The sequence below is a fragment of the Salmo salar genome, chromosome 29, assembly GCF_965601325.2.
Source record: "Salmo salar chromosome 29, fSalSal1, whole genome shotgun sequence".
In the NCBI taxonomy this organism is placed as follows: Eukaryota; Metazoa; Chordata; class Actinopteri; order Salmoniformes; family Salmonidae; genus Salmo; species Salmo salar.
In genome coordinates, this window is record NC_138319.1 from 15,100,236 (window position 1) to 15,171,909 (window position 71,674).

The 71,674-nt window shown below is 44.4% G+C and overlaps 4 protein-coding genes and 1 pseudogene across 14 annotated transcripts in view; 3 read left to right on the plus strand and 2 right to left on the minus strand.

Moving 5' to 3' along the window:
* The window catches only part of LOC106590186 (dnaJ homolog subfamily C member 13), a 45,408-nt gene extending 35,195 nt beyond the window's left edge, over window positions 1–10,213 (minus strand). For 5 of the 8 annotated variants that reach the window (XR_001325015.3, XM_014180914.3, XM_014180911.3 and 2 more), the window contains exons 1-2: window positions 6,496–7,512; window positions 5,179–5,259 (exon numbers count right to left, since the gene is read on the minus strand). Coding sequence is in view for 7 of the 8 variants with exons in the window: in XM_014180914.3 (XP_014036389.3) it covers window positions 5,179–5,259; window positions 6,496–6,830 (416 nt within the window). In the remaining variant the exon portion in view is untranslated. Of the gene's footprint in view, window positions 1–5,178; window positions 5,260–6,495; window positions 7,513–9,624; window positions 9,741–10,010 lie in introns of those variants that run through there. The other 3 variants (XM_014180916.3, XM_045710972.2, XM_014180915.3) reach the window with 3 other exon arrangements.
* A 3,204-nt stretch (window positions 10,214–13,417) lies between these two features.
* LOC106590187 (cytochrome P450 2F3) lies at window positions 13,418–16,774 on the minus strand. Of its 4 annotated transcripts, none has more exons than XM_014180917.2 (2): window positions 16,647–16,774; window positions 13,418–16,016 (listed from the first exon to the last, which is right to left on the minus strand). In XM_014180917.2, exon 2 carries the CDS (start codon window positions 15,798–15,800, stop codon window positions 14,325–14,327), a length of 1,476 nt encoding a protein of 491 aa, XP_014036392.1. In that variant the 5' UTR covers window positions 15,801–16,016; window positions 16,647–16,774; the 3' UTR covers window positions 13,418–14,324. The 4 variants fall into 4 exon arrangements, with proteins under 4 accessions (XP_014036392.1, XP_014036394.1, XP_014036395.1 ...); XM_014180919.3 differs by having other exon boundaries at window positions 13,418–15,809; window positions 16,647–16,768; XM_014180920.3 differs by lacking the exon at window positions 16,647–16,774 and adding an exon at window positions 16,431–16,614 and having other exon boundaries at window positions 13,418–15,809.
* Window positions 16,775–26,315: 9,541 nt separating this feature from the next.
* Window positions 26,316–34,407, plus strand: LOC106590188 (leucine zipper transcription factor-like protein 1). The gene is made up of 10 exons (XM_014180921.3): window positions 26,316–26,554; window positions 27,438–27,562; window positions 27,704–27,898; window positions 30,464–30,521; window positions 31,496–31,567; window positions 31,674–31,739; window positions 31,930–32,007; window positions 32,448–32,624; window positions 32,826–32,929; window positions 33,073–34,407. Exons 1-10 carry the CDS (start codon window positions 26,552–26,554, stop codon window positions 33,089–33,091), a joined length of 897 nt encoding a protein of 298 aa, XP_014036396.1. The 5' UTR covers window positions 26,316–26,551; the 3' UTR covers window positions 33,092–34,407.
* Window positions 34,408–35,653: 1,246 nt separating this feature from the next.
* Window positions 35,654–43,934, plus strand: LOC106590068 (thread biopolymer filament subunit gamma-like; annotated as a pseudogene).
* Window positions 43,935–46,756: 2,822 nt separating this feature from the next.
* LOC106590189 (C-C chemokine receptor type 9) lies at window positions 46,757–50,648 on the plus strand. The gene is made up of 3 exons (XM_014180924.3): window positions 46,757–46,890; window positions 47,114–47,163; window positions 49,005–50,648. The coding sequence occupies exons 2-3, from the start codon at window positions 47,119–47,121 to the stop codon at window positions 50,064–50,066; spliced, it is 1,107 nt and encodes a 368-aa protein (XP_014036399.1). The 5' UTR covers window positions 46,757–46,890; window positions 47,114–47,118; the 3' UTR covers window positions 50,067–50,648.
* Window positions 50,649–71,674: the final 21,026 nt, after the last annotated feature.

Here is a 71,674-nt window from a genome sequence, read left to right on the forward strand (position 1 = left end):
TACTGATGTAGCCAAGGCTAGGGTTGTTTGCTTATTCTGGGCCCAGGTTAAAAGCTTTAACTAGGGGCTCAGTTGTTTTCCTGAGCAGGTCACATGGTCAGAAAACTCCACATAGCATATTTACATGGGTCAGAGATTGTGTCATGTACAGGGCAGGAACCGTATACAGCTCCTCACAACAACAGTCATCGTTCAGTCTCTCCCGCCATGACTTCAGAGTGCTTTATATCATCATAAAGGCACTGCGATCAAAGTTCATACGAGTGTTATTGGAAGCAGTGGAACATTTAATTGGCAGTGCTACAACTCAATAGGCTAGATAGATAAACTATTCATTATTACTGGAGATGGAGGTAAAGGCTAGATCTTCCCCCCCGTTTGCAGTTTGAAGGTCTTCCACTGAAACTCAGTCCAACCGGCTAGATTTCCTCGAAAGCCGTACCACAGCTAAACCCAGAAGGTATTCTGAACAAGAGATGAATTCCAAGGCCAAGATTTATTTCCATCAATAGATAACTACAGTAAAGTATGCAGTATGCCTATTAACCCGAGTGAGACTTTAGCCAGGAATCACTCTCACCTGACGGGACTGTCTGCCACAGAGGGTAAAGTACACGGTGTATATAAAAACACAGCAGTCTGCTGTTGTGTTGCACACAGCTTATAGAGTTGCACTGAGGCCTAATGCAAAGCAAGGCAGTGATAAGCACTTTGGTACTGAGCTATTGACTCCAGCTGAAAAATCAATTGTCTACAGTCAGCCAGGCTTTGGTACATGACGTACACACAAGTGCACATACACGCACGCATACTGTTGTGTACAAACACACACTGAAAGAGCCTTTCCATTGACTGAATCCATGTCGCTTCCCTCCTTTACAATTCCTCACTGTTGCCTGGGACAGAGGAAGGCAGGCAGGGGGTGGTTATGGTGGATTATGTTACCAGGATGTAATAGAGATTACGGTTTTTCCCCTCCAATAATGGGAGTTTATATGAGAGAAAGCACAAGATGCAGCAGAGTGCATAGTACAGGCCTCAACCTCACTGACAGAGCATAAAAACCTGTGAGAAATGAACTAGGCATAACTTAACTGACCACTTCTTCAGTCATCTATGCGTGTTAAAGCCATCCCTCCTCCACTCTGTGCAAACTTTGGGGTTTTGCATTGCTTTCCTTTCCCGGCCTCAGATTTCAGAATAACGCATCACTTTAAGCAACTTCCTGTGTCTGCTGGAAACCTTGGTACAATCACGTCTCTTTCGCAGCTCACACAAACCCCACATCTCTAAATGGTAAAAACTATCCTAACTGAATCCAAATCATTAGGAATGTTGCTATGTGCAACACGCCAAACATTTAGCCAACATGCTAATGCTAGGAAAATCCAGTAGCCGTTTAAACAGACATCTGCACAAACTGAAAGAGACGTCCATGTGCATGGAAATCTGTCTTAGCCCAAAAATGTTGAACAACTTGATGCGTTTACCCTCTTGGTTGGGTTCATTTGGACTAGTGTGAACACTATTCGTAGCACACAAAAATTAAAATAGGCACCATGGCTCGCTCTTAAAGGTTGGTCTCGGTCCGATTCAATTTGGACCATGGTGCAGTTCGCTGCAGGTGAGAATGCAGTCCAGACCAAACAGATGAAAAGAACCAGAGTCGCACAGTATTATTGGTCATTTCAGTGCGAACATTTGATGAAATGCCTAACTTTATATCTCTGAAACATTCTGTGAGTATAGCAGCACATTTATGAGACCCGGTACAGATTAGGAGAAGCTGGGGCTACAGGCCACGGAATATAGCCCAGTCACGTTGCAGTTAACAGCGCAATAGCCGCTCTTCCTCCCGCATGTTGTTGGTAGACCAAAACAAAAGTAAAATGAAGATTGGGACACACAAGTGATGCTTCATGAGAATCATAGATGAGCTTTTTTGGCCAATAAACAAATTACTTGCATGGACACATGGTTTTGTTGAGGAATTCTTTCCCATTTGACCAGTGGTGAAAAAGTACCCAATTGTCATACTTGAGTAAAAGTAAAGATACCTTAATAGAAGTGAAAGTTACCCAATAAAATACTACTTGAGTAAAAGTCTAAAAGTATTCAGCATTAAATATACGCAAGTATCAAAAGTAAAAGTATAAATCATTTGAAATTCCTTATATTAAGCAAATATTATGGCCCAGTTATTATTATTATTTTTTGACGGATAGCCAGGGGCACACTCCAACACTTAGACATCATTTACAAACTAAGCATGAGTTTAGTGAGTCCGCCAGATCAAAGGCAGTTGGGATGACCAGGGACGCGTGAATTGGACCATTTTCCTGTCCTGCTAAGCATTCCAATGTAATGGGTACTTTTGGAAGTCAAGGGACATGTATAAAGTAAAAAGTACATTATTTTCTTTAGAAATGTAGTGATGTAAAAGTACAAGTTCTCTGAAATATAAATAGTAAAGTACAGATACCCCCAAAAACAACTTAAGTAGTACTTTAATATTTTATATTTTCCAGCATAGTGGTGGCTGCATCATGTTATGGGTATGCTTGTAATCGTTAAGGACTTCAGGTTTTTCAGAATAAAAAAAATAAATGGAATGGAGCTAAGCACAGGCAAAATCCTATAGGAAAACCTGGTTCAGTTTGCTTTTACCAGACACTGGGATATGAATTCCTATTTCAGCAGGATAATAAACAAACAAATCTACACTGGAGTTGCTTACCAAGAAGACAGTGGATGTTCCTGAGTGGTTGAGTTAACGTTTTGACTTAAATCTACCTGAAAAGGGTTGTTTAGCAATGATCAACAACCAATTTGACAGAGCTTGAAACATTTTTAAACGAATATTGGACAAATGTTGCACATTCCAGGTGTGGAAAGCTCTTAGAGACTTACCCAGAAAGACTCACAGCTGTAATCGCTGCCAACGGTGCTTCTACAAAGTATGACTCAGGGGTGTGAATACTTATTTAAATGCAATATTGGATAAAAACAATCCATTTAATTAACATTGAATTCAGGCTGTAAGACCAAAAAAATGTGGAATAGGTATAGGGGTATGAATACTTTCTGAAGGTACTTCACGTTGACATTTTAACAAAAGCCCTCCTTGGACAGAAGCCTCCATTTTACTTTATCATAAAGGATGAGCTCTGTAGTCTGAGCCTTGATTTAGTCAGAAGATGACAAAAGAAGCAGTCAGTCAATCAGATTACCGAGTAATGGCGCCTTCACTCCTTCACTTGCGGTTAAGCTAAGCTAAGTGAAGCTAGGCTAAGTGACGCTAAACTAAGTGGTAGACTAGTGCTTGGACACTAGCTAGCTAACTACCACACTCCCATAGATCCTCATTAAGATCCCATTAGGTAAGCATGAGCCTAGAACAACTTCAACACATATCTTGGCAAGCACTTGTCCTCATAACCTTGGCTTGAACTTTCAAGGTATGAACAATCCAATGAAGAAAAAAAACTGAACCTGAGGCCTTCAGAAATCGCCACTGACCAAACACACTTCTTACACAAATCACATGGCTGCCAAAACCAGTTTCCTGGTAAACTGGTTTTGGCAGCCGTGTGTTGTGTAAGTAGTGTGTGTAAACTGTAGCCTAAATGTAACCGATGTGGTCTGTGTGTGTAGAGTGAATCCTTCGCGCTCGGCTCAGAGCAGATTCGTCATGGCAGCAGGGGAGCGGAGATTCTTGACGATCCAGGCAGCGATGGCTCTGAGAGAGGTCCTTTGTGTGGCCACAACATTGAGCAGCCTGTTTGCCACGCCGGGGCCAAGTCTAATACAGCCTTAAGATGCCAAGAGTCACAGGATTTAAAAGGACTAAGACTACAGAAGGGACACAGCCGTGGGAGAGGAAAATACTACTACACACACATCAGAAAAAGCCCTTTGAAGCCGTGTAATCGGTGGTGAACCTTTTCTACTGAGGCTTGTAGCTAGCTTCTTCCTCAAACTGAACCTGCTCTCTACTGTACTTCAGGACCGAGGAGGTTCCAATTAAAAGGACAAAAGTGCTGCTCACGCTGGGACTTTCAGTAAAGAGTGCAGGCTAATCAAGGTTGATCGTAATTAAGGTTGGCCCCCTGGCAGATGTTCCGTGTTCACCGTAGAGATGCCCGGCTTTGCATTCTGGTACCGTGGCTGCGTACCATAAAGCCACAGCAAATAGGCCACTGTAGGCTATACAAACAAACAAAAATGTCGTGGGGTGAAGCTGAGAAAGCCGCAAAGGACCTAACTTCAGCCTTATGCGCCACAGGGAGCAAAGAGGAGCAACAACATTATGTAATACACAAAACCCTTCTCTCTTGACCTCCCAGTCAAAGCCCTGGCCTCACTCACTGACTGTCCAGTTCACAGTGTCCACACGCACACAGGATGTGTGGAAGATGATATATTATGAAGCCCTCAACCCTGCCCGTTGCTAATCCGCACTCTAGCACTACTGCTAAAAGTTACCACAGTCAATGGCTGCCTTAATGGGACAAAGCTATTTTAGGAAGCAGGTATCAGTAATGTGGTCCTGTTGTTGTCTACTGCTCAATGTCTCACCTCTGTTGAGGCCTTCCAGAGAAAAGGGATGGGACCAGTTTGTTTAGTAACATTTGCTCATTCCTTTCCAAAGTTTATAGACCTAGATCCCATTGATTCATGATCTCATGGTTGTTACCATTCAGCTGTACTAATGACCTTATGTCATAGATCACGAGTGCAGTCTAACCTGCGCCATCTAGGTTATTGGGATTTCAGAGACATGTATTCGGGTTAGCGAGAATCTGACACTAGTGATTTGTGTACACCTTGTCACCCATTGAAGGAAACGCACACACAATGGAAACACCGAGTCAGGGATTTCAGTGCTTTCCCTTTGTTCTGGTGTTGACAGTGTGTCTGTCCTGCTGCGTGATTGCTAGGCCTACAACTAGGACCCGTGTGGAACAGTAGAGAACGATGAAGAGTAGAAGGGAATATACCGGACCTGACATTACCTAGTTGACCGTGACCTGAACATTAAGAAAACTAATTACCCAACTCAGCCTAGCAAACCAGCCCCAAGGAGAGAGAAAGGATTTCATTGGTTGAACGAATGTTATCAGTATCAATGGGAGGTCTTTCAGGGAAAGGAACATTAGAATATGAGGTGGCTCTTACTTTCCCCTCCAGGAGTGTTTGGTGGTGTAGAAACAGGCCAGGTCTCTGTTGTCTTTGATGACATTCATCTTCTGGCAAGACCTGCATCACAAGAGAACAAGGTCAGGGTAAGACAGACAAAGGGATGATGAAATGGGCTTTTAACAGTCTCGCTTTAGTGTCGCTTCATTGAGTACATACAGGTCAGAGCAGTGGAATTGGACGCCAGGCAACTTTCATTTGAGTGAATGGCAGCAAGCATATAAATTAGGCCTACGGTTTGCTAATTCAATTACGCGTGAAGAGCACAGGTCAATGAGAGGGATGGATTCCCCTCATACTGCTATCTTGAAGTAGTCACGTGAGTTGGGAGTGGAGTGGAGGCATTTGGATAAGCAGATGCTTAGTTCTATTGAGAAGTCACAGGCAGAACCCACCCTGAGCTTAAAATACTTCCATTACTGCACATTATGTCACAAACTGTCCAAAAAACCTGCCGCACACACTTCACACCGGCGGATCACATTCTACACCTCGTGTGAAAATCCTTGTTGACAAAAATCCTGTGCAGGCTGGGAGAGTCCTGTCTTGTCACTGGCAAACTCTGTGGTGCTAAACACGGAATAAACAGTGTTGAACAGCAAATTAGAGTGGAATCGACACAACAGAGAGACGTGATACTCCGACTGACAGCAACTATTAGAGTCAGAGTCACTGTGGCTGTCCTCAACTTTCACATACAATTTACATTCATCTCTCTTCCCCTCTTCGTTGAAAGCCTCTGTGTGCAAATTTTCACAGACACTCCGTGGAAAATGAGGCATAGCCTACTTACAGGCATTGGGGAAATAGTGCCAACACAGCAAAATGGGACGGAAACGGCATGCAAGTGGTCAACATTGCAAAAAATAAAACGTAGCCTTTGAGCCGGTCAGCTCAGCATAGCATACCAAGAGAATGTATTGATCATGCCAAAACAATGAAACCTGAGGGGACTGTTTTTTTCCCAGACATCATTTCTGTAAAATCTCTTGTGATTTACCCTAAATAAAAACTCCATATTTATATACACTAAACTGGACTCGTAGCAGAAGATTCCCTTAGAAAGAGAAACATTGGCCATGTGTCATACTGAGACGGCAAACAGAGGTTTCCATATTTTCAGTGTTTGTGTTGAGAATACTAGACCTAGGCCTATTTAGAATGTAACTACAGTCACACGAAATCACAGAAAAAGTCACTGGATAAAAACTAGCAGTAACTAACAGACAGACAAACAGTACAGTGAGACAGTAGTAGTAGACTAGTAGTAAATCGTGCCCAGAGAGCAGTAGTAACCTCTCTCTGCTGGCCACTGCACTGTCAGTGTCACAGGGGGAACCTTTGTCAGCACTCTGCTCAGATCCTCCTGGAAATAACGGACTTCTCTTTTCCTTCCTCTCCATGTCGGCCTGCAGCAAGGGGCAGCAAAATAAGTCCTTATGAAAGACCAGTGTCCCCCCCAAGAGACGAGTCGAACCCTTCTTTAATGGAAGGATTAAATCACGGAGAACTCTATCATACAAACTTCCTAGGCAACGTATATGATGGGTGTTCTTCCCTCTTGACTCACCACTGACACAGCCTATAGCAAACCAGACAGGAGCTAGCTGACTAATCCTAAAGTTAGTCATCAATCTTCCTCTGAAAGAGAAGCAGTGCTAGAGCCATCTAAACTAAAAGAAACAATTCTGAATCAGAGCACATGATTTATGCATCAAACCCTTCCACCTAATGAATTTAATCCAGCCCAGACGGATGGAATTTTATAATAGCGATGGGCATCGATGTGACCACGTGACCTGCACTCCTCTCAACTCAAAGGCCATGCAGTTTAATTCTGTTACCGTGATGAGGGGTATTAAGAGAACGCCCAGATTCCAGGATTGTGGCCATGTGATGGCCCTACCCAGCTCTTCCTGTGGCTCAATTTCTGCAGAGTTATAAGCCACCTCGGACCAGGAAGAACTATAGAGAAAAGTAGTTGACTTTTGGCTCTGAAGAAAATTGTTCCTTAGCTTGCCAATGGATGGTATACACACACTTAACAAGACAGAGCTGCAAAAGGATTGTACGGACACCTCACAGTAGGGGGGGGGGTTTACACGACCTGTGAGGCAGCGTATGGTTTCCAAGCAGTGAGTGAACAGTGCTGACTACGCAGAGCCTCTCTGAACATTGGGTGACTGTGTAACCTGCTCTCATGTGACTGCGCAACAACACTAAACCATTGAAGTTCTGCACAAGATTAAGATACCTGTGGCAGTTGCAGTTAACACAGAATTATGTAATAGTAATGGGAATAAAAAGAGTCAAATCTTACATCTTTGAATTGTACTTGTCTGAAAGGAACAGTTATCACGCCAGGAGCCCGGTTTAACACCACACAGACTTTCATGCAAATATTCTGAAATTGGCATTAAAAAAAATGTGCGCATTTTCACACCAGAGATGTGTTCACGGCAACTTTTGTTGCTGTGGATAAAACGGTGTGTGTGATGATGTAGTGCATAGAAAAATTACTTGAGGTTAAATTCCCATGAGTCGAATAAAAATAAAAGAGTTATGGGTTTCTGATGGTTTTGTCAAAAACAAAATTGCGTTATATAGCGAATGTGCCCACTCTGGTCTTGGCACGTGTGCTCTAGCAAACAGCTCGCAGGTAGGCTACCTACATGAGATTATTATGGACAAAACAGCGAGATCATTTGTATTTGTCAAACGGCAGCCAACCATCGATCATGTCACCAGAAAAGACCCTCGATATTGATTGGCAGCATCAAGCTCATTACCGTGCACAGCACTTTCACCACCCTGTGAAGTTTATCATAATCTGTAGCCTAATAAACTGCATGCTTTCCCCGAGTCGTAGTGGGAGGACCACACAATATGTTTTATTTTATTAGAATCCCCATTAGCTTTTGCAAAAGCAGCAGCTACTCTTCCTGGGGTCCACAATATTGGTGTTCACAATATTGGAGTCATGCAATATCAATTTACTTCGATATGACGGTTATTATATCAATATTTGCTAATAAAAGTGTTTCCCCTGCCATTTCGCACATGATTAATTTTACCGACACAAAAATATCCTTTGTCTAGCATATTTTGTTTTGTCGACATTTGGAAATGTTTCTGTTTCCAACAAGCCTGTCGTGACATTATTTTATCCAAAATGTACTTTACTTGTACAAAAAGGTTGGATGGAAACCTGGTTAGTGACAGCTAATATAATAGCCCTCTGCTACTGAGGAAGAAATGCCTGGCTTTACACACTTGAGGTTTGATAATTCTGTGCCTCAACATTTCCACTAGGGTTCTTTAAATGTTATAAGTTGGTAATTTTGCTGCAACTGATAACTTTAGGGAAAGGGGTCTTGTGATCTTTTTATCATTATATAGCGTCCATGCAATCAATGACGAGGGCAATTCCATGGTATCAGAATGATGCAGAGTTCTCACATTAAAATGCATGTCTAAAAACAAAAAACATTGAAGGTTAAACAAAGCATACAACTCTATGCACAAGGACTACTTTTAACAACATCCACTGAACATTTTAGAAAAACAGATTTAGAACAATGCAGATGCAAAGTTTGGTAACCGAATGACAGTTTGTGGAAATTGTTAAAAGTGGTCCTTGTGCATAGAGTTGTACGGTTTGTTTAACTTTGCAATGATTGGTTTTTGTTTGACATACATTTTAAAGTGAAGAATCTTAGTCTCAGCATCATTCTGTTACCGTGGAATTGCCCCCCTAGGCCTTATGGATCTCAGCCTTTGTAGTGGACATTAGTCTTATTATGTGTCTGATTGAGGACTGATGGTGCTGGTAAAAATCAATAATAAGGCTACTTCCAAAACTTCAATCTCGGGTAATGGGTGGATGAGTTGCCTAGATTACCTTCATTCGGTCTACAACAAATTTGATCGACAGATATTAGTCCCCACATTTGTTACCACCACTAACTTAGGAAGTAAAATCACCTACACATACTAATAACACAGCAGAATAATGAGCACTGTTCCTGGAATTGCTTTCCATAAATAAAGTGAAATTATTTCATGTAGCTGTAGGAGCACAAGAAATCCTATTGAATGCATGACAACCAACCACAATACAGTCAGCCTGAGAATGTAGATGCTGCTTTCAAATTCACAGTATGATTGCAAAATGTCTTTCAGGTAAGCATTTCGTTGGTCGGTGTATACCATGTGTCCTGTACATACGACTAATAAAACTTGAAAATGTATTTCACAGTACATATCAAACAGGGTCATGACCAAAAACAATGCCCTTCGAAAACCCCTCTATAGGTTGACAAGTAACTTCCGTTAGAAAAACTAACTAGGTATATGCTTTCGCAGACACAATGAAATAATGTATATACGGGTTTCTACAATTCTAGAAAATAACTGCCGACTCACTTTGATCACACCCAGTTTGGCTGCCGCTGTGGATCTGGCTCTGCTTGGGTAGCAAGCTAGCGGCTAGTAGGGCCACATTCAAGTGCAGCTCGAGCGGGCCAAGTTGGGAGGAGTCTCTAGACCGAGTAAAGACGAGAGTCGAAATGGCCATTCCCGTGATGAACATTGTAAATATCATGACATTAAGAGAAGCCTAGAAGTGTCAGTGTTTTATTTGATTATCAACACACTTTAACTGCATGTGTTTTTTTCGCAAAGGGGGGAAGCTAGCAAGCTGCCTTGTTAGCTAGGTAAGCCTAGCTAGCTAGCTTAGCAAGGGCTCTGTCTATGGAGCTCAAAAATGAAGGAAAGGAGTTGTGCATTGTGGCAGTCGCAGATGAAATTACCTGTATGTTCGCTACCAGATGCGATTATTTTCCGACCCTGAACCCCCACCCTCCAATGTGCGAGGCTGTTGTGTTTCTGTTTTCCCAATCCGATGCTGTAGCTGCTTAATTGCGCTATCTTCACTCGGGGCTCAGGACGCTGCCATATTCCTGATAGCCGAAAGTGCGGAAAGCGCACGCGCGAAATCTGTCGGTCATGAGTGTCTGATTGGTTTGTCAGGAAGTAGTGCGTTCTGTGCCTGATTTCTTTATTTGTATTTTTATTATTAACAACAAATCAATACAAAAAAATAAATGGGGAACACAAGTATATATAAAGGATATTACACAAGGACCTTATTTTTTTTATTTAACTAGGCAAGTCAGTTAAGAACAAATTCTTATTTACAATGACGGCCTACTCCGGCCAAACCCTCCCCTAACCCGGACGACGCTGGGCCAATTGTGCGCCGCGCTATGGGACTCCCGATCACAGCCCGGGATCGAACCAGGATCTGTAGTGACGCCTCTAGCGCTGCGATGCAGTGCCTTAGATCGCTGCGCCACTCGGAAACCCTTAAGGTACATGCACACATTTATAATTCTAACAGCTTTTTTGTTGACAGAGTATTTAATTGTCTTAAAATATAGTTCAATTTCTTTTTCCAAGGTAATGAAATGTGGTGTTTTGTTTGTAAATGTACATTTGTGAATATGAAATTTGTCCAAAAGCGTTCTAAGCTTAAAAGTTCATGTCTATGGGTCTAAGAAGAAGTTGCCTATAAGCGCAGATCTATGATCAGTATCATATCAAAGAGACTCAGTCTTGGGTATTGTGAGCAACAAATGCATAAATGCCCTTAGATCAGCCAATAATCAGTGAACCCAGAGAATTAGCAGAGGAATATAAAATGGGACAAGAAAGATGCCTTCCAAAATAAACAGCTGCATAAATGTTGTTCTCTACCACAGATTATTCATTATATTGACCAGATGCTCAAGTAGCCGCTCTAAATGGAAGGCAGTCGGGACGAGGCAAGATCAGGTGGGACCATTCTAGCCAATGAGAGGACAGATATGCGTGTGAACAACAGGCACAATTTCCGATATAAAGTGTTATTTTTTTCTTCTCAAAGTTGCCGGGATGTCACGTGTTCTACTTATTGCAGTACCGTCGTAACAACCTAAGCATTACGAAACGTCTATTCGATCAAATAACCCACACGTTGCAAATAACCCATAAAATGTTTTGCTAACCAAATTTGACACTCTCATTGACCTCCATACAAAACTCCTCGCTTGATGAGCAAAAACAAAACAAAAAAACGCTACCTGCTGGAGAAGCCCAGTTATTCCTCTGGCTTCGCCTCTTCCTCTGTCTCTTCCCACCAGACCAGAGGTTATCTACACATTAATTACAATTACATAATTATTATTAACATATGTACATTTCGATACATTCACTCCCTGTCATAGTTACCTCACAACTTATGAGGAGGATCAGTATACATTCAGGCAAAGATTGTTTTTGTAATTTCTGAAAGGGAACACAACACAAAATAGGCAAATAAATAATACATGATTAGAGATAGAATTAAACTATATACTTTAGTGCAAATAAAGGCAGCTTTATAGTTGTTTTGTTTTTGTTCTCTTCTGAAAAAGAGTTATGTAAACTTTGAACTGGTGCAAAATGATGAAGTCTGGCCCACTACAGTGAACATTCATGGAACTGTAACATTCCGTTACTTCAGAGAGTAGTAGCGCCCACTATAGACAACATCCTGACCTTTCTGCAGAAAGCAGGGAACGGCAGTGACATGTCTATTTTCACCTGACATAACCTATAGGTTAGGGTTGATGGCTTCTACTTGCAAACAGTGGTGTAAAGTATTAAGTAAAAAATACTTGAAAGTACTACTTAATTAGTTTTTTGGTGGTATCTGCACTTTACTATTTATATTTTTTACAACTTTTACTTCATACATTCCTAAACAAAATAATGTACTTTTACTCCACACATTTTCCCTGACACCCAAAAGTACTCGTTACATTTTGAATGCTTAGTAGGACAGAAAAAGGGTCCAATTCACACACTTATTAAGAAAACATCCCTGGTCATCCATACTGCCTCTGATCTGGCGAACCCACTAAACACACGTTTCGTTTGTAAATTATGTCTGAGTGTTGGAGTGTGCCCCTGGCTATCCGTAAATGAAGAAAGAAATAAGAAAATGGTGCGGTCTGGTTTGCTTAACATAAGAAATGTGAAATTATTTATACTTTTACTTTTGATACTTAAGTATATTTTAGCAATTACATTTACTTTTGATACTTAAGTATATTTAAAACCAAATACTTTTAAACTTTTACTCAAGTAGAATTTTACTGGGTGACTTTCACTTGTGTCATTTTCTATTAAGGTATCTTTACTTTTCCTCAAGTATGACAATTGGGTACTTTTCCACCACCGAATGCAAATGAGTAGGCTATTTAAGATGCAACTGTATCTATTATCTCAAAATGTCATACAAATATTTCATGAAGTAGTTGAACCTTCCACCACCTCCCTATTCTATTTAGAAAACACTCTTATGCAGAGCAACTAGGGCTAAGTGCCTTGCTCAAGGGCACATCAATCGATTTTTCACCTAGTCAGCTCGGGGATTCGAACCAGCAATCTTTCAGTTACTTGCCCCATGGGTCTTAACCGCTAGGCTACCAAACACCCACTACAGTGCACTTTGGTAGAGACCACATTTGACTTAGATATGGCGCATCACAAGAACATTCTCAACAAATGTGCACTCCCCCTTCCCAGAGTAGATCAAATAAAACAAAAGAAGCTAAGTTGAATGTAACAATAAAATTACATTTGTCTGGTTTTGACCTCAGCTCGTAGGTCACAGTCACCAATAGCCTTGTCAAACAAAATCGAAACTAACAACGTTTCTAGAAATGTTGGGATATTTCTGTCTCATGTGACTCAGACAGTGAACTGACTGCACCCAATCAGCGTACAGTTGATCTGTAGCTCTCTAGATGTTGTTCTCTAAACAATACAACACAATGTAGGAGTGTCCTGCCAGCCAGTTCCACAAACCGAGACTATTGATTTTAGTGACACCTGGGTCCTTGCCTGGCATAAAGTGTAAGAACTCACCGCGCTTGAATGTAGATGGGAAACATCTTGGCCTCTGTGACTGAGTGGCAGAGTGATGTTGAGAGTGGGACAGGGACACGGAGTGGTCACGTTATGGAGCATCTGATTCAAGGGCCTACCAACCATGTGCTGCTTATTAGCTAAATTGAATTATAGATAGACACAAGAGGAAAAGGGAGCATTTGGCTTCCCTACGATCCTGCAAAACAAACCTTACATTGATATCTACAGGCTTCAGAGAAAGGAGGCAAAAAGGGAGTCCGAATGAACATTTACTAACTTTTTATTTGGTTCAACAGGGAGTCAAATGGGAATGAAATCCCACACACGTTGTCTATTTATACATCATATTAATCTTTTAACCACATATTGTCAAACAAACAGATAAGGGGTTTCCGATCTGCAACAACAAGTTAACAGAGTCAGGGGCCTGTAAAAAGGTCACAGATCACATAATTAGCTAGTTAACACACCTTCTCTGAACCATTTAGAAAAATAGGGCAGCGTAATATGTGTCCACACATCAAGAGGTCAACATGTCATGTAATAGGCCTAATGTGTACTATCTTTATGTACCCTATTGCATTGTCATGTATGTCATCCTTGAACAATTAATTACACAAATTCCAAAGTTTTATAAAGACTGTATACTGTATAGGTAATATAGTAATGTGTCCACACATCAAGAGGTCAACATGTCATGTAATAGGCCTAATGTGTACTATCTTTATGTACCCTATTGCATTGTCATGTATGTCATCCTTGAACAATTAATTACACAAATTCCAAAGTTTTATAAAGACGGTATACTGTATACGTAATATAGTATTTCTTTCTGATTCAAAAAGATGAATAAAGCCAGCGAAAGAGTAGAAATACTTCCCCATTGTATAAGCTGATAGTTTTCCTTCCTATGCAATGTGATGCATCCTCTAACATACAGCATCATTGCCTAGCTCACCCCCATATAAATTGACTTCATTGCTTAGACACAAAGAAACTGATAAAGTGAAAGATACACTGCTACCTGGATCAGCCTCCAACTCATCAGATTACACTAGCCTGAATCCTCAGCATACATTGCATTACTATCTGGTCAAAACACCTGTCCCTCATCTCTACACCTCCTTGTGAGTTTTCCTCCTGTGGTGCAGCTGCAGTTCCCCTCTTGGTCAGCGGGGGGTAGATATGAGCTGGTAACGGCGCGGCATGTTACCGAAGCTGCTAGACTCTGGGCTGAGGTCAATGCTGTCAGGTCCTCCAGGGCAGGAGAAGGAGAAACGCTGCAGCAGAGACACCAGGAAAAGAAAGATCTCCATACGAGCCAGAGATTCCCCCACACAGGCACGCTTACCTGCAGAGAACGCGAAGAAAGCAGGGTTCTTCTGGAAGTTTCCGCTCATATCTAGAAAGTGACTGGGGTTGAAGGTTGTTGGCGTGGCCCAGTGGTCCTTGTCTCGCAGAACAGAGTGCAGCATGGGAAGGATCACGGTGCCCTGAGGGATAGTGTACCCTCTGAATGAGATATTCTCGGTAGCGTAGTGTGGGAGGTTGAGCGGGACGAGGTCCAGGAATCGATGCACCTCGTGGATGACAGCGTCTGTGAAGGGGAGAGACTTCCTGTCCTCCACTCGAGGGACGCGGTGTCGACCAATCACTGTGTCGATCTCCTGCTGCATGTGCTCCTGTATGTCAGGGTATTTGATGAGAAGATTGAGGGCGTATCTCATAGTGGTGCTGGTGGTCTCTGTTCCTGCCAGGAAGAGGTTTAACACTGTGGACACCAGGTTCTCATAATGGAACTCAGAGGAGGACACATCCTTCTCCTGGTTGAGTCTGGTGAGGAAACAGTCTATGAAGTCTCTAGGGATGCCTGGGTCCATGGTCTCCTGGTGCTCGTGGATCTTCTTCATCACAAAGCCTCTCAGCTCGTCCACCTGGCTGAACATGACATGCTGCCGACCAGGCAGGTGTTCCATCAGCCAGGGGAAGATGTTGTAGAGCTGTCCCCAGGCGGTGCTTCCAAAGCGCAGTAAGTTCGTGAGGATGTTGAGCAAGCGCAAGAATTTGTCGTCCTCGTAGTCGAAGCGCTGGCCGAACACCAGGGAGCAGATGACGTTGGACACGCTGCGACTCAGGAAGGGCTGGGGGTCAAAGGGCATGGCTTTAGTGCCATTCAGACTGTCTATGAGGTATTGGCTCTCCTCCTGTATCCACTCCTCCATCCTCTTACGGCCCATCCCAAAGTCTCTTAGAGTGGTCAGGGTGAAACGACGCAGCTGGCGCCAACGCTCCCCGTTACTGATGACCAGGCCATATCCCTTGGTAGCTCGGACCAGGAAGGGGACGGGAGCTCGTCCTGTGAAGTCCTCAGCCTGGTCCACCAGAGCCTCCTTGACCGCCTCGTACCCCACCAGCACCACGGCCCGCTGGGGCCCCAGATACACTGTCATCACTGGCCCATAAACACCACTCCACTTGATGAAGCTCTTGTAGGGGGCCTGTTTGTCCATCTGAAGCAGGTTGCCTATCAGCGGCAGGCCACGTGGTCCAGGAGGTAGACGGACATGTCGCTTCCTCCTCAGCATGAACAACCACAGTAGAACCAACACCAGGCCTCCCAACATCACTGTACTACATATCTCCATTACTCCGGCCTGCAAAACAAACAACGTCTCTTGTTCTTGTTGTTCTTTTTCTTTCTTCTTTTTTTAACCCACCTCTCTTTAGTGTTTACCTTCTATTCTGCCCTTGAATTGCGTTCCCATGCAAAACTAGGCAGATAGCTAACAACTAAGTCTTCAATAAAACTCCCAAGGCGTGACTTTTATTGAATTAATATTGAAAACGTTTATGTTGTGAAACTGCAAAGTACAGAAAAGAATATACATTGGTATTCAATTCAAATCGACATACTGTAGCTGTACATTATACATTTCAAGTTGAAGTTGCCTGAAAATACAAATCAAGTGCCGAGGGTACCATGCATCTGGCATGACGCCAAAATGTAGCTAAATGTTACTCATATGGTAATTGGCTAACTTCTTTCATTACTCTAATAATGTACAACCATCTCTGTAGAATAACAAAGCATATTACACTAGAAACAGTAACAAAACTTCAGTATTGTATGTTTTACAATTCGTTTGCATGACGGACGAGCAAAGTAATACAGCTGACGGCGTACATGAAAAGCATTGCAATTTGTGTGAGTAAATACAACCAACATTGATATGTAAGCAACTCTATCAATAACAAAATGCTTGAATCGAACTTACAAACTAATATTTTCAGAGGCTGAAGCGTGACAAGAAATAGCTACACTGAAAGACCTGCACCGTAGCGTTGTTTTTAGCTGCTTCTATGCGTTCTATGAGTTCTCTACTTCCTTTTTGCGTACAGTCTAAGTACCAGAAAGCTCCACTAGGGGGCAAATAACACTATGGAACACAATGAAAATCCATCTTAACCATTGTAATAAAAGTATCTGTTACCTTCTAACAGGATGGCAGCACACCTTCTCTCTGTGCAACAGTGGCTGTCTGTCTATGTTGCCTGCCTGACTGTTTGTGTGAGTGTCTGTGTGTGTGTGTGTGTTGCAAATGTTTGCTGAGATAAGGGGCTGTGTTGATAATTCTCTGGGACAGAGTTGAACAACAGATCAGTGATTGGCTGCTAACATTACATTAATGTACCTTGCACCCATGTAAACAAAGCAAATGAAAACCCAAGGAGTGGAAAGGACTGATATCTTAAACTGTGTCCGTCTAGGTTTAAAACAAAATTATACAAAAATTACGGAATACAAACAAGACAATGACAAGACAACCATAAAAGCTGAGGAAGACACGACAATGCTCATAAAGACAAGCGCTCAAAAAGACAATTACTATATAAGCAATGCCATGTGATCTATCAATTATAAATAAAGCAGACATGGAACGTTTTGCCTTTATAGTAACGTGCATTAATTCTAATTCATATTATTCAATAACAATTTTGGGGACTTTCTCAATAATAGGCCTAATGCGTTTCCAAAACAATCCCTATTGCTCAGAATCTCTTTCTGGTTTTTAGTCAACATTCGAAGATAAATTGGTGCCTAACAAATTGTAAACTGGTTGGGTGTTAGAGATAAAATGTTATTGTGTTATAAACTGAAGGAATATGGACTTTGAGGTCACCCAAGATCATTTGTGGGTTAATATGTAGTTTGATGGAATGATGGGAAAGCCACTCTTGAAACTTTAAGAAAAATGGAACCACTGTCGGACAGTACCAAAAAAAATGCATTCGGCCTATGTCCTCTTCTTCATTACAGAACCTGCATTTTGACTTTGTTGACAGAATTTTGTGGGAACTCACATATGTGGGAACTCTTGAAGGAGTTTCCACATATGCTGAGCACTTGTTGGCTGCTTTTCCTTCACTCTGCGCTCCGACTTATCCCAAACCATCTCAATTGGGTTGAGATCTGGTGATTGTGGAGGCCAGGTCATGTGATGCAGCACTCCATCACACTCCTTCTTGGTTAAATAGCCATTACACAGCCTGGAGTTGTGTTGGGTCATTGTCCTGTGAAAAACAAATGATAGTCCCACTAAGCGCAAACCAGATGGGATGGCGTATTGCTGCAGAATGCTGTGGTAGCCATGCTGGTTAAGTGTGCCTTGAATTCTAAATAAATCACTGATAGTGTCACCAGCAAAGCACCCCCACACCATCACGCCTCCTCCATGCTTCACGGTGGGAACCACACATGCGGAGATCATCCATTCATCTACTCTGCGTCTCACAAAGACACAGCGTTTGGAACCAACAATTGCACATTTGGACTCATCAGACCAAAGGACAGATTTTCACCAGTCTAATGTCCATTGCTCGTGTTTCTTGGCCCAAGCAAGTCTCTTCTTCTTATTGGTGTCCTTTAATAATGGTTTCTTTGTAGCAATTCGACCATGAAGGCCTGATTCACGCAGTCTCCTCTAAACAGTTGATGTTGAGATGTGTCTGTTACTTGAACTCTGTGAAGCATTTATTTGGGCTGCAATTTCTGAGACTGGTAACTAATGAACTTATCCTCTGCAGCAGAGGTAAGTCTGGGTCTTCCTTTCCTGTGGCGGTCCTCATGAGAGTCTGTTTCATCATAGCGCTTTATGGTTTTCACGACTGCACTTGAATAAACGTTCAAAGTTCTTGACATTTTCCGCATTGACTGACCTTCATGTCTTAAAGTAATGGACTGTTGTTTCTCTTTGCTTATTCAAGCTGTTCTTGCCTCATGAAGCTGGTTGAGAGAATGCCAAGAGTGTGCAAAGCTGTCAAGGCAAAGGGTGGCTACTTTGAAGAATCCCAAATATATTTTGATTTATAAAAAAAAATAATGGTTACTACATGATTCCATATGTGTTATTTCATAGTTGTGATGTCTTCACTATTATTCTATAATGGAGAAAATAGTAAAAAATTAAGAAAAACCCTTGAATGAGTAATGTCCAAACTTTTGACTGGTACTGTATATATATTATGTAAGCTGCACTGCAATTCAGTTTTACTGTAAACTGCCAAAGTGCTCCGTTGTGGCACATGTATTTGTGTAAATAAAACCTAGCTGTCGAACATGCAAATATCTGAATGTAAGGTGATTTCCCATTCTTTAAGGGCCACAATAATAGCGATGATGACCCTGTGGGTGTAAACTCTGTAGAATGGACCCGCTTTTATGGCGATACAACGTATAGAAAATTGTGTACGATGCAATATGTCTAATATGGGAAAACAATTGGATTTAAGCTGATGGGTCACCATTACTGCCGCAAAATGAGCAGCGACGCTCTTCTGGTTGTACACTCCGGATTTGGAAACTGGAGGTGCTCCTGGTAGAATGGACCTCCCTTTTACAGCGACACATCGTACAGAAAAGTGTACGGTGCAATAGGTCCATTACAAAAAACATACTGCATTTAAGCTGATTCGCCACTCTATAAGGGCCACAGAATTGTGACATCATGAGGTTGGACCAAGGTGCAGAGAAGAGACAAGAAATCAGTGGTTACGGCACACTACGTCTCACAAGCACACTACGTCTCACAAGCACACTACGTCTCACAAGCACACTACGTCTCACAAGCACACTACGTCTCACAAGCACACTACGTCTCACAAGCACACTCAGGAAACACCCACACACGGTAAACAATTCAAGCTTCTGCAAAGGAAACCAGAAAACACACCTCTTTTAACAGGGAAATCATAAGTAATAGGACACACCTGAGTGTCATTAATGTCTCTAGGACGGTCTCTGCCGCCCTCTGGTGACAGGTGAAACCATGACAAGAATGAGCAGTGACACTCCTTGGGTTGTACACTCTTTGGATTTGGAAGCTAGAGTAGAATGTACCCCCCTTTTACTGTGACACAATGTACAGGAAATTGTGAACTACGGTGCAGTATGTCCAATATTAAAATACGTAATGAACATTGTGCAATACGAATGGGGTAATTAACAATGGGATTTAAAAGTGCTTTCTAAAGTTGATTATTATAATAATAATATTCATTTTGTTATTCCTACTATTATTAATAATAGCATTATAACTTGTGTTTTGTTATAACTATCTAGTAATCATTGCTTTTAATGCTGCTAACAATAATTGCAACGCTATAATATTATTTGTGATATACAGTGGGGGGAAAAAGTATTTGATCCCTTGCTGATTTTGTACGTTTGCCCACTGATAAAGAAAGGATCAGTCTATAATTTTTAATGGTAGGTTTATTTGAACAGTGAGAGACAGAATAACAAAAAAAAAAACAGAAAAACGCATGTCAGAAATATTATAAATTCATTTGCATTTTAATGAGGGAAATAAGTATTTGACCCCCTCTCAATCAGAAAGATTTCTGGCTCCCAGGTGTCTTTTATACAGATAACGAGCTGAGATTAGAGCACACTCTTAAAGGGAGTGCTCCTAACCGCAGCTTGTTACCTGTCAAAAAGACACCTGTCCACAGAAGCAATCAATCAATCAGATTACAAACTCTCCACCATGGCCAAGACCAAAGAGCTCTCCAAGGATGTCAGAGACAAGATTGTAGACCTACACAAGGCTGGAATGGGCTACAAGACCATCGCCAAGCAGCTTGGTGAGAAGGTGACAACATTTGGTGTGATTATTCGCAAATAAAAGAAACACAAAATAACTTTCAATATGCCTCGGCCTGGGGCTCCATGCAAGATCTCACCTTGTGGAGTTGCAATGATCATGAGAACGGTGAGGAATCAGCCCAGAACTACACGGGAGGATCTTGTCAATGATCTCAAGGCAGCTGGGACCATAGTCACCAAGAAAACAATTGGTAACACACTACGCCGTGAAGGACTGAAATCCTGCAGCGCCCTCAAGGTCCCCCTGCTCAAGAATACATATACATGCCCGTCTGAAGTTTGCCAATGAACATCTGGACAACTGGTGAAAGTGTTGTGGTCAGATGAGACCAAAATGGAGCTCTTTGACATCAACTCAACTCGCCATGTTTGGAGGAGGAGGAATGCTGCCTATGACCCCAAGAACACCATCTCCACCGTCAACCATGGAGGTGGAAACATTACGCTTTAGGGGTGTTTTTCTGCAAAGGGGACAGGACTACTTCACCGCATCAAAGGGACGATGGATGGGGCCATGTACCGTCAAATCTTGGGTGAGAACCTCCTTCCCTCAAACCAGGGCATTGAAAATGGGTCGTGGATGGGTATTCCAGCATGACGATGACCCAAAACACACGGCCAAGGCAACAAAGGAGTGGCTCAAGAAGAAGCACATTAAGGTCCTGGAGTGGCCTAGCCAGTCTCCAGACCTTAATCCCATAGAAAATCTGTGGAGGGAGCTGAAGGTTCGAGTTGCCAAACGTCAGCCTCGAAACCTTAATGACTTGGAGAAGATCTGCAAAGAGGAGTGGGACAAAATCCCTCCTGAGATGTGTGCAAACCTGGTGGCCAACTACAAGAAACGTCTGACCTCTGTGATTGCCAACAAGGGTTTTGCCACCAAGTACTACTAAGTCATGTTTTGCAGAGGGGTCAAATACTTATTTCCCTCATTAAAATGCAAATCATTTTATAACATTTTTGACATGCGTTTTTCTGGATTGTTTTGTTGTTATTCTGTCTCTCACTGTTCAAATAAACCTACCATTAAAATTATAGACTGATCATTTCTTTGTCAGTGGGCAAACGTACAAAATCAGCAGGGGATCAAATACTTTTTTCCCCCACTGTAAAGGTGATTCACTTTATTCCTTTTTTCATATTGTTAAACAAAAGTCTGCTAACATTTGCTCATAAAATGTTACGAATTTCGACCATTTGTATTATTTTTCACCATCGTCATTGCGGGACTTTTATTTTTGAAGGAAAATCGACAAGGTTACGGCCTTTATTCTTGCTAGGTCTTGCTTATTCTTGCTGGTGGAACGGAGGTCCCCATGGCCCTGGGAAAGATGAGGTGTCCAATGTTATGTTGGCCCATTTTAGTGATGAGGCACTGAATAAGGTATTGGTGTTGTACAGCAGAGCGTGGGAGGAGGGGAAACTACCAGGAAACTGGAAGGAGGCAGTAGTGGTACCAATCTGGAAGCCAGGGAAGGACCGTACGAGGCCATCAAGCTATCAGCCAATAGCTTTAACATGACATGTATGTAAGATTATTGAACATATGATTACGGAGAGGCTAACTTACTTCCTGGAGAGCAGGGGGCTAGTATCGCCACATCAGAGTGGGTTCAGGAAGGGAAGGGGAACTATGGACCCAGTGCTCTGCTTAGAAGCAGAGGTCAGGAAGGCTCAGGTGAACAAGGAGACTGTTGTAGCTGTCTTTTTTGATGTGGAGAAGCCATATGATATGATGTGGAAGGAGGGGTTGCTAATCAAGTTTGATATTATGGGGTAGGAGGAAGAACGTACAACTGGATGAAGGACTTCCTGGGACTCACCCACAAACAGGACCAAGCCTGGCCTGTTGAGGAGTGACGGACTCCATCCTAGCTGGAGGGGTGCTCTCATCTTATCTATGAACATAGACAGGGCTCTAACTCCCCTAGCTCCACAATGAAATAGGGTGCAGGCCAGGCAGCAGGCTGTTAGCCAGCCTGCCAGCTTAGTGGAGTCTGCCACTAGCACAGTCAGTGTAGTCAGCTCATCTATCCCCATTGAGACCGTGTCTGTGCCTCAACCTAGGTTGGGCAAAACTAAACATGGCGGTGTTCGCCTTAGCAATCTCACTAGAATAAAGACCTCCTCCATTCCTGCCATTATTGAAAGAGATCGTGATACCTCACATCTCAAAATAGGGCGACTTAATGTTAGATCCCTCACTTCAAAGGCAGTTATAGTCAATTAACTAATCACTGATCATAATCTTGATGTGATTGGCCTGACTGAAACATGGCTTAAGCCTGATGAATTTACTGTGTTAAATGAGGCCTCACCTCCTGGTTACACTAGTGACCATATCCCCTGTGCATTCCGCAAAGGCGGAGGTGTTGCTAACATTTACGATAGCAAATTTCAATTTACAAAAAGAAAAACAACGACGTTTTCGTCTTTTGAGCTTCTAGTCATGAAATTTATGCAGCCTACTCAATCACTTTTTATAGCTACTGTTTACAGGCCTCCTGGGCCATATACAGCGTTCCTCACTGAGTTCCCTGAATTCCTATCGGACATTGTAGTCACAGCAGATAATATTCTAATTTTTGGTGACTTTAATATTCACATGGAAAAGTCCACAGACCCACTCCAAAAGGCTTTCGGAGCCATCATCGACTCAGTGGGTTTTGTCCAACATGGACCTAGTTTTGTCCCGTGGAATAAATGTTGTGGATCTTAATGTTTTTCCTCATAATCCTGGACTATCGGACCACCATTTTATTACGTTTGCAATCGCAACAAATAATCTGCTCAGACCCCAACCAAGGAGCATCAAAAGTCGTGCTATAAATTCTCAGACAACCCAAAGATTCCTTGATGCCCTTCCAGACTCCCTCTGCCTACCCAAGGACATCAGAGGACAAAAATCAGTTAACCACCTAACTGAGGAACTCAATTTAACTTTGCACAATACCCTAGATGCAGTTGCACCCCTAAAAACTAAACATTTGTTATAGGAAACTATCTCCCTGGTATACAGAAAATACACAAGCTCTGAAGCAAGCTTCCAGAAAATTGGAACGGAAATGGCGTTACACCAAACTGGAAGTCTTCCGACTAGCTTGGAAAGACAGTACCGTGCAGTATCGAAGAGCCCTCACTGCTGCTCGATCATCCTATTTTTCAACTTAATTGAGGAAAATAAGAACAATCCGAAACCACCCCGAACCATATAAACCAAATACCCCCTCTACATGAACACATACACAAACACACCCTGAACCACAAAAAACAAATACCCCCTGCCACGTCCTGACCATACAATAATAACAAATAACCCCTATTACTGGTCAGGACGTGACAGTACCCCCCCCCCCCCCCCCAAAGGTGCAGACCCCGGATGCACCTCACACAAATAACCAAAAATAACCCCCAAAAACAAAATAAATTACAAAACTACATGGGAGGGAAGGGAGGGTGGCCACCGTCACCGACGGTCCTCCTGCAACACCCCCCCTTTCCCCAAATACTCCCCCCTCAGGAGGTGGCTCAGGAGCTGGACGCAGACCCCGCTCCACCCCTGGCTCACCCCGCTCACATAACGTCTCTACAGCGATGTCCCTCTCTGTCGACCCCGGACCGTAGGGCGACTCTGGGAGCTCCGGACCGTAGGGCGACTCTGGGAGCTCCGGACCGTAGGGCGACTCTGGGAGCTCCGGACCGTAGGGCGACTCTCCTGGTTCCGGACAGTGGGCCGTCTCTCCTGGTTCCGGACAGTGGGCCGTCTCTCCTGGTTCCGGACAGTGGGCCGTCTCTCCTGGTTCCGGACAGTGGGCAGTCTCTCCTGGTTCCGGAGAGTGGGCCGTCTCTCCTGGTTCCGGACAGTGGGCCGTCTCTCTTGGTTCCGGACAGTCTGGACGAGGCACTGTTGCCGGACACTCTGGACGAGGCACTGTTACCGGACACTCTGGACGAGGCACTGTTACCGGACACTCTGGATGAGGCACTGTTACCGGACACTCTGGATGAGGCACTGTCGTCGGAAGCTCGGGACTGGGCTGACGCACTGGAAGCCTGATACGTGGGGCTGGTAGTGGAGGTACCAGACTGGGGACATGCACCTCAGGGCTAGTGCGGGGAGCAGGAACAGGACGAGTTGGACTGGGCTGACGCACTGGAAGCCTGGTGCGTGGTGCTGGTTTAGGAGACGCCAGACTACGCACCTCAGGGTCAGCACGAGAAGCAGGAACTGGATACACCGGGACATGGGTAAGCACTGGAGGTCTGGAGCGCACCTCTTGCACAACCCGGTCAACTGTAAGTGCTGTTATTGTGAAGTGGAAACGTCTAGGAGCAACATCGGCTCAGCCGCAAAGTGGTAGGCCACACAATTTCACAGAACAGGGTTGCAGGGTGCTGAAGCTTGTAGTGCGTACAAATCGTCTGCTCTCAGTTGCAATACTCATTACCAAGTTCCAAACTGCCTCTGGAAGCAACATCAGCACAATAACTGTTTGTCGGGAGTTTCATGAAATGGGATTCCATGGCCGAGCAGCCACACACAAGCCTAAGATCACCAATGTGTAATGCCAAGCGACGGCTGGAGTGGTGTAAAGCCCGCTGCTATTGGACTCTTGAGCAGTGGAAACGGGTTCTCTGGAGTGATGAATCAAGGTTCACCATCTGGGAGTCTGATGGACAAATCTGGGTTTGGTGGATGCCAGGAGAACGCTACCTGCCCCAATGCATAGTGCCAACTGTAAAGTTTGGCCGAGGAGGAATAATGGTCTGGGGCTGTTTTTTATGGTTCGGGCTAGGCCCCTTAGTTCCAGTGAAGGGAAATGTTAATGCTACAGCATGCAATGACATTCTAGATTATTCTGTGCTTCCAACATTGTGGCAACAGTTTGGGGAAGGCCATTCCCTGTTTCAGCATGACAATGCCCCTGTGCATAAAGAGAGGTCCATACAGAAATGGTTTGTCGAGATCAGTGTGGAAGAACTTGATTGGCCTCCACAGAGCCTTGACCTCAACCACATCGAACATATTTGGGATGAATTGGAACACAGACTGCGAGCCAGGCCTAATCGCCCAACATCAGTGCCCAACCTCACTAATGCTCCCGACAGCAATGTTCCAACATCTAGTAGAAAGCCTTCCCAGAAGAGTGGAGGCTGTTATAGTAGCAAAGGGAGGACCAACTCCATATTCATGCCCATGATTTTGGAATGAGATGTTTGACGAGCAGGTACATTCTTTTGGTCAAGTGTTTGCAGTCCTTTAGCTCACATAGCAGACAAGACCTGCTTTATGACATACTACAAACCCATGGCAGGGTTAGACAGATGGGTATACAGACAAGATTTTCTTGGGTCCTAGCCCATGTGGGGGTGGAGGGGAACGAGGCATTTGATGTACTGGCAAAACAAGTACTTAGTAGTGGGGATGTTGATGTTGTAGTTTCAATGAGCAAGGCTGAGGCAAAATGCCTGATATGGACAGTGATGGTGCAGCGATGGCGGAAGCAGTGGAATAGAGATACTAAGGGCAGGTATTTATTTCAAGTATAGAGGAAAGTCGGGGAGGGAAGGACGGCAGGAAGAGACAGAAAAGAGGAGGTTCTTTTTACAAGATTAAGGGTGGGACACAGCCGGTTGAATAATAAGACTTTAAATGTGATAGGATACCATCCAACAGGAAAGTGTGATTATTGCCAGGAAACAGAGACAGTGGAGCATGGACTGATACAGTGTGGGCAGTATGAGAGGGAAAAAGAGAGGCTGAGATCCAGTATGAGGGAGAAGGGGCTACAGGAAATTCGTTTAAAGAGTATACTGAGTAGAACGTCATTAGATACAGTCTCAAATATTTTGTTATCTTTTTTAAGAGAAACAGGGCTGGCAGGTAGGATTTAGATTCTGTCTCTGGCTCACACTCCAGTACAGTAGGTGGCGGTAATGCACCATAACGTTGGATGCCATCCGCCGATAAACACCACAGAAGAAGAAGAAGAAGAAGAAGAAGAAGAAGGTCCCCATGGTTACCAAAGCAATTACTCTATTCGGTATCCAATAATCTCCACTCTGCACTGAATAGCGGAGCTCGCTGATAACGTTATTAGATTATCTTCTCAGATATCACTATAAATAAATAACGTTACATATAAATCGTACTGTACCTGTTTGTGCATTGTGGCCTAGTCAGTTAACTTACAATTTAGCAGTTAAGGAGTCGGGTGTTTGCTGGCAACAATGGTAAGTAACATTAGCCAAATGTTAGCAGGAAGCTTGCTAGCTCGTTATAGTAGCCACTGTAAGGTAACGTTACTAGTAACGTGTAACGTTAGCCACATAGAACAAGGAGCGGTTACTAGTGGGTGCGTTCGAGCGGATCACTTTTGTCAATGGTCACCGCCTTTCAAAGTGTGTTAATAAAACAACTTTTATAAACAATGGCAACACTGCCATGTTGCACTGAGCCTTGCTATTGGAAAACCACATCAGTGTCCGACTTTCGGCTGTCGCATATACACCTACCCCGACTTCACTCATCAACTCTCGTCTGCAGTCGGTTGATTTCGTCTTACCACTTAAACGAGCCCAGTATCTTTGGCTAAGTTACGATATGGACGGTTTGCTGATGTGGATTTAGCAAGGGATGTAGCTTTGCCTTGCGTCTAGTACTTCACTAACCACTGCAATCGATGCGGTCTACTGCACGGATAGTTAGCTAGTTTAGTAGCTAGCGAAATGCTGAATACGAATTCAAATCGTTAACGTTAACTAGCTAGCCAACAACTAGGCTCGCTAGCTGCCTAGTTAGAAGTTACATGGTATGATGTTTCCATGACAACGCAGCACTCTGTACTGGTTAGCTAGCCATCCATATCATAGCTTAGTGACTGCAGCCAGATAACCTTGCAGTACTGTACATTTATTGAATAGCAGGACCCCTCCATTGCCTTATTCAATGTTGTGCTTGAGACAATAACTAGGCAGTTAGCTAACGTTAAGGAACTAGTCTATAGTTAATCAATCAAGAGGGCCACTGCCACTGATTAGAGAGTCTTCTAGCTAACATGACTTACCTGCATATTCACTGACATCCATCCCTGTTCCTCCTTGTCTCTCCTTGAAGGCTGAGTTTGGTTTCAATGAACACCATCAGAATGAGGCGATCAACTACATGCGCTTTGCACGCTCCAAGAGGGCCATCAGACTCAAGACCATTGACTCCTGCTTTGAGGACCTCAAAGACAGCAGGTGTTGTGTCACAAAATTTGAGTATTGTTTATCACAGCTAGCCACCAATGTTGGTCAGAGGAATGCAAGTCCATCTTTTTAGGACTGCTTTTTATGGTATTTGTGTGTATGTTATTGGGAAAACAAGTTATTATATTCTAGGCTAGTGGACGAGACCTTTACGGTGGACGAGGTGCGGGACATGCTGGACGGGCTGCAGCTAGTGGTGCGAGGAGAGGTGGAGACGGAGCTCATCAACACGGCCCACACCAATGTGCTGCTGCTCCGGCAGCTCTTCTCTCAGGCCGAGAAGTTCTACCTCCGTCTGCAGACTGACATCTCGGAGCTGGAGAACAGGTGGGCTGTGGAGTGGCTGGGAAGGGGGCTGTGAGGATGGGTGGGATGGCTTGGAGGTGGACTGTGGGGATGAGGGGTGGCTGTGAGGGCAGGCTGAGGCCTACTTTGAAATTTCAAACAGATGGAAGTACATGATAGCAGTAGGTAGGTAGTACTGAGAATTAGGCAGTGTGTGAAGGTTTATGGGAGTTTAAGGGTTAACAAGCGGGTGAAACTCAGGTGGGAAGCAGCCTTTTAACCCCAACATGCCTCTGTGTGTGTGTGTGTAGCCTGTCAGTAGAGTCACTTATTATGTACACAAGAGTTTGAGCAGTGAGCACCCCCATACTCAAAGCAGAAGCCACTTCCTTCAGTGTTTTTCATGTACGCCCTATAAGTAAGGCACTGAGGTCATTGCTGAGCCACTCATTCGTATGCGAATGGTACCCTGCTTTTCCATTTCTGTGGTTTCCTACTGTCACTGATATGTGGCCAGATGCAACCACAGCTTGTGTGACCTGTGTGGGTGGAGTAGTTCACATGATACGATACCTAGGTAAGGTTTGTTTGGGTTGTTGTCGCCTGCCTTGCCTGGCGTATATTGTCAGGAAGTTTGCTTTTCTCCACATGCAGTGTAGTGAATGTTTTGAAAGTTAACATGTACATTTTCTTTATTTTGGCAGCTAATTTTGTCCAAATGAATGCCATTAAGAAAATGTAAATAACCTAGGCTAAGTGGAGACAAAGCAAAATGTGTAGAAAAAAACTGCCAATGAGAGGTCTCTGTTGCATCCAGGGTTACTAAGCATGGCTGCCAAGAATGTCTTACAGGAATGCTTAATAACAAGCCTGGACACAGAAGGATGTGGGAATGTTCTCTACCGTTAAAAACAGCTATATCTCATGGGGAGGGGTTGTCACATTTTTACTTTGCCCCTCGAGGGCATACTGACACTGTGCCAAAAAACGTATTAGCGCATTCCCTTTCATCACGCTGAATTTACCACAGGATCATTCATCATGGTGCCTCAGACCAGAGGTGCTAAAGATGTAACAGGGAACAATGCAGCGTGGCCAAAGTCAGCCGGGTCAGCGGTGAAACGTTGGCAACTAGCTGGTCGCGCAATTCATCTCAATTGTTCCCTTCCGAAATCTAAACCCCACTCCCTCTTTCCCCCAGCAGTAAGATCAAATGGGAGGATGAGACTAAGGAGTTTTCCCTCACACTCACTCTCCGGATGGATCTGAACTTGTTACTGGGGCACAGGAACATGACACCTTGAAAGTTCTAGCATGACTCTGTGATGTGGAGTACAATTCCAGGCCCATGGACTGTGTTAATGTGTCTTTTAGAGATGGAGGGGGAAAGCCATTCCTTTTTACAGTCCCAACTTTTTGATATTAAAAAGTTGGCAGTCCATCAGCACGGTAGAATGCTGTGGTTACATGGCAAATTGACAGAGAGAGGACATTTTTGTACTTTACAGACAAGACTTTGATTTTCCTGTACTGTGGCTGTGAATATCAAATCAAATTGTATTAGTCACATGCGCCGAATACAACAGGTGTAGTAGACCTTACAGTGAAATGCTTACTTACGAGCACCTAACCAACAATGCAGTTTAAAAAAAATACGGATAAGAATAAGAAATAAGAGTAACAAGTAATTAAAGAGCAGCAGTAAAATAACAATAGCGAGACTATATACAGGGGGGTACCGGTACAGAGTCAACCGGTTAGTTGAGGTATTATGTACATGTAGGTAGAGTTATTAAAGTGACTATGCGTAGATGATAACAACAGAGAGTAGCAGCGGTGTAAAAGGGGGGGGGGGCATAAGTGTGAGGGCGCTTCAACTCCATTTCACCTTTATTATTGACACCAGTCAAACAAAAACATAACCTTAAAAAAGAAAACAAGCCCTGTGTTTTTGTAGATTGTTTTTGTAGTACGCCTACATTCATGTGATAAGATAACCAAGCCCTTGAAAGTGTTCCGTAGGCCTCAATCCTGTGTGGCTGTTAGTAGGGTGTCAGAAGCAGGGAATACGCCCCTAGTAGCCACAGATCTACGTGCGTTCTGCAGCTTTTTATCAAACCACATATGCAGTAAGTGTGTAGAGCGGTGCTTTGTTCACCACAAACATTTAGTGTTAAACTGTCTTCAGGAGGACAACAAGTGTGTTTTATTTTTCTTAAAGATATGGAACTGTCAGTTGGCTGCTCCCCTATACTTGACGTCAAATGTTTTGCAATATGTTATACATCTCTTTCATAAAGAAACATGGAGCTGTTATAGGCCAACGAGTCAGTACACTGACACTCACTGTATGGTATCAAACACTCTGCTTTGTTTGTGTTCCACATGGGGTCCCGTGTGGCTCAGTTGGTAGAGCATGGCGTTTGCAATGCCGGGGTTGTGGGTTCAATTCCCATTAAGGACCAGTATAGAAAATGTATGTACTCTCTACTGTAAGTCGCTCTGGATAAGACCATCTGCTTAATGACAACAAAAGGAAGCTATAAATGTGCTAATTGTCTAATTTACATGTTATCTCTCCCCTTTTTTTGTTTTCCTTCTCTACAGAGAGTTGTTAGAGCAAGTGGCTGAGTTTGAGAAGACTGAATTTAAAAACCCAAATAAGGTGACTGTTAACTAAAGCCCAACCACCTAGACTTTTATGCAACCATTTGCCCTTTATATATATATACAAAAAAGAATACATTTATGACGTTTATTCATACTTGTTAAGATGAATTATTGCACTTACATTAAATACACTGCACTTGAATCGTATCACAATTGGAAACGGCAGACCACACAATGTGACCATAGAAAATCAACTATTTTTAGTCACCAGCCCTCTGATAGGATCATCTCTTCTAGCACTTCACACCCTCCCCATGCAACACATTTCTAGCACTTCATACCCATGCAACACATTTCTATGAAATCCAGACTTCGGGCTTGTCGAGGTGTGGGTTTTCACTTGAGTCTGAACAACAATTCATCAACAACAACCCATAACGTTTCACTTAGTTTATAAGTCAATGTTTTAAATCATCGTCATCAAAGTCATTGACAGCTTAAATCACCCATCGAAAATAAGCTTGAATGTATGACATGTTTATTCATACTGGTTAAGCTGAGTTATCGCACTTACATGAAATACGCAGCACTTGAATCGTATCGCAATTGGAAACGGCAGACCACACGATGTGACCATAGAAAAATAACAACGTGGTCATCAGCCCTCTGATTGGATCATCTCTTCTAGCATTTCACACCCACCCCATGCAAAACATTTCTATGAAGTCCTCACTTCAGGCTTGTCGAGGTGTGGTTTTCACTTGAGGCCGAACAACAATACACCGACAACAACTTGTGTGTTTCACTTTGTTTTTAAGTCATGTTATCAAGGTCGTTGACGGCTGGAATCATGAATAGATGCCATTCATTGATGTGAAAGGAGGTGCTCTATTTCACTTCATTTTATAGTACTACTGATATTGAGTACTGCATTGTTGGGAAAGAGCTTGCAAGAAAGGCATTTCACTGTACTTATGCGCGTGAAAATGTCATTTGAAACTTGAAAACTTGCCTTGCTTTCTTACCCAGACTAACCAGCAAATTAGCAAGCCCAAGTTATCACCGCTGAATGAAGGTGGGGTATCTGAACTTCTCAACAAGGTAAAGAACTCAACTCTCCTGTGGTAATATAGAGTTAGCAGAATTAACACCAGGTCATTGTATGTGACTCATGCGTAACTGTTACATTACATTGGTTTTTCATCAGGAGATATCCAGGCTACAAGAGGAAAAGGATAAGCTCAAGGGCAGGCTCCGAACTTTGGAAACACAGGTATTTAAATCCACGATGTGTGTTTCTGATTTAGGATATTCTTACTTAAATGCACTCTACTTCTTGTAACTTTTGACATCATATTTTGTGCTCATGTTTCCACCTAACCTACACCTGACCTTGCTAATTGAATGATCAATGTTGGAATCACTTTTATGAAGTAGCTTGCGGTATACTGATTGTGTTTCAGGCCATGGGTGCGTTGGATGAGAAGACGAAGGCAGAGAGGGCTCTCAAAAACCTGCAGAAGGTCCAGGGGGAACAGAAGGTACTTTAGCACTGTAAGGGTTAACAATATAAATATAACAAAATGGGCCAAAGGAACATAAGATGACTGTTGCAGTTGACTTTTCACTCAGTAATATTTCCTGTTTCCTTCCTGTTTTGATTTGTGCATTGTAGTATTTTTTCCTTTTAAATAAGTTGACCCCATGCTGGCCTTGTGTTTATGATGTGTTGAACCTTTAGTCGTTCTTTTTTCTTAACAATTACTATTATTTTGTTTGCTTTCATGGAAATCAACTGGTATGTATCAATCTGACACTATGCTTTTTGTGTTGAATACATGTCCATCTAAGTGTGCATCCCAAATGGCTCCCTATTCACATAGGGCTCTGGTCAAAAGTAGTACACTGTATAGGGAAAAGGGTCCATTTGGGACGTAGCCTAAAAGTCCACCCACTGAAGTGCTTTGTTTCTTTCCCCAAGATGGCCACCCGTTCTCAGGAGATCACTAGTCTTGAGGATACGGTGGCAGCGCTGCAGGAGGACTACCAGAAGTCCCTGAGTGTCAACGCTGCCTCCCAGAGAGACCTGCAGGACAACCTGGTCTCTGCCAAACACGACCTGCTCAGGGTACAAGAACAGCTGGCCCTAGCAGAGAAGGTACGTTCCTCCACCCCATACTGGTACCTGGTGCCTTTCACAGAAATCATGCATTGATGGCATACAATGCAAGGTTGGGTGAACTTGGGTGAAGTGTCTGAAGTGAGCATTTGGCTCAAGAGCTATGGACCCAATTATATCAGCTATATTTGCCAATAAGAGGTTATCATGCAACCCTGTTGTGTGTTTGTGTGTGTGTAGGAGCTGGATAGGAAGTTCCAGCAGACGTCTGCCTACCGCAACATGAAGGAGATTCTCACCAAGAAGAACGAGCAGATCAAGGACATCAGGAAACGCCTTTCAAAGTAAGTCAGTTGATTATCATAAGAAATGATCATGAATGATAGACAGACAGATTGACTAATTCATCTTCTGCTGAATGATGATTATGTTTGCAGTTCCTGTCTAACAACTTTTGTCGCTAACATTTCCAATATTTAATTTCCAGATACGAGTCAGATGAATGAACCCTTTGCCTCACACGACAAGACACAAAATGGAGGTTGAAGCGCATGACAAGAAGGTGGAAATGGCCCAAATCTAGGGACTGTCACAGTGGAGAATGTTTTGGCCCATTCCTAATTTATTCTACCCCACTGCAGGAGTAGGCGGTTTGGAATAAAAAGTGCACTTGAGAATATCACAGTTCACCGGAAGTTCAGAACCTCCTACAAGAATCGTATCATCTCGCTGATCCAGCAGCTTTTGTAGTCATTAGGTTTAGGAGAGGATTGTGGGAGATTAAGGGTTGGGGGCTAATCGACAGAGCCTCCTATGGTCAGGCTCACTGGGAGAAGAACCTTGAATGTCTCTGTCCCTTTGCTTCTCTATTCTGTCCCATATCTATCATACCCATGGAGTCCTATCTAGTAGCTGAAGTTTTGTATGTAGTAGTAGGTTTTCCTCACTGCACTATGCAAGTACTTTCAAGTCCTTGACTCACTGTCTAAAAAGGAGGCCTTCTGAATAAGGGGGATGCCTGAAGCTTTGCAGGCATCTATATCTGTCTGATGGTGATGTGTAATTTTTTCCATGACACCAACTCATGAGTTATTGTCTCTTCTCAAGACAGTACATTCTTTTTCATCTATTTCTTTGTACATGTAGCTAAGGTATGATGCAACATCTATGTATTCAGATGGTGTAATTCTGAGCTCCATGAATAGAGTCATGGCTAATGGTACATGTTAGGAATCGCAGCATAGCATAACATTAAAACATATCTTGAGGGAAGTTAGTGAGGGAAATGTTTACATAGTATGATTTGGCATGTTTTTGTAATTTTCTTACCATCTATCCTGTTTTAGCATATCAAATAATTATTGGAAAGATCAGAGGTTGGACCTTAGCGAATGCAAACAAATATTTATGGAGTATAAGCGCTACACTGACTGTACAAAACATTAGGAACAGCTTCCTAATATTTTGTTGTAACCCCTTTTGCCCTCAGAACAGACTCAATTCGTTGGGGCATGGACTCTACAAGGCGTCGAAAGCGTTCCACAGGGATGCTGGCCCATGTTGAGTCCAATGCGTCCCACAGTTGTGTCAAGTTGGCTGGATGTCCTTTGGGTGGTGGACCAATCTTGATACACACGGGAAACTGTTGAGCAAGAAAGCAGCATTGCATTTCTTGACACACTCAAACCGGTGCACCTGGCACCTACTACCATACCCTGTTCAAAGTAACTTACATTTTTTTGTCTTGCCCATTCACCCTCTGAGTGGCACACACACACAATCCATGTCTCAATTGTCTCAAAGATAAAAAATATTTTTTTAACCTGTCTCCTCCCCTTCATATACTGTACAATAAGGGATTGTAGCTTTCACCTGGACTCACCTGGTCAGTCAATGCCATGTAAAGAGCAGGTGTTCCTAATGTTTTGTACATGTCTGTATCATGACAGGGTTATGACCATATTTTGACAGGTTATGTCAGCTGTCATGACATATTATGACATGGTTATGACCGTGTTATAACTTATGACACTTGGTGTCAAAGTATTACCGTATATTGTTCCAAATAATGTCTTAAAATGAGCATAATCTAAAAGGGTACTACTTTTGAGATATCAATATTTTTAATGTTGAATAAATCAATGTGAATTTTTTTATTTCAGAATGTAGACCTACTCCATATGTTCGAGCACATTATAAGGAGTATAATGACATCAAGATGTTGTCTGTATCCTGTACGGTTCACAGGTCATAGGGTTTTACAGGATGCATGTATAGGTCTAAAAAGGGCCTAATGTGGCCACTTTTAACACGATTCTCTCAAAAATGGTTTGTCAAGCAAATGTAAAAAGCATGTCAAACATCCTTCCTCTCAATGAAGTTTCTATGTGAGAATTGCCAGAACGATCTGGGATACCAAAAATATTTTTGGGCTAAGCTGGCGTGGAATAGCCCTATAGCACGTACTGTGTCAGAGGTACAACCATCAAAGTAATTGGAATGCTAGAGCAATGCATGCAATGCAAAAGCCTAACCCATCTTTATTCAGTAGTCCTTAGGTGACTGTAAAGACTTCTATAAAACCTGGACATTCCACAATTTAGATTTCACCTGGGGATATATACACCACTGGGCTAGGCTGGGTGGGGCTTGCCTCACGAGCTTTATATATAAATCCTGGATATTCATCCATAGCTCACTTTTGCAGCTTCAGCTGTACCATCCACCGAGCCTATCATTATCTGAAGACCATGCCAATGGCTCTCTCTATGGGGTCCTCCACGCTGTCCGGGGAAGGAGGTTATCATGGGGGCTTCGGGCTTCTCTGGAGGCCTTGGTGGGGGTGGTGGGGGAGGGTTGGCCCTGGTTCTCCGCTCTGGAGCTGGCTGGGGACAGGAGCACGGTTGGGGTTAAGTGGAGGCATGGGGATAGGGGATACAGGACTAGGTCTTGAGGGTGGAGGAGGATACGGGGCTGGGATGGGAATGGGGGGTGGAGTAGGCTACGGGGCTAGGATGGGGATGGGGGTGGAGCAGAAGTAGGTATTGAGGGTGGAGGAGGCTACTGGGATGGGCTTGGGTATGGGTGATGGAGGTGGCAGTGCTGCCTTCTCTATGTGAAGCACCATGGCAGTAGGGGGGCTGGGGGCGGGTGCATTTCTGGATGCAGCGGGAGCATCTTTTGCTGCGGGGCCCTTGCAGGCCCCTGGCCTCTCGCGGGCTGCAGAGAAACATCCTCTCTGGGCTCAACGAGCGCTTCTCAGGCTACATGGCCAAAGTGAGGCAGCTGCAGCAGGAGAATGTAGTCCTGGAGGCTCAGGCTGGCAGATATGACCAACGAGTCCACCGGAGCCACCACCACCACGGCTGAGTACGAGACCCAGCTGATAGAGAACCTCGGTAAACTGGAGAGCCTCACCCTGGACACGGTCAAGCTTGAGATGGAGCTGGACTGCATCCGGGGAACCGCCCATGAGATGAAGGCCAAGTAAGTCTCACTGCATGCCTTCTCATTGGGAGAAGTGCATGTATGCTCCCAAATGGCACCCTATTCCCTTTATAGTACACTACTGTTGATCAGGGCCCATAGTGACGCATCCAATGTGATTTATTTTTACATGCTAGCTATTCATTGTCTGCTAAACATTGTGAAGAGGCGATTATGATTTCCTGTCACCTTTTGTCATGCAGGTATGATTTTGAACAAGGCAAGAGGTATCAGCTGGAATCAGATATTGCGGATATGAGGAGGGTACTGCAGAATCTATGCTTATAAATATCAGATTTCATTCAATATAATTTCCTGTTCAGTTAGACAACAAATCGCTATGACTATAGCTCTCCATCCTGTAGGACATTGACATGGCCCACGTTCTCCGCATTGAACTAGATGCCAAACACTAGCCTTAAAGATGAGCTGGACTTTATCACCAAGACTCAGGATGAGGTAATAGCCTAGAATACATCACAGAGCACAACACTGTATGAGTGCATGCGATGCTTGTGTGTAGATGTGTGCATCTCTACATTCATTGTGAGATGGTGAGCAAGGCAAACTTCAGAGAGGACACTGAAGTTCCCTCTGTGAAAAGTAAAGTAATTATATTGTATTCTATTAAACTACATACAACTGTATGAGACTGTACCAGATTGTACGAGTGTTGTCATGTGAACTGTAATGAGTGGTATATGCTGACGGATGGTTTTACAGGAGCTGTTCAGTATTCAGTCCGAACTGGGCACCTCGTCCACTGACACATCACTATCTATGATTGAGGTGGACCCAGTCAAGTCCTTTGACATCGCTTCTGCCCTCAACAAGATAAGAGTGGAGTATGAGAAATCAGTACAGCAGCACAGAGAGAAGGCAGATGCCTACTACAAAATCAAGGTACAGCTTACTCAAAATGCAAATTGACAGCATTAGGCCAACTAAATGTAAATATTACATTTTATTCTTATAATACCATTTAGATTTCTAAACAATATGAATTATATTTGCTACTTATTTTAAAGACACTAATTGTTTGCTGTGAATGTACAATACACTCTCTGCCCAATAGGGGTCAGTAGATATGGCTGGATGTCTCATGGGGAATGAGATAAACCTACTTAGAAAATATTTGGACATGAGGATGCTATGTTTTTGGGGAGCGACACAAAATATAAATCCCATGAAATCTATGTAATGAAATAACTAGCGCAAAGTCTGAAAAGCAGATCACTCAGAACAACTAGTTACTGAACAACTAGTTACTGAACAACTAGTTACACTGTTGTCTTTTCACTCAGAAAAGGCCTATAAGCTACTCAAAGGGCATTACATTTTGGCCTGCAGGAACAAGGGGGAGGAACACTTTGGCTTGATCTGTTGATCTTCTTAGAGCTGAAACTGTCACAGACACCACAAGCTTGTGTCCCCAATATAACACTAGAACCTATAGGGAATAGGGTGCCCTTTGGGACGGAAAATGGTGTGATGGTGTGATGGTGTGATGGTGTGGTGACCAGCCAACCGTTACTCTCCTCCTGTTTTGAGTGAAACTCATCAAGCTGCAGAGCAGTTTGCTGTGGGTTAACCCCCAGTTAGCGGTGTCTTTGGTGCAGACAAAAGAGTCAGGGAACCCAACTTCCTAAAGCAGGGGAAGAAACAAACAACTGCCGGACATTTTGTTGTTGGATTGATGTTTTATTAAAAGAACTGACATGCAGACAGATATAGATGTACATACATGCATACTTACACACAAGACACTCACTCCGCCTCTCTCATGCAAACATCTACATGCATCTTTCACTCTGAAAGTGACTCACATCAAGAATCCTGCAGCTCATGTAAAGAATACACTGAATGATGTTATCAAAGTGTGTATGAGACAGTAGCTCATGGTCCTGTGCTGCTCTGTCTCTGCCTGCTGTTGGATGAGGTCCAGGCTGCCAATGCCACCAGCTCTGAGGCCCTCACCACCTCCAAGGCAGAGATCTCTGCCTCTAGGAAAGAACTGCAGCTCAGTTGGTAGAGCATGGTGTTTGCAACGCCAGGGTTGTGGGTTCGATTTCCACGGGGGGCCAGCACAGAAAATAATGTATGAAATGTATGCATTCACTACTGTAAGTCGCTCTGGATAAGAGCGTCTGCTAAATGACTAAAATGTAAATGTAAACTGCAGGCCCTCAGTCTGGAGCTGCAGAGTCTGGTCAACATGGTGAGTTGGGTCTAACACACTGTGTGTGTGTGTTTGTGATTACACCATTTCAATCTATTGTACCAATACCATATCGTATGTGAATAGAACTCTTCACTGGCCTTAGAGAGATATCTATAGTCATAGTGAAATGAAACCATGCATGTACAGTACCAGTCGAAAGTTTGGACACATCTACTCATTAAAGGGTTTTTCTTTATTTTTTACATCGTAGAATAATAGTGAAGACATCAAAACTATGGAATAACACATATGGAATCCTGTAGTAACCAAAAGAGTGTTAAACAAATCAAAATATTTGCTTAGATTTTAGATTCTTCAAAGTAGCCACCATTTGCCTTGATGACAGCTTTGCACACTCTTGGAATTCTCTCAACCAGCTTCACCTGAAAGGCTTTTCCAACGGTCATGAATCCAACTCATCCCAAACCATCTCAATTGGGTTGAGGTCGGGTGACTTTGGAGGCCAGGTCATCTGATGCTGCGTTCCATCACGCTCCTTCTTGGTCAAATAGTCCTTACACAGCCTGGAGGTGTGTTGGGTCATTGTCCTGTTGAAAAACAAATGATAGTCCCACTAAGCGCAAACCAGATGGTATGGCGTATCGCTGCAGAATGCTGTGGTAGCCATGCTGGTTAAGTGTGCCTTGAATTCTAAATAAATCACTGACAATGTCACCAGCAAAGCACCCCCATACCATCACACCTCCTCCTCCATGCTTCACGGTGGGAACCACACATGCGGAGATCATCCATTCACATACTCTGCGTTTCACAACGACATGGCGGTTGGAACCAAAAATCTCAATTTTGGACTCATCAGACCAAAGGACAGATTTCTACCGGTCTAATGCCCATTGCTCATGTTCCTTGGCCCAAGCAAGTCTCTTCTTATTATTGGTGTCCTTTAGTAGTGGTTTCTTTGCAGCACACATACTGATGTGTCTGTTACTTGAACTATGAAGCATGTATTTGGGCTGCAATTTCTGAGGCTGGTAATGAATTTATCTTCTGCAGCAGAGGTAACTCTGGGTCTTCCTTTCCTGTGGCGGTCCTCATGAGAGCCAGTTTCATCATAGCATTTGATGGTTTTTGCAACTGCACTTGAAGAAACTTTCATAGTTCTTGAAATTTTCCAGATTGACTGACTTTCATGTCTTAAAGTAATGATGAACTGTCATTTCTCTTTGCTTATTTGAGCAGTTCTTGCCGTAATATGGACTTGGTGTTTTACCAAATAGGGCTATCTTCTGTTTACCACCCCTACCTTGTCACAACACAACTGATTGGCTCAAACGCATTAAGAAGGAAAGAAATTCCACAAGGAATACTTATTAATTGAAATGCATTCCAGGTGACTACCCCATGAAGCTGGTTGAGAGAATGCCAAGAGTGTGCAAAGCTGGCATCAAGGCAAAGGGTGGCTACTTTGTAAAATCTTAAATATATTTTGATTTGTTTAACCTGTTGGGGGTAGGGGGCAGTATTGAAACGGCCGGATAAAAAACGTACCCGATTTAATCTGGTTACTACTCCTGCCCAGTAACTAGAATATGCATATAATTATTGGCTTTGGATAGAAAACACCCTAAAGTTTCTAAAACTGTTTGAATGGTGTCTGTGAGTATAACAGAACTCATATGGCAGGCAAAAACCTGAGAAGATTCCTTACAGGAAGTGCCCTCTCTGACAAGATCTTGTTCTTCTTGTCTCTGTTTATTGAAGACTGAGGATCTTTGCTGGAACGTGACACTTCCTACGGCTCCCATAGGCTCTCAGAGCCCGGGAAAAGCTGAATGATATCGAGGCAGCCCCAGGCTGAAACACATTATCGCCTTTGGTAAGTGGCCGATCAGAGGACAATGGGCTTAGGCGCGTCCACGAGTCGATCCCGTGCTTTATTTTCTTTCCTCTTTTTACCTAAACGCAGATTCCCGGTCGGAATATTATCGCTTTTTTACGAGAAAAATTGCATAAAAATGGATTTTAAACAGCGGTTGACATGCTTCGAAGTACGGTAATGGAATATTTAGAAATGTTTTGTCACGAAATGCGCCGTGCTCGTCACCCTTCTTTACCCTTTCGGATAGTGTCTTGAACGCACGAACAAAACGCCGCTGTTTGGATATAACTATGGATTATTTGGGACCAAACCAACATTTGTTATTGAAGTAGAAGTCCTGGGAGTGCATTCTGACGAAGAACAGCAAAGGTAATAACATTTTTCTTATAGTAAATCTGACTTTGGTGAGTGCTAAACTTGCTGGGTGTCTAAATAGCTAGCCCTGTGATGCCGGGCTATCTACTGAGAATATTGCAAAATGTGCTTTCACCGAAAAGCTATTTTAAAATCGGACATATCGAGTGCATAGAGGAGTTCTGTATCTATAATTCTTAAAATAATTGTTATGCTTTTTGTGAACGTTTATCGTGAGTAATTTAGTAAATTTTTTGTAAATTCACCGGAAGTTTGCTAGTTCTGAACGTCACATGCTAATGTAAAAAGCTGGTTTTTGATATAAATATGAACTTGATTGAACAAAACATGCATGTATTGTATAACATAATGTCCTAGGTGTGTCATCTGATGAAGATCATCAAAGGTTAGTGCTGCATTTAGCTGTCTTCTGGGTTTTTGTGACATATGCTAGCTTGAAAAATGGGTGTCTGATTATTTCTGGCTGGGTACTCTGCTGACATAATCTAATGTTTTGCTTTCGTTGTAAAGCCTTTTTGAAATCGGACAGTGTGGTTAGATTAACGAGAGTCTTGTCTTTAAAATGGTGTAAAATAGTCATATGTTTGAGAAATTGAAGTAATAGCATTTCTAAGGTATTTGAATAACGCGCCACAGGATTCCACTGGCTGTTACGTAGGTGGGATGATTTCGTCCCGCCGACCCTAGAGAGGTTACACTTTTTTGGTTACAACATGATTCCATATGTGTTATTTCATACACTGCTCAAAAAAATAAAGGGAACACTAAAATAACACATCCTAGATCTGAATGAATGAAATAATCTTATTAAATACTACTTTCTTTACATAGTTGAATGTGCTGACAACAAAATCACACAAAAATAATCCATGGAAATCCAATTTATCCACCCATGGAGGTCTGGATTTGGAGTCACACTCAAAATTAAAGTGGAAAACCACACTACAGGCTGATCCAACTTTGATGAAATGTCCTTAAAACAAGTCAAAATGAGGCTCAGTAGTGTGTGTGGCCTCCACGTGCCTGTATGACCTCCCTACAACGCCTGGGCATGCTCCTGATGAGGTGGCGGATGGTCTCCTGAGGGATCTCCTCCCAGACCTGGACTAAAGCATCCGCCAACTCCTGGACAGTCTGTGGTGCAACATGGCGTTGGTGGATGGAGCAAGACATGATGTCCCAGATGTGCTCAATTGGATTCAGGTCTGTGGAACGGGCGGGCCAGTCCATAGCATCAATGCCTTCCTCTTGCAGGAACTGCTGACACACTCCAGCCACATGAGGTCTAGCATTGTCTTGCATTAGGAGGAACCCAGGGCCAACCGCACCAGCATATGGTCTCACAAGGGGTCTGAGGATATCATCTCGGTACCTAATGGCAGTCAGGCTACCTCTGGCGAGCACATGGAGGGCTGTGCGGCCCCCCAAAGAAATGCCACCCCACACCATGACTGACCCACCGCCAAACCGGTCATGCTGGAGGATGTTGCAGGCAGCAGAACGTTCTCCACGGCGTCTCCAGACTCTGTCACGTCTGTCACATGTGCTCAGTGTGAACCTGCGTTCATCTGTGAAGAGCACAGGGCTCCAGTGGCGAATTTGCCAATCTTGGTGTTCTCTGGCAAATGCCAAACGTCCTGCACGGTGTTGGGCTGTAAGCACAACCCCTACCTGTGGACGTCGGGCCCTCATACCACCCTCATGGAGTCTGTTTCTGACCGTTTGAGCAGACACATGCACATTTGTGGCCTGCTGGAGGTCATTTTGCAGGGCTCTGGCAGTGCTCCTCCTGCTCCTCCTTGCACAAAGGCTGAGGTAGCGGTCCTGCTGCTGGGTTGTTGCCCTCCTACAGCCTCCTCCATGTCACCTGATGTACTGGCCTGTCTCCTAGTAGCGCCTCCATGCTCTGGACACTACGCTGACAGACACAGAAAACCTTCTTGCCACAGCTCGCATTGATGTGCCATCCTGGATGAGCTGCACTACCTGAGCCACTTGTGTGGGTTGTAGACTCCGTCTCATGCTACCACTAGAGTGAAAGCACCGCCAGCATTCAAAAGTGACCAAAACATCAGCCAGGAAGCATAGGAACTGAGAAGTGGTCTGTGGTCACCACCTGCAGAACCACTCCTTTATTGGGGGTGTCTTGCTAATTGCCTATAATTTCCACCTGTTGTCTATTCCATTTGCACAACAGCATGTGAAATTTATTGTCAATCAGTGTTGCTTCCTAAGTGGACAGTTTGATTTCACAGAAGTGTGATTGACTTGGAGTTACATTGTGTTGTTTAAGTGTTCCCTTTATTTTTTGGAGCAGTGTAGTTTTGATGTCTTCATTATTATTCTACAATGTAGAAAATACACCTGTATTGAGTAGGTGTGTCCAAACTTTTGACTGGTTCTGTAAGTCAGTGATGCTGTGACAGTGCCGTGATGCAGCTGATGAGTATCAGAGTTTGATATAAATCAGTGCTAACAGTCACACAGGAAGTGGTTGCTATGGTGTCTCGCATTGCCAAACTCCCCTACTGCTGAGCTTAGGCACAAACAGCAATACTGCTTCCCAGAAGACATCATAGTGATGTATCCATTCACCTCAGTTTTGTGCCTTCCAGTAGAAAGACAGGGGACTAAGGCACCAACAGGATTGTTTTCTTTTTACCTCAAAATCAGTTTGCTGTTTTGTGTGTTTCTTTATGAATTTTAAGTGAGGTTCTGCTTATGGGAAATGGGTTGCATTGACTGGCACTTTTATTTTGAATGATACACTTTTGATAAAAGGGTGACGGTGGTTATGTTGTCCCAGATAAACAATGCCACATATGTTCTAGCATGAGCTAGCTAGTTAGTTAACAGATCCTCCTCCCTTCTCTCTGAAGAACATGTCCCTGGAGCTTAGCTTTGCCAAGGCTCATGCCCAGTCCAGTGGGGGCGTGGCGGAGTACCAGACCCAGATCAGGGGCCTGGAGGGGACCATCGAGGTGGCTAAGGTGGACCCGCACAAGCAAATCCTCAGCTACCAGGAGCTCCTGGATGTCAAGCTGGCCCTGGACGCTGAGATCACCACCTACCGGACACTTCTGGACTGGGATGACCTTAGGTTAGAGTGCTGATCTATGATCAGTTTTGCCTTATGAATGCGGTCTCGGAGCTCTCATTCAATTCAATTGAATGAATACTGTATTTCCAATCGTCAATGGTTAATAAGGATATGGATAGGACCTCACATTATCCACATCATCCACCAGTGTCAGTGAGGCAATAACCAGTTGGCTGTCCTTCTAGCTTCCCCGTCCAGTCCTATGGCTCCTCCCCTCTCTACATGTCCATCTCCCCCGGCCCCTCTTCCCACATCAGGAGCCCCTCCTCCTCCAAATCTGGACTTCTGGCAGAGCTCACTACAGTGATGAAGAAAGAGTTTAGTTAAAGATCAAATAGTCAGTTCTGAGCAAATCGGTAAATGTCTTGCATCATTCAATATCATTGAAAAATGAAATAGTTACCTGTTTTTGACCTCTCTTTCATGGTATTTGCAGAGAGTATGTCTTTTACAAAGTCTTCCTACACTGACACTGGTGAGAAAACAGTATGAAGCCCACCTGGCATCTATAGTCTCTTTCAGGGAAGGACTGGGACCAGAAATTGTTTTCCCCCCTTGAGAGCCCTACAATTGGCCCATTTCCCCCCTGAAGGCCCACATTACTGGCGAAATAATGATCATTCTGTAAAATAAATAAAAAATGTGGACAGGCCCACTGGCTTAAAGATGGACCAGCCCATCTGGCATTTGCCCAAACTGCCATAATGCAGTCTGAGGATATGGGTAAATTAATGACTAGGTAAATCATAGATGTCACACATCCACACCATTGAAACAAGACAATAACTATTTAACCTTTCTTATCTATGCATCACTGTGTTGTGTCATTTTTCTTAGGAAGAGTGCCACTCTTTCTTGATCAATTCTATCTTAGATTAAAAAAACGTCATTAAAGACTGTTAGTACTGATTGATGTTCTCTAATTCTTGTTACAGTGACAGATGAGGTCATTGAGAGTGAGACCAAAGAAGAAGTGGTCACGGGCGAGTTTCCATAACCGTATCATTTGACTAGACAGAGCCAATGTGTTATAGCAGACCAATGATACTGGACCATGTGGTTTAGGAGGGTCATTCCAAGTGCCGTGAATCACTGCCAAGCTGAATCAGTCTCAAGCACTCAGATTATCCGCTGGAGTTGCCCTTATCTGCAGGGGACTTCACAGAGCACTCATGCTCTCAGTATCACCATCAACCACAGAATGTTATGTACATAGCATAGGCCTGTTACTTAATAAATCAGTCCTTCTAAGTCTTAGACAGAATGCTTTCTCTCCACAGGGGCCTACTCTGAGACCACTACTAATGCATCTGATGCAGAGTCTGAGTCCTCGGTCAGACCTCAGTATCACAGCATGGTGACCCGATATGACCTTACATGACCTTTGCCCAATAAACTTTGCTTCATCATATAGGATTTCATTGTGGTTATTATTGTATTGTAGTGAATCGTAAGATGTATGTAAGAATGTCCATAGTGCAGACAATGTTTAGATATGGATTTTCCTTCTGTGTATTCTGTGGGATTTGAGTAATTTATGCAAGAAGCGCAAGATATTTGGAGACTGGGTTTGCCATATTTCAGGATCAGTGTGTGTTTTCGAGCATTGCGTGTGTGTGTGACAGAGAGGTCTGTCTTTGTCCTGCACAGGTGTTAATGCACCTACCATGCACATCAGAGCTACAGTAATGCTGCTTTGCCATGTGTCAATTGGTACTGATGTCACCACCAACACCTTTCCGTCTGTCACTTTCTTCAAGAGTGTGTTCTCATAGGCACCCTAATGTACCCTTAACCCGGCTAACAGGCCATGGTTGTTTCACTTCACCTCTTTGTGGTCCAAACCGAGAAACGCAATCTGAAAATGACAGAAGAAGAGACTGGTATCTACTCTCAACCTCTCATCTCTGGGTCCTCAGTCTCAGACGGAAACTGCTAAATCAGCTTGGGAAGCGAAACCTTTATCAGGATGGCACAATGGCTTGCTCTGATCTCTGTTGTACTCAGTGCCTAAAGATGGTTCGAAACACAGAAGGTTAGAGAAGACTCTTCCTTACACCTGCTCACAGGAAACACACAACCATGCAGGCTTCCCTCTCCCTTTATGTCTCTATCATAACATAGTCAGTTTGGAAACTCAAAAAGTTGATATCAAGACAGTATCAACAAAAAATATAAAAGACAATATCAAGTTTTGTCAAACTTGCTGGAATTTGGAACTCAGGCCGATAAAAACACAATTATATCTTAAAATGAATTCAATCAAAACTATCAATACCGATTGTTCATTTTCATTTATCTGTGTTGTAAACAAGTCCAGGAATGCAAGGTACTTTTGATTCAGGGATTCTTGGGGATTATAAATGTGGTTTACTTTGCTTACATTTCTTTAACTTCCCATTGCCCTTCACAATGTCTGCTCATAGTAGTTGCACTTCCCTTTCTACAGCGTCTGCTCCTTCCCCACAATAGTAAAACATGGGTGTTTCTCAGATGTAGTTTCATATAGGGAACACCTGACCAGATCATTGTGAGTCCTGTGACATACAGGTACATTGTCTTCTCTTAGAAAACCCTCTACACCGTGCAAATGTCTGTTCACTGTGATAATGCTGTCACAACAGCTCACCATGAACCTCCCCTCACCATCTCATCCCACTGGTGTTATCTTACACCTACTACCAAGGTTCTCCATTTCACTTCTCCCAGGCACTATGTGCTTAACTTAGAATACGGTGTTGTGTAAAATGTGGTGTGACATGAAGGTCTATGACGTGTTTTCGGAGGGATGAATGGGAGAATTGTAACAGCAGAAAGAGACAATAGACGTGAAACCCAATGTGTAGAGCAGATATGACTAATAACACCTGCATGCAATGCTATTCGTTTCTGTCTAAGTTGGTGTCTCATAGAACAAATGCAAGTAATCACTAGCATGCCGACAGACATGAGTGCCAGAGAGGTTCCCTAAAATGAAACGCAGTATCTCAATTTAATACTCACAATGTAGCCAGTGGAGGCTGCTGAGGTGGAGCACAGCTCATGGTAATGGCTGGAATGGAGTCAGTGGAATGGTATCAGCCACATGTTTGATGCCATTCCACTGACTCCATTCCAGCCATTATTATGAGCCGTCCTCCCCTCAACAGCCTCCACAGCAGCCTCCATTGTAGTTAAGGCAAAACCATAAAAGCTGGTGACGATGAGACATGTAGTAATATTCGTCAAGGGTTTGAGGAAAGCATTGATATCTAGTTTGCTAGTAGCACTCATCACAGACTGGGTAAGTTCTTGTAACATTGTCTTTGTTATCAACTTTTTAGTGAGTTTTGTTCCAAAATGTGGGATGTTCTTTCATAGTACTGGAAAGTGATCAGTTATGATATGATCAAGTTTTAAAGTGTATGTATGTATGTATGTATGCAGTAAACAAAAACATTATCTCACATATTAGGTTATTTGGGGACTAAACTATACATTGTTTTTAATTTTACTTCTTCTGACAGGCAAAATGGAGTCACCATCATCATTCACAATATTTCCGACTTTTGAAACTGTAAGTATTATCTCAATCTAAATGCTTGTATTTACAACTATAAAGCCAGGCTATAAAATGAGTTAGAGAGCAACATCAAATCAGCAGAGAATGGATTCAATCCAAATGTGTTAATTTAACCAAGAGTATCTAGTGCAGAGATCTCCAACAGCCCGCCTATGAGTAGCTCGCCAAACAATTCTGAAGGTACCTGCAATTTATAAGTGTTCCACCTCAAACTGTCATTAACAAATCTCACACGTATCAGACACCACAAGCTCCCAGGTACGCTACTATCTACTCAACACAACCTTGACATTATCCCAACCCTGGGTAGCCACTATTGGCTTAAAAAGCCAAACCTAACACTATATCTGCCAATTAATTTCCAGCAATATTGCCTGTCTGTGTGGTGCACGCGTTTGTCTATCCCTCTGCGTGTTGCCAGTTGATGTGATTAACGTCTTGCGGGTTGACAGAAATAGTTTCACCAAAACCGTCACAATTAAAATGTTAACTGCAAAGTAGGCTTACCTGGCAGAAGTGTATCATGAGGAAGTATGTCATGTGTATCTGTTATTTGCAAACTTTGCCATGAAATGAGCAGCAGCAGTACAGAACCATCACTAGACGGGCACATTCTTCACTGGCTAGATGCACGATTAAAGGGGAATTCAACTTCAAAAAATCTAAATGTGTTAGTTTTCTTCCAGACCTAAAAATTGTGTTGTTTCTATATGAACAATTGTAATTGAGAGTGAGAAACAAACAAATCTAAACCAGAAAATAAATGAGAAAAAATAATATATAAAACAGAATTTGAGAGGAAAAATAAAATCACAGCTTTTATAGGGCCCCTAGAGTTGTTTATGAACTATTACTTTACCAGGTATATTGGCAGAAAACAGTGCACTACTTTCTCTTCTACACTAGGATGTGGGGAAGAGTTTTAGGGGAGAAGAGAAAAACATGCCTATTTGAAAGCTAGAAGAAGTTAGTAGCACGCGACCAGTTTCATATTTTTTTTTTTTAAGTAGCTCTCATGATAGAAAAGGCTGGAGACCCCTGATCTAGTGTTTGTCTTTTGAACTCCCATACAAAGACCACATAAAGTTTCACATCAACATTAATGTGGTTCGAGAGAATTTTTTTATTTTATTTTAGTACCCAAAGTGGCCAAGATTCAGATCAGGATTTGGATCAGACTGGAAGGGTTGTTTATGATGTTTGTAACAATGTTTTTGTAGTCTGTGTTCGTGCAAGTGTACAAGAACTCTTGTAGCAAATATTTCGAACACACACGCAAACATCAGCATCAAATATCTATGGTGCGCACAAAAGAACTTTCACCTTCCCCCCCCCATATTTATCTCTGTCCTAGATCTGTGTTGGAGGCGACAACGAGCGCAGTGTCGTTGACGTGCATTGTGAACCTGAGCCCCTCTCTGTAGCCCCCCTGGAGCGTTAGCCCCCCCATTTCACACAGAAGGAAGTGGTGCAGCGGTGTGGTTTCTCCTGTTGTGAGACAGTGAGACACAACACCTGCTTCTGAGAGCAACCACAGCAGCATTGGCTTTAGGTAGAACGTCACTACCACCAGATCTTGATGTCACCGTGCTGTGCTCCACTAAATGCACTATGTTATGAAGCACTGTAGTGTAGGCAGACGGTTTAGGGGAACAGGCAGCTAGCTAGTCAACCACTGCAGACAGGAAGTCATGAAAAAAAAAATGGAAACAAAAATGCTCAAACTACATTTAAATCTGTTGGTCTTAAACCGTTATGAAAGACACTGTGAGAAAAGAAATGATTAAGGACACCTGTTGCACAAATTCAAAGTAAAATGCTTGTTTGTATTACAGGGATCTGGAGATTACACAGAGGACTATGAGGGAGGCTTTACTGAGACCCCAGGGGGAATGTGTGATAAGTCCTGGGTGAGGGAGTTCCGGGGTCTTTACGAACCCCCTCTGTTCTGGCTCATCTTCGCCCTGGGCGCCGTGGGCAACCTGATGGTGGTCTTCATCTTTACCACGGTACGCCACCGCCTCAAGACTATGACAGACGTGTACCTACTCAACCTGGCTGTGGCTGATCTCCTCTTCCTGGGTACACTGCCCTTCTGGGCTGCTGATGCCACCAGGGGCTGGGTGTTCGGCCTGGGCCTCTGTAAGATCCTCTCGGCCGTCTACAAAATCAACTTCTTCAGCAGCATGCTGTTGCTCACCTGTATCAGTGTGGACCGCTATGTGGCAATCGTTCAGGTCACCAAGGCTCACAACCTAAAGAACAAGAGGCTGTTTGTCAGCAAGCTGGTCTGCCTGGCTGTCTGGATCATCTCAGGCCTCCTGGCTCTGCCCGAGTTCATTTTCGCCCAGGTGAAGCCTGACCGCAGGGGGAATTCCTTCTGTGTCCTGGTCTACCCCAACAACCTCTTCAACCGCACCAAGATCCTGGTGCTGGCTCTGCAGGTCTGTGTGGGCTTCTGCCTGCCTCTGCTGGTCATGGTTCTATGTTACTCGGTCATCATCCGCACCCTGCTGCAGGCCAAGAGCTTTGAGAAGCACAAGGCACTGAGAGTCATCTTCGCCGTGGTGGCTGTGTTTGTCCTCTCCCAGCTACCGTACAACGGGCTACTCGTGGTTGATGCCACGCAGGCCGCCAACACCACCATCACAGACTGTGCCATATCGGGCCATTTCGATGTCGCCGGGCAGATTGCGAAGAGCCTTGCATACACCCATGCTTGCATTAACCCCTTCCTGTATGTGTTTATTGGCGTTCGCTTCCGGAAGGATCTGCTGAGGCTGCTGAGGCAGTACACCTGTGGCCTGAACCAGAGAGGCCTCAGTAAGATGCAGGCCGTCCCCAAACGCCCCTCCGTCATGTCCGACACCGAGACTACCCCTGCACTCTCCTTGTAACCCCGCCTCCCTGAGACCACTCCCCCCCCCCCCCCCATCTTGGCGTTACCACACCTACCCACATATTAAACATCACCTCAGACCATACCGTTGGGTTGAATCCTAGCTAAAGATCTGTGTGCGTAATTCAAATTTCTCATTGACATCCATACATTTAAACGTGTAAAGGTTAATACCAGGGGTCTGAAAGTTAGGCTTCAGCCCCCTGTGAATGCCTCCGACCTTATCATTACTTCCATATGATATCATAGGCTGCTATGGACTGCACGTTTCCAGGGCGACAAACCCAGCTGCATCCTGATTGTGTTAGTATTTTGCCAGTATAGAAATTCATTGTTGTTTACATATACCCCATGCAGACAGTCAAGAAACATACAATACATCCAAAGCATACAGTTCTTTAGGTCCTTGTATAAAAGTGTACATTACTGTATATAAATTGTGTCAATGAGTATTGTTACCTTGACTGTGTTACTGTTTTCTGTATTTGAAGAGTAGGTGCTGCTGCAAATCCTCATAGTTATTTGCATTATAATTGTGAAAGTATCAATTAAAACTGAAATAAAATGATTGTCCTCTGTTGTTTGTCAAAGTGAAAACAGTCAAATCATTATCTTGAAAACCAACACCAGTTAGAATACCTCACTTAGTCCTTTCTTCAAAATGTGTCACAATAATGAGACTCACATGCTCTCTTTTATAAAGGTCATACAATTGAAATAGGTAGCGCAAAGGCCACGTGAAGAAATGCAACCGTTTGAGACACGAGCGACGTCCAATTCTTATTTTTCACTTGGTGTGAGAATACGGCACACTGTTTTCAATGGTGTAACGTACGTCCTGTGGTGGGGAAACAGACTAAATGCGGCTTGTTGCGTCCACAGCACTTTCACTATGACTGCAGCCTATGACTTGCTCTTAGTCGGCTGAGCAAGCACAATTGACAATCTGTGTTTCCCCATTGAAAAGCAGTTGTACCCCATGTTGGTTTGGGTATGACTAGGCATTTTCAAAGTTGGTGAAGTTTGCCCACTTCATTCATACTGGTATGAGAAATGTTTACTCATTCACCTCTGAAAACCGTTGAGTCAGCACCATTGGTTCAGACAGGGTGAAAGTAGCCTCGGCTCCAGGCTTCGCTCACATTGTGAGGTGAAAGTCTGTGGCAGAGGCTGAAAATAGCATGTCATGAAGTTTGACAATAGAGAATTTGATTCTGAGCAACCTCATTCTATTGAGAATGATATACTGAAAACCCCCTGTCCGCTGCTTGTTGTTGACCTGAATTTAGCCTCAAAGCAGAGGAAGCCAAGTTTGAAATCTAATTGCAATTTTACACATTCCACTTGCTTTGGTTTTAGTCACCATTTGCAGCATCTAAACACTTGTCTTTGAAGATTACCAGCATACTGTAGATGACATAAATACACACACGTGGTGTGTCTGAAAACTCATTATTGAGCCAATATTCTCAAACCCAACAGGTTCAAAAGAGGCATGAGATCGTCACAACCCGAACCAGCCATAGGCAGTATAGACACAGACACCCCGTCTGATCCGATACAGGCAGACACTTTTGAGAGTGTTTTTCTACAGTTGGCCATGCTACTGAAAACATGAGAACATCAAAGGCCAGTAATGGTGGGCAGTTGCTGGCAAGGCCTCCTTATCTCTTCACTCCTCAGTGCAATTGGAGATGGTGAAGCAGTGTGAGCTTTACTGTAGGCTGTCTGCCCGTTCCATAATCTGTTTCATAACTCCCCCTCGAATGCACTCAAACCACTGCTATCAAAGCATAAATCTGAAATCAGACTGAATAGCAAATAGACTGAGAGTGACTGAAGTTGGAGTTGACAGAGGCATACCACGGCGTTCCATTTACCAGACTAAGCTAAAACATGCATTTGTTCTAAATGACAACTGAGCATGGTAGGCAGTGCGTGTGTTTTTCATATAATGATGAGATAATTAAGCTGCACTGCAAAGGTGGATTCTCGATTACATATCAACTTTTTCATGAGAGCCAGGAAATTCAACAAATTTGTGATGAGAAACTTTTCATCGTTTACTCACTTGACAAGCTGCTCTGCTTGAAGCCCACTCTGCCTCAGACTGAGGGTAGGAAAAAAAGCATGGTATGTTTTTGAGGTTAGTGAGGTCGGCCATGCACCACTGTACCTGTTCAATTCAGGTGAGACCACAGACACACACTTTCATGTCTCTTTTGTTTTGTCTGCTCATGGCACGACAGGAAGCCATCAGTCATGTCAACAACTTGCTTCCTGTATCCTTGTATAGTACTACTGCAATACTACAGACACTAGATCCCTGTACAAAAGCTACACTACAGACAGCTTGGCCTCCATAGGGAGACCAGCCAAATAGCTCACCTCCAGCAGTAACAGCTTTCTCTCAGCTTCTCCTCTGCCTACTCCAAAGTGACTTAGTTCACTTTATTTAACTGCCATCCGTGTAGATGTGGCCTTGAAATGGTAATGAGTTACCTTAAGTTGTTACTTTGCAAAATGGTAATGTATAACATTTCCCACACTCTCCTGACTGACTTTCCACCAATGACCAGTCACCCCACACCAATGTCCTGCAGGGGCGGGCCTTCCTTCCCTGAAACACCTACTTCCAATCTAATTGACTGACCTACAAATAATATTGAGTAGTTATTTATGATGCAAGGTGATTTGTAGATCAGTCAATCTTGCACTGTGTGCCCAGTGAACACAGACAGACACTGATGTCTTTTTTTGGATCAGTCTGGACCGGCCTTGATTTCAACTTCCATGGATGTTGATTTTTGGTCCTAGATGTCTTTGTTTGGTTCAGATTTGGTCTGTTGGGTTCAGATTTGGTCTGATTTGGTTTGTTTGGTTCAGATTTGGTTACCTTGAAGTGGCCCAAACATAAATGTCTATAACTGGTTCAGATTTGGTCCGGACCGGCCTTTATTTGGTCCAAACATAGGCACCTATGATTGGTTCATAATCAATCATAGACATCTATGCCCAATCATAGAAGTTTCACATGTGTGGACAGCACAGTAGAGCACAGCAGAGTACAATAAAGTACATTATAGTACAGTATGTTACAATTAAGAGTACAGAAGAGTACAGTACAGTAAAAACAAGTATAGTACAGTAGAGTACAGCACAGTATAATTTACTGTATTGTACCCTACTTTATTCTAATGTACTCTACTGAACTAAACTGTACTCTACTGAATTAACTGTACTGTACTGTACTGAATAAAATTCTGCTGTCTTGTCTTGTACTGTACCGTACTATAATGTACTCTACTGTACTAAACTGTGCCATACTGTACTGTTCAAACTTGTGAAACATAGACTTGATGTCTATGATTTGTTCAGATTTGGTCTGGTCTGGACCGGACCAAATCTGTAATTGTCTGGGAGCAGAACTCATTAGAATAACACCCAACATGCTTTGCAAATGTTGTTTTTTTTATTTACATTTACATTTGGTGATTCAGCAGACAGACACTCTTGTGCAGAGCGACTTACAGTCTTGTGCGTTCAACTAAGCTAGATTAAAAAAAAAGAGTTTTTGTCACATGCGCCGAATACAACAGGTGTAGTAGACCTTCCAATGCAGTTTTAAGAAAAATAAGTGTCAAGTAAAAAATATATAAAATTAAAAAAATATATATTAAAAAAATTATAAAGAGCAGCAGTAAAATAACAGTAGCGAGGCTATTTACAGGGGGTACCGGTACAGAGTCAATGTGCGGGGGCACCGGTTAGTTGAGGTAATTGAGATAATATGTAGATGTAGGTAGAGTTAAAGTGACTATGCATTGATAATAAACAGAGAGTAGCAGCAGCTTAAAAGGGGGGACAATGCAAATAGTCTGGGTAGCTATTTGATTAGCTGTTCAGAAGTCTTATGGCTTGTTAAGAAGCCTTTTGGACCTAGACTTGGCATGCAGTAGCTGAGAGAACAGTCTATGACTAGAGGGGCTGGAGTCTGACAATTTTTAGGGCCTTCCTCTGACATTGCCTGGTATAGAGGTCCTGGATGGCAGGAAGCTTGGTCCAAGTGATGTACTGGGCCGTACGCACTACACTCTGTAGTGCCTTGCGGTCAGAGGCCAAGCAGTTGCCATACCAGGCACCCCGACAAATCAAATTTTATTTGTCACGTGCGCCGAATACAACAGGTATGAAGACCTTACCATGAAATGCTTACTTACAAGCCCTTAACCAACAAAGCAGTTAAGAAAAATTAGTGTTAAGTAAAAAATAGATACATAAAATAGTAAAAGTAGCAAATAATTAAAGAGCAGCAGTAAAATTACAATAGCGAGGCTATATACTGTACAGGGGGTAACGGTACAGAGTCAATGTGCGGGGGCACCGGTTAGTCTCTGTCTTCAAGAGAGCGAGAGTTGCACCCCTTCTCAAAAAACCTACACTCGATCCCTCCGATGTCAACAACTACAGACCAGTATCCCTTCTTTCTTTCCTCTCCAAAACTCTTGAGCCTGCCGTCCTTGGCCAGCTCTCTTGGTATCTCTCTCAGAATTACCTTCTTGATCCAAATCAGTCAGGTTTCAAGATTGGTCATTCAACTGAGACTGCTCTTTTCTGTGTCACGGAGGCTCTCCGCACTGCTAAAGCTTACTCTCTCTCTTCTGCTCTCATCCTTCTAGACCTATCTGCTGCCTTTGATACTGTGAACCATCAGATCCTCCTCTCCACCCTCTCTGAGTTGGGCATCTCCGGCGCGGCTCACTCTTGGATTGCGTCCTACCTGACAGGTCGCTCCTACCAGGTGGCGTGGCGAGAATCCGTCTCCGCACCACGTGCTCTCACCACTGGTGTCCCCCAGGGCTCAGTTCTAGGCCCTCTCCTATTTTCGCTATACACCAAGTCACTTGGCTCTGTCATATCCTCACATGGTCTCTCCTATCACTGCTACGCAGACGACACACAACTAATCTTCTCCTTTCCCCCTTCTGATAACCAGGTGGCAAATCGCATCTCTGCATGTCTGGCAGACATATCAGTGTGGATGACGGATCACCATCTCAAGCTGAACCTCGGCAAGACGGAGCTGCTCTTCCTCCCGGGGAAGGACTGCCCGTTCCATGATCTCGCCATCACGGTTGACAACTCCATTGTGTCCTCCTCCCAGAGTGCTAAGAGCCTTGGCGTGACCCTGGACAACACCCTGTCGTTCTCCGCTAACATCAAGGCGGTGACCCGATCCTGTAGGTTCATGCTCTACAACATTCGCAGAGTACGACCCTGCCTTACACAGGAAGCGGCACAGGTCCTAATCCAGGCACTTGTCATCTCCCGTCTGGATTACTGCAACTCGCTGTTGGCGGGGCCTGCCTGCGCCATTAAACCCCTACAACTCATCCAGAACGCCGCATCTCGTCTGGTGTTCAACCTTCCCAAGTTCTCTCACGTCACCCCGCTCCTCCGCACACTCCACTGGCTTCCAGTTGAAGCTCGCATCTGCTACAAGACCATGGTGCTTGCCTACGGAGCTGTGAGGGGAACGGCACCTCCGTACCTTCAGGCTCTGATCAGTCCCTACACCCAAAGAAGGGGACTGCGTTCATCCACCTCTGGCCTGCTGGCCCCCCTACCTCTGCGGAAGCACAGTTCCCGCTCAGCCCAGTCAAAACTGTTCGCTGCTCTGGCACCCCAATGGTGGAACACGCTCCCTCACGACGCCAGGACAGCGGAGTCAATCACCACCTTCCGGAGACACCTGAAACCCCACCTCTTTAAGGAATACCTGGGATAGGATTAAGTAATCCTTCTAACCCTCCCCCCCCCCCCCCCCAATTGTAAGTCACTCTGGACAAGAGCGTCTGTTAAATGACGTAAATGTAAAATGTAAATGTAATATTTACATGTAGGTAGTGTTAAAGTGACTATGCATAGATAATAAACAGAGTGTAGCAGCATCGTAAAAGAGGGGAGGGGGACAATGCAAATTGTCTGGGTAGCCATTTGATTAGCTGTTCAGGAGTATTTTGGACCTAGACTTGGTGCTCCGGTACAGCTTTCCATGCGGTAGCAGATAGAACAGTCTATGACTAGGGTGGTTGGAGTCTTTGACATTTTTAGGGCCTTCCTCTGACACCGTCTAGTATAGAGGTCCTGGATGTCAGGAAGCTTGGCCCCAGTGATGTACTGGAGGCTCCGGACTGGGGAGGTGTCGCTGGAGGCTCCGGACTGGGAGGCATCGCTGGAGGCTCCGGACTGGGAGGCGTCGCTGGAGGCTCCGGCCTGAGGAACATCGCTGGAGGCTCCGGACTGATGAACGTCGCTGGAGGCTCCGGACTGAGGAGCGTCGCTGGAGGCTCCGGACTGGGGGACGTCGCTGGAGGCTCCGGACTGGGAGGTGTCGCTGGAGGTGCCGGACTGAGGAGCGTCGCTGGAGGCTCCGGACTGGGGAGCGTCGCTGGAGGCTCCGGACTGGGGAGCGTCGCTGGAGGCTCCGGACTGGGGAGCGTCGCTGGAGGCTCCAGACTGGAGAGCGTCGCTGGAGGTTCCGGGCTGAGATCCGTCTCAATAGGTTCCGGACTGTAGGCCGTCTCAGTAGGTTCCGGACTGTAGGCCGTCTCAGTAGGTTCCGGACTGTAGGCCGTCTCAGTAGGTTCCGGACTGTAGGCCGTCTCAGTAGGTTCCGGACTGAAAAACGTCGCCGGAAGCTGTGGACTGGGAACTGTCGCCGGAAGCTCTAGACGGGGAACTGACGCCGCAAGCTCTGGACGGGGAACTGTTGCCGGAAGCTCTGGACGGGGAACTGTTGCCGGAAGCTCTGGACTGGGAATGTGCACTGGAATCCTGATGCGTGGTACTGGTATGGGTGGCGCCAGACTGGTAACCCCCACCTCAGGACGAATGCAGGGAGCAGGAACAGGACACTCCGGACTGGGCATGCACACTGGAGGTCTGATGCGTGGAACTGGCCTAGGTGGCGCCAGATTGGTAACACGCACCTCAGGGCGAGTGCGGGAAGGAGGCACAGGACGTACCGGACTATGGAGGCGAACTGGAGACCAGGCATGCTGAGCAGGCCTACTCCTTCCTGGCTGAATGACCATCTTCGCGATACACCGGTGAGGAGCTTGCACCGACCGCACCGGGCTGTGAGTGTGTATGGGCGATATAGTGTGCATCACACCATAACCCATTGCTCGTTCATCCACTCGCTCCTCAGCACGGCCACTCCGCAGTGCTCTCAATGCCAGTACCTCTCTCCGGAATCATGCGTCGTGCTCCGCGCTTGACTCCTTGACTGGTTCCGGTTCACTCCATGGCTCTCTCCGATAAGCACGGGAAGTTAGATTAGGTCTCCCCCCTGACATCGCCAAACTCCCCGTATGCCTCTCAGCCTAGCCTCTCGGTGCATATAGCGCCTCGTAGTATCGTCGCTCCCTTTTTGCTGCTTCGATTTTCTTCCTCGGGCGACAATACTCCCCAGCCTGCCTCCAGGGTCCTTTCCCATCCAAAATCTCCTCCCAAGTCCATTCCTCCAGCTGCTCCTTACCACGTTGCTTGGTCCTTTTTTGGTGGGTGATTCTGTCACGGCTGTTCAAAGGATCGGACCAAAATGCAGCGTGTTCCACATATTTTATTTACCGTGAAACTAAATGCAATACACTAAATACTTGAATACACAAAACAACAAACTGTGACGCAGAGAGAAAACACACTACTCAAAAATGAATCACCCACAAAAACAGGTGGGACAAACATCAACTTAAATATGACCTCCAATTAGAGACAACGACAACTGGCTGCCTCTAATTGGAGATCATACCAAACAAAACCAACATAGAAATATAAAACTAAAAACTGAACATAGAAATACAAAACATAGACAAACGCCCCCTGTCACGCCCTGACCTACTCTACCATAGAAAATAACAACTTACTATGGTCAGGACGTGACAAGTTGCCATACCAGGCAGTGATGCAACCAGTCCGGATGCTCTCGATGGTGCAGCTGTAGAACTTTTTGAGGATCTGAGGACCCATGCAAAATCTTTTCAATCTCCTGAGGGGAATAGGCTTTGTCGTGCCCTCTTCACGACTGTCTTGGTGTGTTTGGACCATTCTGGTTTGTTGTTGATGTAGACACCAAGGAACTTGAAGCTCTCAACCTGCTCCACTGCAGCCCCGTCGATGAGAATGGGGGCGTGCTCGGTCCTCCTTTTCCTGTAGTCCAAAATCACCTCCATTGTCTTGATCACGTTGAGAAGGAGGTTGTTGTTCTGGCACCACACGGCCAGGTCTCATCGTTGTTGGTGATCAGGCCTAGCACTGTTGTGTCATCTGTAAATTTAATGATGGTGTTGGAGTCGTGCCTGGCCATGCAGGAGGGGAATGAGCACGCACCCCTGAGGGGCCACTGTGTTGAGGATCAGTGTGGCGGATGTGTTGTTACCTACCCTTTCCACCTGGGGGCGGCCCGTCAGGAAGTCCAGGATCCAGTTGCAGAGGGAGGTGTTTAGTCCCAGGGTCCTTAGCTTAGTGATGAGCTTTAAGGGTACTATGGTGTTCAACGCTGAGCTGCAGTCAATGAATAGCATTCTCACATAGGTGTTCCTTTTGTCCAGGTGGGAAAGGGCAGTGTTGAGTGCAATAGAGATTGCATCATCTGTGGATCTGTTGAGGCGGTATGCAAATTGGAGTGGGTCTAGGGTTTCTGGGATAATGGTGTTGATGTGAGCCATGACCAGCCTTTCAAAGCACTTCATGGCTACAGATGTGAGTGCTACGGGTCGGTAGTCATTTAGGCAGGTTACCTTAGTATTCTTGGGCACAGGGACTATGGTCTGCTTGAAACATGTCGGTACGACAGACTCAGTCAGGGACAGGTTGTCAGTGAAGACACTTGCCAGTTGGTTAGCGCATGCTCGGAGTACACGTCCTGGTAATCTGTCTGGCCCTGCGGCCTTGTGAATGTTGACCTGTTTAAAGGTCTTACTCACATCGGCTACGGAGAGCGTGATCACACAGTCGTCCGGGAACAGCTGATGCTCTCATGCATGTTTCAGTGTTACTTGCCCTAAAGCGAGCATAGAAGTAATTCATCACTGCAGAGAAAGCATTTCCACTGCTCCAGAGTCCAATGGCTGCGAGCTTTACACCACTCCAGCCGACGTTTGGCATTGCGCATGGTGATCTTAGGCTTGTGTGCGGCTGCTCGGCCATGGAAACCCATTTAATGAAGCTCCCAACTAACAGTTCTTGTGCTGGCATTGCTTCCAGAGGCAGTTTGGAACTCGGTAGTGAGTTTTGCAACCGAGGACAGATGATTGTTACGTGCTACACACTTCAGCACTTGGCGGTCCCGTTCTCTGAGCTTGTGGGGTCTTAGCAGCTGAGCCGTGGTTGCTCCTACAGGTTTCTACTTCACAATAACAACACTTACAGTTGACCGGGGCAGCTCTAGCAGGGCAGAAATTTGACAAACTGACTTGTTGGAAAGGTGGCATCCTATGACGGTGCCACGTTGAAAGTCACTGAGCTCTTCAGTAAGGCCATTCTACTGCCAATGTTTGTCTTTGGAGATGGGTGTGGTTGAAATAGCCGAATCCACTCATTTAAATGGGTGTCCACATACTTTTGTACAGTGCATTCAGAAAGTTAGCAGACCCTTTCCCTTTTTCCACATTTTATTCTAAAGTTGTACACACAATACCCAATAATGACAAAGCAAACACAGGTATTTAGAAATATTTCCAAATGTATTCAAAATAAAAAACAGAAATACCTTATTTACATAAGTATTCAGACCCTTTGCTATGAGACTCAAAATTACATTGATCATCCTTGAGTTGTTTCTTCAACTTGATTGGAGTCCACCTGTGGTCAATTCAATTGATTGGACATTTGGAAAGGCACACACCTGTCAATATAAAGGTCCCACAGTGAAAGTGCATGTCAGAGCAAAAACCAAGCCATGAGGTTGAAGGAATTGTCCGTAGAGCTCTGAGACAGGACTGTGTCGAGGCTCAGATCTGGGGAAGGTTACCAGCATTGAAGGGCCCCGAGAACACAGTGGCCTTCATCATTCTTAAATGGAAGAAGTTTGGAACCACCAAGACTCTTCCTAGAGTTGGCCGCCTGGCCAAACTGAGCAATCGGGGGGGAAGGGCCTTGGTCAGGGAGGTGACCAAGAACTCAATGGTCACTCTGACAGAGCTCTAGAGTTCCTCTGTTGAGAACTTTCCAGAAGGACAACCATCTCTGCAGCACTCCACCAATCAGGCCTTTATGGTAGAGTGGCCAGACGGAAGCCACTCCTCATTAAAAGGCACGTGACAGCCCTCATGGAATTTGCCAAAAGCCACTCAAAGGACTCTCAGATAAAACAAGATTCTCTGGTCTGGTGAAACCAAGATTGAATTATTTGGCCTGAATGCCAAGCGTCATGTCTGGAGGAAACCTGGCACCATCCCTACGGTGAAGCATGGTGGTGGCAGCATCATGCTGTGGGGATTTTTTTCAGCGGCAGGTACTGGGAGAGTAGTCAGGATCGAGAGAAAGATGAACAGGGAAAAGTACAGAGAGATCCTTGATGCAAACCTGCCCCAGAGTGCTCAGGACCTCAGACAGGGGCAAAGGTTCACCTTCCAACAGGACAATGACGCTAAGCACACAGCCAAGACAATGCAGGAGAGGCTTCAGGACAAGTCTCTGAATGTCCTTGAGTGGCCCAGCCAGAGCCCGGACTTGAACCCGATTAAACATCTCTGGAGAGACCTGAAAATAGCTGTGCAGCGACACTCCCCTTCCAACCTGACAGAGCTTGAGAGGATCTGCAGAGAATGGTACAGGTGTGCCAAGCTTGAGAAGACTCTAGGCTGTAATCTCTGCCAAAGGTGCGTCAACAAAGTACTGAGTAAAGGGTCTGAATACTTATGTAAATGTGATATTTTTGGCTTTTTTGTGTTTTGTTTTGTCACTATGGGATATTGTGCGTAGATTTACAAGGGGAAAAAACTATTTAATCCATTTTAGAATAAGGATGTAACGTAACACAATGTGGAAAAAGTCAAGGGATCTGAATACTTTCCGAATGCACTGTATGGTGTACTTTTGTTTATATAGTGTACTTTTTAGTCCAGTCTTAAGTGTAGAGTTATTTGTACATGTGTTTTTTCCACCAGAAACTATCCTCATCGTATTATTTCGTTTCATCCTGAATCATCAATTGAGAAAGACCGTACTAGTGTTCATAATATTCTCCACTGCAAAGCTTTCACTACCACACTTGCAACTCTTTCAATATTTTCCAGGTAATAATTCAAGTTCACAAGTAATCTGCTTCACAAATGCTCTACTTCTACTTTATTGTTCACTTGAATTCTTCACCTCAGAACTTTGAGAAGAACATCACAACTTTCAGGGGGGCATGAGGGCCCCTATTCATGACACACTCGGGGACTTGTCATTCTGTATGAAAAGAAAATTACTATATCTGCCACAAGATGGCGAACTAGCTTTACCAAGTGTCACTCTGACGTTAGTCTGTGGTGTTCATGTTATTGGTAAATTAACCCCATCTAGTGGCAATGAAGAGGACAGCCTGATACCTCTTTCGTCAAGTCGTCTTGAGAAATGAAGGCTTATTTTACATTGACTGATAGACTGTCTTGCAATAAGACAGTCAGTGAATAACAAACGTTGCCAAAAGACAGGCTGATTGATCTGACATTTCATTCACTCTGTATAATGTTATGGCAATTAACACAGGGGAGAAGAAAAGCAGTTAAAACGGAGCTAGAAGGATTGTGGTGGGAGGTGACTCACAACTGGAACAACACCTGTGTCCTAAGATCACCATTTCATCTTTCTTCTCCCAGGGATTTAGGTGTGTGTGTGTGATAGATTGTATAAGAGCAACGGTGTGTGCACACACAGGTGCCTGTGCGCAAGTGTGTATATGAGAAACAGCGAAAGGCCTCTGAGTTATGAGCCAAGTAGAATGGGAGAGTCCAGGTTGGAATGTGTTGACCCATTGGCCTGGCTGCATTCTGGCACCAGAGAGGATTTGGTACTGTGAGACTGAGGGACCATGGCTCATGTATCAACAATGACAATGGCCTGCGACACACATGGGATCCTATTCTAAGATCTCAAAATATGTTATGACAAATGCATTGTGTTGCAAAAGTTTAGGACTGACTTAAAGGATAATACAATTCAAAAACGTTCTCTGTGAGTTCAAGCTATCCAGAAGGCAATGCAAGTATTTTCTTAAAGGCAAATAAAAGATAGGACCATTTATTCTAAGCTAAAATGATCTCCATAACACTCTCTTAAAAAAAAGTTTTATAGCAATTTATCCACACCCCAAACAGGGACCCTGTTATCCTTCTCCATCTCTCAGTTAATATTTCACTTCAGACTCCCAGGCCCACAGAAATAGAGACGTTTCCATTTCATGTCCGTCCTTTCCAGGGCTGTGTGTTACCTGTATGGTGATAAGTGTGTGACTGACTGGGAGTGTCATTTGTCACTGTCCAACTCTGAGTGACAGTCACAGATTGACGATGGTGATGATGGGAAGAGCCCTTGTGCTGTTCTGGCACCACACACTCTAAACACCCAGCCACAATACACAGCAGTAGGGCTATGGGGAAAATACACAAGCATGCACACACACACACACACACACACACACACACACACACACACACACACACACACACACACACACACACACACACACACACACACACACACACACACACACACACACACACACACACACACACACACACACACACCTCATTTCAGAACGTGTCAGTGTATGAACATTTGTTTAGTGTACAAATCTAGCGACAATCTAACATATTGCACAGTGACAAATCCAGAGCAATATCAAATAGATAATTCCTTTGATTTTATTCAAAAGTGGTGTCATGTTAAAATGCAAGGGATTTCCAGTTGTAAAACTGGTTCATCCGTTTTTTGCTTTGGGTCCTTAATGTATGATTCTCATGTTGTGAAAAAATAGCATGTACAAAACACAGAACAATCTTTAAAAAGGAACAAATGACAACAAAACCACAATGATAGATGAAAGTTAGAAGATCACAAAACAAAACATTCCGTTCCGTGGAAATGCTTAGGAAAACAGAGCAAATTCTCCAGTGTTAAATCAACACTGACCCTGTTAAATTTAACACTGGGCCAGTGTTTATATGGGACCACACTTTTAATTGTTAAAATAACGCTGTACTTAGTGCTGACTCAATTACACTTTATCAGTGTTAGGGAATTAACACTTTCAGTTTTATGCAATAAAACCTTATTGTATTTTTAACACGAAGAAGTGTATATACAGTGCATTCGATAAGTATTCAGACCCCTTGACTTTTTCCACATTTTGTTACGTTACAACCTTATTCTAAAATTGATTAAATCGTTTTTTTCCCCACTCATCAATATACACACAATACCCCACAATGACAAAGCAAAAACTGGTTTTTAGAAATTGTTGCAAATTTATAAAAAATATCAAACCGAAATATCACATTTACATAAGTATTCAGACCCTTACCTCAGGACTTTGTGAAGCACCTTTGGCAGCGATTACAGCCTCGGGTCTTCTTGGGTATGATGCTACAAGCTTGGCACACCTGTATTTGGGGAGTTTCTCCTATTGTTCTCTCCAGATGCTCTCAAGCTCTGTCAGGTTGGATGGGGAGCGTTGCTGCACAGCTATTTTTAGGTCTCTCTAGAGACGTTTGATCGGGCTCAAGTCTGGGCTCTGGCTAGGCCACTTAAGACCGACCATTCAGACATTTCCGCGTTGTCTTGGCTGTGTGCTTAGGGTTGTTGTCCTGTTGGAAGGTAAACCTTCACCCCGGTCTGAGGTCCTAAGTGCTCTGGAGCAGTCCTTGCCGCTGAGAAATATGATGCTGCCACCACCATGCTTCACCGTATGGATGGTGCCAAATTTCCTCCAGACGTGTTGCTTGGCATTCAGGCCAAATCTTGGTTTCATCAGATCAGAGAATCTTGTTTCTCATGGTCTGAGTCCTTTAGGTGCCTTTTGGCAAACTCCAAGCGGCCTGTCATGTTCCTTTTACTGAGTGGCTTCTGACTGGCCACTCTACCATAAAGGCCTGATTGGTGGAGTGCTGCAGAGATGGTTGGCCTTCTGGAAGGTTCTCCCATCTCCACAGAGGCACTCTATAGCTCTGTCAGAGTGACCATCGGGTTCTTGGTCACCTCCCTGACCAAGGCCCTTCTCCCCCGATTGCTCAGTTTGGCCAGGTGGCCAGCTCTAGGGAGAGTCTTGGTGGTTCCAAACTTCTTCCATTTAAGAATGATTGAGGCCACTGTGTTTTCGGTACGCTTCCCCAGATCTGTGCCTCGACACAATCCTGTCTCGGAGCTCTACAGACAATTCCTTTGACCTGGTTTTTGCTTTGACATGCACTTTCAACTGTGTGACCTTATATAGACAGGTGTGTGCCTTTCCAAATCATGTCCAATCAATTGAATTTACCACAGGTGGACTCCAATCAAGTTGTAGAAACAGGATGCACCTGAGCTCAATTTCGAGTCTCATAGCAAAGGATCTGAACACTTATGTAAATAAGGTATTTCTGTTTTTTTTTACAATTCTAAAAAACAGCTTTTACTTTGTCAATATGGGGTATGGTGTGTAGATTGATGAGGGAAAAAAATATTGAATTTATTTTAGAATAAGGCTGTAATGTAACAAAATGTGGAAAAGGGAAGGGGTCTGAATACGTTCCTAAAGGTTTTATGCAACAACACCACTTATAGCATTTTTATGTAATATATTTCAGTGTTGAGTTAAGGACATTACAAGAATATTTACAAGCCTTTATTTGTCCTTGCTCTTATGTAAGCATTTCTAAAGACTTCAGAATTGTCCACAGACATGCTCAAATTTGAATTAATATAACCATAGACCACTTCAACGGGTACAACACTTCCATTCACGGGTGGCCAAAAATAATTGAAAGCCACTCACTAAGCCACGCCTTCACTATCATTTCCCACTGCCATTTCGAGTAAATTGTTGAATTACCAGAGATACTTTTGAGGAGATAGGAAACTCCATTGGAATCGTATTAGCGCCCATTGTGGACGTTGCACATGTGTCGTCAATGGGCCGCGTGGTGCATTCTGGGCAATTCTGGGACAATGAGAGCTCTCATTCAAGGAATGAATGGGTGTCAATTGGGCGCCAGCTCAAAAACCCAAATTAGCATGAATTTTGTGAACAAGAAGTTCAACATTGCAAATCTTTTCCGAGATGTGAGATAATTCACTTATTCTCTGTAATATTGTATAGCTTTGCAATCGTGTCATTACGTACTTTCGAGGGAAATATGCAGGTTTATTGACTCATAGCCTGACTTTTTCGAAGGGATTGAGTGACGATTAGCTTAGCAACTGCGTGACACAGCATGACAACCTGAACACAATTGGTCGACAGTCTGTTGGGTGGGGTATTTTAAGTTCCTCCATTTATTGCCCAATGGGATCTCCTTTTTTTCTGTAATATCTCTGGAGTTACAACCCACGACTGTATTTGTTAGTGACAGAGACATGGTTCTTGAATTTGTTCATTTTCACTCCTAAGGATTTCAATAAGTAAGTTCCTACTGTAGGTGAATGTTATTAGTGATGGGCATTCTGGCTCTTTTCGGTGAGCCGGCTCGTTCGGCTCAGCTCACCAAAAAGGTATTTAAAAAAAATATGTTGTTTATTTTTTCAAGTCAAACAGTTTGACTATGATTGGTGTTAAAACAATTCTAATTAAATGAAATCATACTCTACCTTAACCACAATGTATTTAAAAATGCATTGGTTTGTTATGAAAAAGAATGCTATTAAACATTTGGATTTAAAGTATAACTTTTTAATGTATATAAACAAAGTGCATATAAATGTAACAATTCAAAACGAATACAATCTGAACAGAATAATAGAATATTGCACCAAATTAAAGAAAAATAAATAACAATTTGCAAAACTGCAGCATTCCACTTAACATTTACATTTACATTTACGTCATTTAGCAGACGCTCTTATCCAGAGCGACTTACAAATTGGTGCATTCACCTTATGATATCCAGTGGAACAGCCACTTTACAATAGTACATCTATATCTTCTTGAGGGGGGAGAGTGGGGGGGGTTTAGAAGGATTACTTTATCCTATCCCAGGTATGCCTTAAAGAGGTGGGGTTTCAGGTGTCTCCGGAAGGTGGTGATTGACTCCCCTGTCCTGGCGTCGTGAGGGAGCTTGTTCCACCATTGGGGTGCCAGAGCAGCAAACAGTTTTGACTGGGCTGAGCGGGAACTGTGCTTCCGCAGAGGTAGGGAGGCGAGCAGGCCAGAGGTGGATGAACGCAGTGCCCTTCTTTGGGTGTAGGGACTGATCAGAGCCTGAAGGTACGGAGGTGCCGTTCCCCTCACAGCTCCGTAGGCAAGCACCATGGTCTTGTGGCAGATGCGAGCTTCAACTGGAAGCCAGTGGAGTGTGCGGAGGAGCGGGGTGACGTGAGAGAACTTGGGAAGGTTGAACACTAGACGGGCTGCGGCGTTCTGGATGAGTTGTAGGGGTTTAATGGCACAGGCAGGGAGCCCCGCCATCAGCGAGTTGCAGTAATCCAGATGGGACCTGTGCCGCTTCCTGTGTAAGGCAGGGTCGTACTCTGCGAATGTTGTAGAGCATGAACCTACAGGATCGGGTCACCGCCTTGATGTTAGCGGAGAACGACAGGGTGTTGTCCAGGGTCACGCCAAGGCTCTTAGCACTCTGGGAGGAGGACACAATGGAGTTGTCAACCGTGATGGTGAGATCATGGAACGGGCAGTCCTTCCCCGGGAGGAAGAGCAGCTCCGTCTTGCCGAGGTTCAGCTTGAGGTGGTGATCCGTCATCCACACTGATATGTCTGCCAGACATGCAGAGATGCGATTCGCCACCTAGTTATCAGAAGGGGGAAAGGAGACGATTAATTGTGTGTCGTCAGCATAGCAGTGATAGGAGAGACCATGTGAGGATATGACAGAGCCAAGTGACTTGGTGTACAGCGAGAGTAGGAGAGGGCCTAGAACTGAGCCCTGGGGGACACTAGTGGTGAGAGCACGTGGTGCGGAGACGGATTCTCGCCACGCCACCTGGTAGGAGCGACCTGTCAGGTAGGACGCAGTCCAAGAGTGAGCCGCGCCGGAGATGCCCAACTCGGAGAGGGTGGAGAGGAGGATCTGATGGTTCACAGTATCAAAGGCAGCAGATAGGTCTAGAAGGATGAGAGCAGAGGAGAGAGAGTTAGCTTTAGCAGTGCGGAGAGCCTCCGTGACACAGAGAAGAGCAGTCTCAGTTGAATGACCAGTCTTGAAACCTGACTGATTTGGATCAAGAAGGTCATTCTGAGAGAGATAGCAAGAGAACTGGCCAAGGACGGCAGGCTCAAGAGTTTTGGAGAGAAAAGAAAGAAGGGATACTGGTCTGTAGTTGTTGACATCGGAGGGATCGAGTGTAGGTTTTTTGAGAAGGGGTGCAACTCTCGCTCTCTTGAAGACGGAAGGGACGTAGCCAACGGTCAAGGATGAGTTGATGAGCGAGGTGAGGTAAGGGAGAAGGTCTCCGGAAATGGTCTGGAGAAGAGAGGAGGGGATAGGGTCAAGCGGGCAGGTTGTTGGGCGGCCGGCCGTCACAAGTCGCAAGATTTCATCTGGAGAGAGAGGGGAGAAAGAGGTCAAAGCATAGGGTAGGGCAATGTGAGCAGGTGGTGATTGACTCCGCTGTCCTGGCGTCGTGAGGGACCTTGTTCCACCATTGGGGTGCCAGAGCAGCGAACAGTTTTGACTGGGCTGAGCGGGAACTGTGCTTCCTCAGAGGTAGGGGGGCCAGCAGGCCAGAGGTGGATTACATCAAGATGGCAAGATGCAGTAGATGGTATGGCGTACAGTATATACATATGAGATGAATAATGTAGGTTATGTAAACATGATCTAATATAAATAATATGAAGTGGCAAGTGATAAATTGATTACATGAATTTTCCCATTATTAAAGTGGCTTGAGTTGAGTCAGTATGTTGGCAGCAGCCACTCAATGTTAGTGATGGCTGTTTAACAGTCTGATGGCCTTGAGATAGAAGCTGTTTTTCAGTCTCTCAGTTCCAGCTTTGATGCACCTGTACTGACCTCGCCTTCTGGATGTTAGCGGGGTGAACAGGCAGTGGCTCGGGTGGTTGCTGTCCTTGATGATCTTTTTGGCCTTCCTGTGACATCGGGTGGTGTAGGTGTCCTGGAGGACAGGTAGTTTGCACCCGGTGATGCGTTGTGCAGACCTCACTACCCTCTGGAGAGCCTTCTGGGTATGGGTGGAGCAGCTGCCGTACCAGGCGGTGATACAGCCCGACAGGATGCTCTCAATTGTGCATCTGTAAAAGTTTGTGAGTGTTTTTGGTGACAAGCCGAATTTCTTCAGCCTCCTGAGGTTGAAGAGGCGCTGCTGCGCCTTATTCACCACGCTGTCTGTGTGGGTGGACCATTTCAGTTTGTCCGTGATGTGTACGCCGAGGAACTTAAAACTCTCCACCCTCTCCACTGCTGTCCCGTCAATGTAGATAGGGGGCTGCTCCCTCTGCTGTTTCCTGAAGTCCATGATCATCTCTTTTGTTTTGTTGACATTGAGTGCGAGGTTATTTTCCTGACACCACACTCCGAGTGCCCTCACCTCCTCCCTGTAGGCCGTCTCATCGTTGTTGGTAATCAAGCCTATCACTGTAGTGTCGTCTGCAAACTTGATTGAGTTGAGTTGAGTTGGATGCGTGCATGGCCACGCAGTCGTGGGTGAACAGGGAGTACAGAAGAGGGCTGAGAACGCACCCTTGTGGGGACCCAGTGTTGAGGATCAGAGGGGTGGAGATGTTGTTACCTACCCTCACCACCTGGGGGCGGCCCGTCAGGAAGTCCAGGACCCAGTTGCACAGGGTGGGGTCGGTAAGCAAATTGGAGTGGGTCTAGGGTGTCAGGTAGGGTGGAGGTGATATGGTCCTTGACTAGTCTCTCAAAGCACTTCATGATGACAGAAGTGAGTGCTACAGGGCGGTAGTCATTTAGCTCAGTTATCTTAGCTTTCTTGGGAACAGGAACAATGGTGGCCCTCTTGAAGCATGTGGGGACAGCAGACTGGGATAAGGATTGATTGAATATGTCTGTAAACACACCAGCCAGCTGGTCTGCGCATGCTCTGAGGATGCGGCCGGGGATGCCGTCTGGGCCTGCATCCTTGCGAGGGTTAACACGTTTAAATGTTTTACTCATGTTGGCTGCAGTGAAGGAGAGCCCGCAGGTTTTGGTAGCGGGCTGTGTTAGTGGCACTGTATTGTCCTCAAAGCGAGCAAAACATTTGTTTAGTCTGTCTGGGAGCAAGGCATCGTGATCCGCGACGGGGCTGATTTTTCTTTTGTAGTCCGTGATTGACTGTAGACCCTGCCACATACCTCTCATGTCTGAGTCGTTGAATTGCGACTCCACTTTGTCTCTGTACTGATGCTTAGCTTGTTTGATTGCCTTGCGGAGGGAATAGCTACACTGTTTATATTCGGTCATGTTTCCGGTCACTTTGCCCTGATTAAAAGCAGTGGTTCGCATGTTCAGTTTTGCGGGAATGCTGCCATCAATCCACGGTTTCTGGTTGGGGAATGTTTTAATAGACGCTGTTGGTACGACATCACCGATGCACTTGTTAATGAACTCGCACACCGAGTCAGCGTATTCGTCAATGTTGTTTTTCGCAGCAATGTGGAACATATCCCAGTCCACGTGATCGAAGCAATCTTGAAGCGTGGAATCCGATTGGTCGGACCAGCGTTGAACAGACCTGAGGGCGGGAGCTTCCTGTTTTAGCTTCTGTCTATAGGCTGGGAGCAACAAAATGGAGCCGTGGTCAGCTTTTCCAAAGGGAGGGCGGGGGAGGGCCTTATATGCGTCGCGGAAGTTAGAATAACAGTGGTCTAGGGTTTTGCCCGCCCTGGTAGCACAACCGATATGCTGATAGAATTTGGGGAGCCTTGTTTTCAGATTAGCCTTGTTAAAATCCCTGGCTACAATAAATGCAGCCTCAGGATATGTGGTTTCCAGTTTACATAGAGTCCAATGAAGTTCTTTTAAGGCCGTCGAGGTGTCTGCTTGGGGGGGATATACACGGCTGTGATTATAATCGAAGAGAATTCTCTTGGTAGATAATGCGGTCAGCATTTGATAGTGAGGAATTCTAAGTCAGGTGAACAAAATTACTTGAGTTCCTGTATGTTGTTATGATCACACCACGTCTCGTTAATCATAAAGCATACACTCCCACCCTTCTTCTTACCAGAGAGATGCTTGTTTCTGTTGGCGCGATGCGTGAAGAAACCAGGTGGTTGTACCGACTCAGATAGCGTGTCTCGCGTGAGCCATGTTTCCGTGAAACAAAGAACGTTAGTCTCGGATGTCTCTCTGGAATGCTACCCTTGCTCGGATTTTGTCTACCTTGTTGTCAAGAGACTGGACATTGGCGAGTAGTATGCTCGGGAGCGGTGCGCGATGTGCCCGTCTACGGAGCCTGACCAGAAGACCGCTCCGTCTGCCCCTTCTACTGCGGCGCCGTTGTTTTGGCTCGCCGGCTGGGATCCGATCCATTGTCCTGGGTGGTGGGCCAAACAGAGGATCCGCTTCGGGAAAGTCATATTTCTGGTCGTAATGTTGGTGAGTTGACGTTGCGCTTATATCCAATAGTTCCTCTCGACTGTATGTAGTAAAACCTAAGATTACCTGGGGTAACAATGTAAGAAATAACACATAAAAAAGCTAAATACTGCATAGTTTCCTAGGAATGTGAAGCGAGGCAGCCATCTTTGTCGGCGCCGGAAGTGCCAGCAGCACACAGCAATGCTGACCATATTTTGCTTTTATGAGAGATTTGCATTCAGAAATGCAAGCTGCCTCACTTTCGAGGGGCTGATGCGGTTTCTTCTCTCAGTAATTATTTGTCCTGTTTTCGAGAAGAACCTCTCAGAGGGAATGGATGTGGCCACTATACAGAGTCTCCCTGTCATGATTTTAGTAAGCCATGGGTAGACAGAGGCCTTGTTCTTCCACCAGCTCAGAGGATCTGAAGATCTTTGGAGGAGGGGCTCCTCCAAATACGATCGGACCTCCATTATGGCATCTGCTGAAGGATTCCTCTCTCGTCAAACAGCATCCAAACAGCAGACGTTTGTGGCACTACTGCTGGTGCTTCAGCTCCATCTGATCCCTCTTCTTCCTCTTTCCCTGGTGCCTGAGCCAGCTGACTGCTGGGGCTGTCCCTCTCTGCTGCTAAGGTTATTCTTTGAAGAGCCTCATCAATCGCTCTGGCATCTCTGAATACTAACTTCTTAAACCTGGGGTCAAGTGCAGTGGTTTCTGCATGTGATTATATTCCATTCTGTGGAACTTTCTGTCTATTGATGAACATAGGGTGTCCATCAACACTGTCACGTGTCCTGTGGTTACATTTGCTTCTCTCTGGCAGCTGGCTGGGATTCGCTGCAGACCCTTACACAGGAGT

Bases quoted from the DNA above. Each gene is read 5' to 3' on its own strand.
- LOC106590187 (XM_014180917.2), bottom strand. From the start codon at position 15,800: ATGGAGATATGTAGTACAGTGATGTTGGGAGGCCTGGTGTTGGTTCTA.
- LOC106590188 (XM_014180921.3), top strand. The intron at 30,522-31,495 runs GTGACTGTTAAC...TTTCTTACCCAG, and splicing joins AATTTAAAAACCCAAATAAG to ACTAACCAGCAAATTAGCAA. The intron at 32,008-32,447 runs GTACTTTAGCAC...TCTTTCCCCAAG, and splicing joins AGGTCCAGGGGGAACAGAAG to ATGGCCACCCGTTCTCAGGA.
- LOC106590189 (XM_014180924.3), top strand. From the start codon at position 47,119: ATGGAGTCACCATCATCATTCACAATATTTCCGACTTTTGAAACT. The intron at 47,164-49,004 runs GTAAGTATTATC...TTTGTATTACAG, and splicing joins TATTTCCGACTTTTGAAACT to GGATCTGGAGATTACACAGA.